The following is a 72,089-nucleotide window of genomic DNA, read 5'->3' as shown; positions in this document are numbered from 1 at the left end:
GGCTGCCTCCTGGCACTCTTCAGACGTCAAGATACTTGCTGTTACCACATCAAATGCCATACATCTTGTTTTCCCTTTTTAATCTTAAACTACCACAGCCTCCACAGGGAAGCTTGAGAAGAGAGAAAGGACAGGAGGGAAAAGAGAAAAAGGCTAGTGTTCCCATTGCCCAAGAAGTCAGAACCAGTAAACTCCTTCCCATTTCTTTCAGCAGCGTGTGCAGCTAATTTTTCTTTCCTCCACTTTGCTGAGAGCTTGCGCCTCACCTCCTCAAGCCCTCAGAATCCAGCTCTCTTTCAGCCCTGAGCTCCCTACACCTTCTTGCCTTTGGGTTTGAGGAGTCTGCTCTACCATGGAGTGCATGCTCCCAAGCTGTAGCTTGGAATAATAAACAGCACCAAGCTCTTACATAAAACTTTTTACTTCCTTAGATCTGGAAAGAAGGGCAGGTTTCACTGTTATAGGTGGAAAAACTTAGATTCTAGAAAGGTCATCTTGACTTGACAAAGGTCATCCAGTGAACAGGAAGAGAGAGCTTCTTGGGGTCTTACTGTCCACAGCTGAGGTGTCTTAGGTCTTATTTCACTTTCAGTTTGCCTTTACTCAATGCAACATATAGCTAAACATCTGAATAAACAGTTATTTGTTCCACATCATGATTTTATGTCAGTTAAATTTCAAACAATGTGGTGCTGCACACAGGGATGCTGATCAAGGGTTGTATAAATTGCTATGCTATTTCACCTACCTTAACATGCAAAGTGCTGTGTGAAGGTAAGAGGATTGCAGTGTACACATGCACAAGTCCCAGTAGACAATGAGTGCAAACACAGCAGATGGTTACAAGGCAGTAGCAGCAAGAGATAAAACTGTCAAATTTAAAGCCAAGCCTAAAGGTAGCTCTACCATGCCTTCTAATACATAGGAGGCATGGTAAAAAGAGGTTGAAAAAGGAAATACTGGCTCTTTGATACACTGTAGGGTTTGCTCTATGTTCAAGGGCTGTCTCCCTTGAACCAGCCAAAAAGTGCTGTGGTGCACTGGGACCACAGGCTTGTGGGAAGAGCTGTGCTTCTTGCCCCTCAGCCGCTCTTCAGGCCGTAGAAGAGGGACATAGTCAGAATAGGTGTAAAACAAGTCTGTTACCCCCATTGCACAGAATAGTGGGCAATCAGCTACTCAGTTAGTGGTTTAATGCAGCTATGAAATGCCAGATGGAAAATCAGGGTGCTCCAAATAGTTTGGTGTTAACAAAATAAAAAAGATAAAGGGAATAAGGGAATGTGTATAAATTCAATTACCTTCATCCATTTTCCAGCTAAGTATTTAATCACAAAACCAAATAGTTAACTTGTATGGATTCATTGTAAGGGGAGGCATCCACAGACAAATTGTCTTTAGCCTCATTACTAAGTATTCTAGAAAAGATAGGAATCGAAGTCCTATTCTAACTGTGCTGTAGACTGATGCCAATAATTATGTATCCAATATGATAGATAAATTACTGGGATTTATCTATCTTATCCAAAAAAGATTAGATCAGCTTGTGGTTTTGGCTAAGAAATTTTGCTTTTAATTTTCATAGATTTGTTCAATCCTTTTGGTAATTTTGCAAAGGATTAAGACACTCTGGTTGGCTAAACTAGTTCTGGTTACAGTACTATTCCAAAGGAGCAGATTTCTCTCGTTCTTGTCTAGTTTACCTCTTCCAGGGTAAGAGAGCTTTCCCATGGGAACTCCTGGATAAAAAGCCAATATGGCCAGCCCTAACATCCCTTCCCCAAACAAAACACACGCAGGGTTTAATAGCTTTTTCTATTCCTCTCTTCTTAACAAGACCTGACAGTGAGCTTGAATTTTAACAGCACATAATCCCAGCTGCACCTATATTGACTGTAAGGACTGAGTTTGATCTTAGACCAAAAGTTTTCCCAATCTGTGCCTGAAGGATCAGTTACCTCATCCCAGTGCTGAGCCAGGGTGGAAGGCATCATACAGGCAGTGGAAGCACAAAGGAGCCAACATAAGAGCATAAGCATTCCCACTGACATTATAATATGCTTCCTTCAAGCTGTTAACACAGGATTCAGATCATGAGTCAGCCCATTTTTCTCCTGATATCCTTCCCCTAACACAATGAGTCTAGCTTAAAAGATGTAAATACATACATATATACACACGTGTATATATATATACACACACATTTTTTTAAACAATAGAGTTGTTGTCTTCTTAACCTACTACCTTTTAGAACTATTAAGCTTTTCCTTATGGTTCCTTGACTAAAAGGAGTCTATTCACCTTTAGGGGAAAAAAGCAAACAAATGAGCATTTTTGCATAACTGCCTCAATCCAGGAAGTGGAGAAAGCTACTAATTTGAGCAAAATGCATATGATACAATGAAATGCAAACAATCAATACCATGCCTCCAAAAGTAGGGAAAACGCAGTGGCCAATCCTGCAGAGCAAAGATATTAAAGGATTTTTTTTTTGTACCACAAGCTGGGGTTGAAACAAATTCCAAGGAAGAAATCCTGGCCATGGGTAAGTCAGTGAGGAATTTGCCATCACCTGTCCAGCCAGAATTTCACTTTTCCTGTTATATTTTATTATCACTTATCATTTAAAAAGTAAACTTTTGAGCTGTTAGTTCATTCATCTAAGATAAGAATAAAATGTTTTCAGTAAAGAGAAGTAAAAATATCAGTATCATTTTAAATCACAATAGAAAAGCAATAAAAAACATATTAAAACTAAGAGCTCATAAATGTTCAGCATCCTAAAGTTCCCATATTAGGAACCAGAAAAGAATGACACTTGTCCTTCTTGCCTACTGGTATCTATTCATTTTCATAACCCAAACTCCTTTGTAATACATTTTTTCCTCTAGTGACCAACTACTTCAGAATTTTTAGTAGTCATTATTTTCTAAAAACACTGTAGCAATTTTACTTCTCTAGACATGTAAGACTTCACATAAAAAAAGTAGAAATGTCCTACAGAAGGCAAGCAATTCACTTTTATATAAAAGCAGCCCTGACTAGATTAAATCTCTGACATGAGAAGCTGAATATATAACTATTCAAGTGAATATCCATTTAGGCTATATATTAAGCCTTTTTATCACTTTCTGTATTATAAGAAACAATAAACTATTATACTGTGATTACTGCAGTCCTGTTTTCTGGGAAGTAGTTCAAGTCCTCTTTCCTCCTCACATGCAATTTTAAACCCAGTGATACAGTCATTTCCTCAGTGGTAGGTTTCTTGTATAAAACTCAATAAAGACATTCTCAAATGTATGTTAAAAATCATTCTTACACATATTGTTCAAAGTGAAATCATGAGTAGAGCATGTGTATGGAATATTTAAAAATATCTATCTTGATAGCCACCAGGAACTTTGACTTTTTACTTAATGTACACTGAAGAACCTTCATATTCTATGTACTTTTTATAACTGAAATTCTCTATTTTATACAGTCTTGAAGTTTCAAGGGCAGAATTCTGGAGGAAAAATGTATTTTACTTCCCATATCACAACCTAGACACTCATGTTCACTGGTAGTGTTAGTCCAACTTTGGAAAGGTTATATTTTTTATTTATCGTACAGACCTACTGTTCTTTCTGGAACCACTCAGCCTCTGAAGAAATGCACAGACTTGTTTGTCTGAAATTCCAGACCTAGAAAAATTCGCTGTTGTTGTGTTGCTCCAGTACCCATAGTAATGGTGTTAAGGATGACAATGTGCATAAGCATTCACAGCAGCAAAAGGTCCTAAGATTAAAAGAGAAAGAAGTTGACTTTGCTGGAGACTATAGGGATTTGCCCTATTTTGAGGGAAAGAAAAGATACAAAAAAAGAGTGCACAACCTCTGGCATCTTCTGTCACTGCTTTAGCTTGCCCCAGTCCACACTGGGAACTGGGGCAATTTTTATACAGCAGCATTGTTAATCATTGCTAAGATCTTGCTGAACTAACTGATGCCTTCACTCACTACAGTTACTTTAGTTTAAAGTTATAAATGAGCCCCAAGTTTCTGCCTTTGCATTGCCATGACCTTCCTAGCACGATGATTCCTCAATGCTCAAAGAATACCCAGATGGAAGTGTTGTCACAGGAAATGCTAGGATGGCTCAACGCTTTTTCTCTGTGAAGTTAACTAATAAAATACCCGAACACATGCCTTCCAAAAAGCCCAATATACATACAGTGAGCTCACACCATACAGCTTGCAATCCCAGAGGCTGCCCATCATTTGCTTTGAACCAGAAGTCAGCCCTCTTAACTTTTTTTGCCAGGTGGAGAAAATGAAGTGTTTCTTGCGTAGACCATTCTCCTTTACGTAAGGGACATATAATGTACTTCCATTACAACACTGTCAGCTTCTCTGTGTGACATGGATTTTTGGTTTGATGGTCACAGGTCAAGTATGAAAATCCAAAGAGCAAACTCTGAAAGAAAAAACTTTCTCTTCCTGAAGAAGGAACTAAATAGCCATGAAAGTTCTAACCTCTTCCTGTGATGGCTGTTTCCAGGCCACAAATCATGTTAATAGTCAGTGTGGGTGATGTAGGACTGAATTCCCAGTACAAATCAGGGACTGTGAGGAGCTGTTTGAGAAGATCACGCTCTTATGGTCTCTCTTCACCTGCACCCTCCTGACCTGGGTCAGTTTCGATTACTTCAGACATTTGGTCAAAGTAAGGAGGTGTCTTGGTTCAGTTTTCCTCCAGAGCCAACAGAGAGAAATAGGGAGCTCCCCAAGGCAAATAAAAACTTCACAGCTGCTCAGCCCCTTTCTCCCTTCTATGAGGGTATAGTATTTAGGTTAGTATTCTACAAGTGGTATTGGATGTGGGGTACATTTGAATGCCCCTCCTTTCTGCACTAAGAGGCATCCACCTCTAAAAGCTTCTGATTTGTACTTCTTTTCTGACACACTGTAAATCAGAATCTTTCCAGGGAGTGCTGCCTCAGAAGGCATATTTATGCTGCTGATTTTTTCTATTTAATTGTAGTATTTTGCCCGCATCCCTCTTGAATCACATCTTCTTTATTACAGACTGTCTCTGCTTTTTGCAAGCTGACAACATCCAGACTGCAAGTCAATGATGAGACAGCATTGCTTATTTTTCTCTCATCATGGCTTATTCCATAATGTGAAGGTGGAGCAGGTGATATATCTATTTTAAGGAAAAGGGAGTTTGGTGCTGGCTCCCACCCTGCTCCATTACAGATTCCCCATAAGGAAACAGAGCTCAGAGGAACAGAAGAGACACTAGAGAATTAATCACACTGCTCCTTCCTGATGAGAACACAAAACTTAGCTATTAGCTGACTTCAGGTAGAAAGCCCTGGGATTTCTTGCAGAAGAGGCTGGGGGTGAAGAGAACAGCTCAGGGATAGAGAGCCTCAAGTTAAAGAAAGAAAATTATACTGTTTGAAAGCCTCGACAGGGACAAGGGAAAATCCCCTGCAGCAAAGACTGAGCCAGTTACTGGTATCTCAGGCAATATTTTAATAAGCTCAAATCTCAGGAAACAGAATTCCGCAAGAAATAATTTGAGGTTTATTTCAGTTCTAAGAGAACCTGAAGGAAAATTTAGCAGGGAATCTCCATGGGAACGTTCTTTACAAAACCATTTGCTTTCCACAGAGCAGTATGACCCTCCACGCACCTGCCAAAGAGACCTCTCTCAGGGAGCCTCTTTCCCAGTGAGCAGAAAGGTGCTGACTCAGATCAGACAGGAGAAAGATGCATCTGGCATGGTGAGTAATATGGCAGAAGACTGACAGAGTTGAGCCATTTGGCTATGAAAGGCTATGAGTGTCTTTCCATGACAAGGTTTTGAGCCACAGTTTCACACCCTGTGATTGCAGACAGGCTGAAGTGGTTGCAACACATCCTAGCATGAAAGACCAGCTGGGCCACCACAGAGGATCAGAGACCAGAAGAGATGTCTTGGACACTAAAGGCTTGCTGGGTGGGAGTGGAACATGAGAAGGGAGAAAACTGTGGGAACAGAAGACTGAAAAGAGTTGACAGGTCTGACTGGTGGGGACCAGGGAACAGTTTCCTTACAGGATACTCAGAGCTATTGCACAGCCAAAAAACAGTGTTAGAGGCAATGTCTCAATCACTCAAAGAAGCTAAACTCAGCCAGATTGCCATGTCCAAGTGGTTCCTGAACTCACAACTGCAAGCCCATCTTCCGCACGGCTCTTCCAGTAGCTGAAACAAACTCTAGAGGGTTTGACCACACTGAGTGCTGGGGTCCACATGAGCCCATCACAGCCTACCTTTGTCAAAACCCCCAAGTCAGATTTCTATCTGTCCCAGATGAGATGTTGTGTTGAAAACCTTCCTAATTCTCAACCTCCCTAACTGCCTCCTGGTCCCTATAACTGCATGTCTTCTGATTTGTAAATTAGCAAGTGTACCTAAACAGAAAAGTCAAGACTTTCTACATATTCTTAAAACTAGGTTTGGAAGTTATTTTATCCTGCTATTATCAGCTGTCCTTATCACCTGACACCACCTCCTCCTTAATTCTGTTTGTTACTCCTTACTCTAGCCCATTTTATTCCTTAATGAAAGCAAATTCACCTCTTACATGAGGATATAAATACATGGTTGTGTCCCAAGAAAAAGCAGAGATAGATGAGAAGTGAGATATTATAGGAAACCCAAAAGATTCATGACTTAAATTAGATGTAAAGGTTACATGTATGTATCTCAGTAGGAAAAAACAGTGCAGTCACAAAGGGACTGATCCCTTTCTTGCTCTCATTCTGACACCGTGACAAAAAAAATCAGAATCATACGGATCCACTGAGAACACAAGGACATGACCTGCAGTCCTGCAGTTCCAAACAGCCATGACTCAACTTCCTGCACTTGAAGGAGGGTCAGAACAAAAGCAGCTTGGAGTTATGTTGCTGAAGTTAAAGAGAAACGATTACATGTTCATTGCAAGTCTCTGAGGTGGATTCGATGTATATGGTTCCAGGTCTGATGTTATCGGGTGAATTCTCAGGCATTTGAGCACTCTGAGTGCTAGTGAAGAGGCAGCAAATGCTCTGAGCACATGATGCCAGGAAGCTCTGAACACACACTGATGTGTGTATTTACTTTGTCACCTTACAATACAAACCCATTGTGCTGGGATAGTTTGTCTTAATTACATAAAAAGGAAAAAGAGGACTTGTGACCTGACATCAGATTAAAAGAAATGTTCAGCAAATCTGAGGCAAAAATTATTTGGGAAACTTGCCACAGAAGTTATTCAGCCCAACTACTCTTTTCTCTCCCCTCCAGCCCTCTAAGTAAAAGATTCTCCTTCCCCCCACACACATTTTTTGTTTTTCTGCTTTGTATTTCTAATTTAAAACAGGAAATAAGTGCTTGACAAAGGATTTCTTGGTGCATTATGAAAAATATTATTACAAATTCTTGTCAGGGAAATGCTCCTTTGAGTAACTGTCTTATTGAAAAGAGGGTAATAAGAAAGAAAATACTTACCCCACACATACTTACTTCTTACCCAGAAGAGAAAAAGGTCACAGCTAGAAAATTCCTGCTGTTCAGGAAGAAAATTATCTTATGTGTTGCACAAAAACCAAAACTGAGCCTTCTAATATCATATTCTGAGCCAGGTCAATTCTTCAGGGTGAATGGGGTGATCTTGGAGCGGTCACAGGCAATGAGCAGTATTCTGTGGCCAAAAAAAAAAAAGGAGAACTTATAGAAAAGTGGGCAATCTTCATATTTGGGGAACCATTTTATTCATCATCCAATTATGTCAATTGATCTCCTAGACACCGTGAATGACACTAGATCATTCATGGGCTGGCTCAAAACCTCTGAGAGTCAGAGGCTGCCCTTCTATTAACTTCTGTTGGCTTTCAGGCCTATATATGCTGTGCATTGAGATACACTGAGGCCCCATGCAGCTAAGTAAGCACATATTTGACTTGCTCCATTATAATAGTCCCATTGAACTCCCAGGATTACCCCCACTGCTTAAATACTTGCTTGTGTGCTTTGCTTGGCTCATTGACCAGAATTTCAATAGTATTGCTTCAGAAATTAATTTGGCTGAAACTCTAATGAAATGCTGCAGACATTTGAAGATGTTTGAACAGAATTTAACAGCAGTTTCACTGCAACAGTAGACAGAGAATAGCAAGCAGTAATTATTTCTCTTGAAATTTTTCTGATGAAGAAGGCTAGGGAAAAGTTAGTCTCTACCCAGTGCATTACAGTTCATCATTATGATCATGTCTGACATAATGGAAATTTCCAAGCAGGATTTAAAAGTGGCAAGCACTTATCTATTGCTTGCTAACTGCCTCGCATAAATTCTTACCTGCAAATGTTTCAATTATTGTGGGGAAGAAGTTGCAGTGGAATTGTCTTTTCCTTCCTTTATTTTTCTTCTTTTTAATAATTCCCATGGAAATACTTCTTTAAGATGACCATTATTTTTTCATGAACAAGGTTGTAAATATGTAATGGAACATAAATATTTTGTATTTAGACTAATAAAAAATTTAGATTCATAAAAGTTTTATCCCCACTAAAAATAATTTGGCCTCACATAAGAATCAGTGGCAGTAACATATGAGGCAAATGTTTCTTCAGTAATAAAAACAGAAGCTAAGCAAATACTCCCAAACATATTTTGCAGGGATTTGCACGAGTGTAAAAATAAGTTTGTGCAAGATGCACCTACACCTCAGACCACAGGGAAGAGTCCTTAAAACATCTTAAGACCCTAGCTTAAGGGCAAGTAAACTCAGATGATAAGACAGTGTCCTACAAAAGTGCCCATTAGGAAGAATTAGACCTCACACATAAATATAATTATTTTATGGAAACATAGCTACAGAAAAATGCATTAACAATCTGCTTTTAGCAAATAGTCTGGTCCTGTCTTCATTTTACTCTAGTTAAAGCCTACATCTCTCAGATGATCTACAAAGGCCCCTTCCAATGAAAACCTTTCTATGGTTTTATGATTCCTACATACCAGTTTTTAGAAACTCTAAAATAATTCCATGTATGCAGCTCATTGGCTTCTCAGACAGACTTCATCCCAAGGCAATCTTTTCTAGTTGTCGGCTGCTTTCACTGCTGTTGAACTCCTGCCATCTCATGTAACTACCTATGAGTAACCCACAACTAAGTAACACAGCTCAGATGTTCATTTCAAGTTCTTGAAGCAAATTCTGTGTGATAACTCCTACAGTGAAAAAATAAATTTTCAGGAGAACACCAAGCAAACCAAAGTCATAAATAAATATTTGGAAATTACAACTAGCCTGAAGACTGGTTGAACAGAGAGACAGACTAGTTTTAGCAGGTCCATCTTTTGTAGTGAATTATTCCCTCCTCTCTTAATATTTCTACTTCAACAGTTTTTAATTTCATTGTTGTTGGGCAGAGGTGTGAAACCACAATAGTAAAATTAAAGGGGCCTGAGGAATTTCTCTATATGAGTCAAACTGAAGGAAAATGCCTTAAGGAGTATTGAATTGCATGTTTTCAGTGTCAATGTATTTTATCTTTGGTAAAATGCAGAAGGATGCTTCACCCACACATGCATGGCTGGTTCGTGTGCACTGGCAGCATCTTTACGGCAGAAAGCCTGGACAGAAAATCAGGGACTGGAAAAGGTATCAGGGCTCCAGCCACTGCTGGAACACAGCACATTCCTGCACTCCTCACTGGGCAGTCCTGTGCTAACCATGAGCAGCTGATGCACATTACAGAGCTACTTCATATCCTTAAAGAGTGATGAACTCCAGAGGAGATCTGTAGCTATAGCACCTCACTCTCTAGAAGCAGCTGGGATTTTAGCCCTGCGTTAACTTTAATAATTCCTCTGAAGACTAACTGGTCAATTTACAAGTCAATTATATTCTGCTCCAAACAAACTGGAAGACCCTGAGTGAATTGCTTGGGTCAAGCTCCTCAAAAGTACGTGGGTTTCCAGTACCCATTGATAAAATAAGGATAATAAGCTGAGTAACTATTACCCCACAGCAGACGATGAGAATTAGAACAATGTTAGTCCCTTACAGCTCTGTAACTCTCCTGTCCTATGCCAAAGGAATGTTTAAAAGGGCAGAAGTTCCCTGTCTCAGAAGCAACTCCGTGAAATGGCAAGTACTGTTCAAAAGAGAATACTCCATGCATGGTCTGTCTTCAGGTTTTGCTCACCACTGTGTTGATCTATTGGAATGAATCACATAGTAAGTGGTAAGAGCAAAACATTCACTCAGATTTACAATAACGAATGGGAATATTTTCATAAAAAACTTAAAATTCATTCACTCTTGTGTATTTTTTGGATAGATAAAAATTGAGGGAACATTAGAGTGGAACATATGGAAACTGTGTTAGGCATTAACCAATTCCTTACATGAACTAATTCCTATAGTCCCACATTGGATTTTTGCATGCTGTTCAAGGTGTAAGACAGTGTGACATGAGAGGTCTGATAAGAATGTAAAAAAACTTCCTACAGATATTTCCTTCATAATATTTACAGATGTAAGTATTACTGGAAGATCATAGGAATGTTCATAATAGCACTGGGGCTCATATATATCTGAAAGGAAAATGTACAATTTTCCATTGAAGACTACACCCACCCTGCCCAAAATCCCATAAAGTGCAAACCTAAGCAATTATTTATTAATAACATTGTAATTAATAAAAAGAATCTGAAGAAATTACATATTTTTAAAGATACTGACTTTGTTGTAAAAATGTTGCTGAAATTAGGGCTTAATTGTTGCATCTCAATGAGAAATCTAAAAAGACAAAGATAAAATAATTATTCTTATTGATATCCTACATATTTGAAGCCTAAAGCAGAATATTCCAGTCACAAGCTACATCAGTTCTGAATTACACCCCCTTAATATTCACAGATTTTACTTGGACATATCTAGTTACATAAATCCAAGAGTTTTCTGATATCTACAGCTCATCAATACCACATGCAAACTTATCAGACTGAGTACAACATCTGTCCAGCATATGCTTTTGGGTCTGTAAAGAAACAACTTGGAAGCACAAGCTGCAAAACTATTTTAACTATTCTTTTGCATTCTGAGTCAAGGTTGTGTCAGAAAGTTTGAGAGATGCTGTCTGCTTTTACTGTTTTTGTGAGTGGCTAGTGGCTCTCTGTGAGTGTGAGGTTCTTATCATGGTGTCATTAGTGAGTTGCTATTTTCAGCAATAATTCCTGTATCCCAGGTGCTCTGGCCTACAGCTTTACAACAGAATTAAGAGACTTCTTTTAATGCATGGTAGGCTTGAGAGTGGGCAGCCAGGAAAGCAATGAACTCCACTGTCATCCCTTTCATAAGTGCTAGGTAAAATACATGAAATATGAATATATCTCTGAAAGCAGCACGTACAGAGGAAGGCATCTGATTGCTTGGTGGGGATTTAAGCACTAGCTGTACTTCACTAGAACTGCATGTGCCCAAATTTATGCTTGTCCTGCTATGGAATTTCATACTTTTTCAATGACTGTCAACTCCAACATTTTCTATTTCTTTCAAGTCTACATGTCCCTAAAGAGGTACAAGGAAAAAAGGGGGGTCAGCCAAAAGGTAAATTCAGCATTTTTAATTTTTTTTCTATCAGTTCAAACTAAATTTCCAGTTGAAGCCTTAAAGAGTGATAGTGGGAAGCAGATTCCTCTCCAACTGAGTTTAGAATAAATGAGGATTCAAGACAGTGGGTTACTGATCCCTAGCAACTCCAACTGGCATTAATGGGGAGTTAGTACCACAAAAACTCAGGCCATTGCTGAAATAAAAATACCAGCTTGGTTTTTATAAAACAGATGTTCTGATGACCAACTTCAAATAATCTATGTCACTAATAAAACTGATAGACATTCAAATTTCTGTCAAAAACAACGTTTTAGTGTAAATGAGGAGATGCAAAATGCATACAAAATTCTTTGTGAATACAAGAAAGAGCTGGAATGGGAACAGTCACTTTGAAAATGTGCACAATTTTTTTTTTTTCTTTTTGTTTTCTTTTTTTCAGGAGGAGAGGATGTTCAAGCAATATTTTTTAAGGTAGCAGGTGGCTGTAGCAAAGATCTCTAAGGGGTAAAACACACCCAGGTCTAGCATTCACTTAGTGGTCATTGATGGAAAGCAATTTCCAAAGAGATATGTGACTGAAACAGTTATCTGTCTTTGCTTTGTTAGAAGGCACAATTTACTTTTGAGTAACAAACAAAGCTTTTTAGCTTTCTGCTACCTGTTACGGTTCAAGGCTACGTTGCTACTGAAAGCAGATACTAGGTTCCTCACACAATTTTATCAGTGTATTTCTGTACTGCACTACAATACCCCTTCTGTGCTTCTAGCAGTCTTTTTATGAAATGGGACTGTTCTGCAATTTGGACAAGTAAGTATAGCCAGACTTGCTACATTCACAATTCAATCCAGATATGACCATATCAAGCCAGTACAAAAATCTCTATTTTGATATATCTTTTTTTCTTTTAGTTTGAATTGCCTCATTATACATGGAAAATCAAACAAAGAAACAGAACTAGTCAGAGATCACCTATTAATATCTTTCCAATGTTTTCCAACCACAAAAAAATCCCAAAAATTGCTTCCACGGCCAAGCAGAAATCCCACCCAAAATAACTAGCAAATGCTCTAAAGCACCCCTCAGATTTCAGTGGGCAGGTCAGGGGGTCATATGTGCCCACACCTATTACCTCAGCTACACAATCTCATTCTTTTCATAAATACTTTTTATAACTCTGTATATGGCCCTCTGGGTCAAAACTATCCTTGGAATTGAGCAGAGCAGATCCCAAGGGAGCTGAGCCCATTTGGTGATGAGCATCAAGCAACCTAGTCAGGTTGACTGTTCCTGACCTCCCGTAGCAAATGCAATCACAAGTCTCTTCTGCCAAGAACGGAAGTTGCAGAAAGTTATTAATCCTTATTTGCAAAAGAACGTCCAACCTTTGGTATTTTTATCACATGGCTTATTAATATTCCAGTGTAGGTTTTATTTTACTTTTGGGATTGCACCACCCCATTCCTGATTACTTTGTTTTTCGTAACATGTTAGCTACTAAGCTCTGTATTTAAGAGAAAGGAGAACATTAGCTCTTTTCCTCTGTGATAAGAAAGGGCAGAATAAGCCCCCAATAAAACACTGTCAACTCCAGGGCATTACCTAGGCTTGCAACATGTCTCTGAAAAAAATGAATCTGCAATATTGGAAAGCTTTTCTCCTTGTGGTCTTTGCTCATGACAGTAGCCTCTTAGTTTATGTAAACTAATGATAATAGTTGCCTTTGAAAAACTTTCCAATTGTAACTTAAATTTACCTCAGTATCTATAATTGCCATACTTAGTGTACTGTTAAATTCAGCCAACAGGGCAGAATAAAAGTTTACAGACTCTGATAGCTATAGATTTATTTTACAAGGGATGTACAATTTCAAAAATGAGACTTGTCTCCCAGCTGGTGACCATCTGGCATCCGTGACTGTATGTTTGAGTATTAGTCTAAGTCATTATTGTGTCAGTCTCACACACACAGACCACCCAGCACCTTACTTGCCCTACTGCTCAACACCATAACGCCACCTTTGTTTCTCCCTCAGGAGTGTCATTTGTGTGTTGCAGGCTACCTAAGGGCTGTTTCCTGCCCATGTGTTCTTTGGCCTTCTGCAAAAACAGAGTCCCTCCAGGGGGAAGAATGAGGTTTAATATTGCTGAAAAAAACACTTTAGGAAATATATCCAGAGCTATAATTAATTACATCAATATACATTTCCAGTCCCTTTTGGAATCTAATTATATTCTTGCCCTTGACTTTCTGTAGCTGTGACTTCCACAAGCTAATTACAGGTTGGCTGAAAAAGCATTTCCTCCTATCTCTGTCTCAGTTGTTGTTTTGCACATTTTTTCACGTCCATCTCCTGCTATGAGTGGTCTGTTTCCAAGTTTCTCAAGCACTTTCAATTTACTTTGAATAGCTCCTCAAAATACTTTCTTCAGAAGACAATAATCTTTACTGTATATAAATTGCAGATGAAGACATTTCTGACTTATAGAAGAGTACATTAGTGATCTCCATTTGGATTGTATAAAAAAATTAGCTGTGTGTTTCTGATGTTGACTTCAAATTGAGTTAAAAAGTGTTGGCTGGACTATCTCTGAAATGTTCCAGTTTATTCTTTTGAGTCATATTGATTCAGCATCACTCCTAGAAGAAGTTTTTATGCTACAGAAATTTCTGTTGTCAATAATCAGAACAAAGTCCTACATAAGTGTTAAATATCTACACTTTAATTCAGACACAGGTAGTCCTTGGTAAGTGGCCTCTAAATAGAAGGAATCTTCTCAGGCAGATTTAGTAGCTCCTAAAAGTCAAGACCAAAATGTCTAATCTCTGTTGTGTGCATGTTTGCATAGCTACAGCTCTTTATCCCTCCAAACAAATACTCTCTACACTCTGGTATAAATTCCTTTTTTTACTTAAGCTTACAGATAAAACATTTGTTTAAAAATATGTTCCTATATCCAGGCACATTAAAGGTAAAACTGCTGTCCATATTCAGATTTTTCCATACAGACTTATAGGAAGGCTTGGCATCACCCACATCTTTACATATTTGATTTATTTTGGTAGCTTATTCATTCCTCCCTAATCCTCAGCACCAAATAATACAGGAGTGTTCAGTGCACAAGAAACTAAAAGCAGGGAAATAGAAGCTTAGTTCTTGCCTACAAAATAAAGTAAAAATATTCACCTACGAGTATATTTAAAATGCATTAGCAACGTTAGGGCTATATATTATAAACAAACTTCTCTATACCTTATTTATACTAATATTTTTTGGAGAATTTTTCTTCCATTTTAGGCATCATATAGACTATTTCATTTATACCTTCTTATTTACCATGCATGATTCTACTGACATTTGAATTTCTAGCCTCAGTGGCTGATGCTACAGATTTAAACACCATGCTGAAGAAAGTTACTTTTGGCTGAGACCTCTGTCCATTGGCAGACCCACCAGTGCTGACCAACATACTAGGAAATTTCCTTTCAAAACACATTGAAGTCAATGACAAACAGCCTGACAGAATGCCCCTAAGTTGTGTGATAGGATCTGCTCTGTAGGATTTGTACAAGGATCCCTTATGATCACCATCCAAATATCAAATGGAAGGGAAAGAAGCAAACAATGGCATCTGTCTCGTGAGGTATGGAAACAAACCACTGCAGAATGGAAGGAATAGAAAAGGATTCAAACCTGGCTGCAAAGGACTTGGGCAAACACTGTGCAAATCTTAAAACTTGTAAACAATAAACACATCTTTGTAGTTCTGAAGCCAGTTAGGTATCTAATAGTATCAGCATGTGTGGTAGTTGTCTTCCTTGGAGGAAGATCAGTCAGATTCTGCCACATCCCCTTTCCCTGTCCCAAGTAAATAATCACATCAAGTTCTCTATAGCAGAAAATCAGGCTAAAGAGCCTGGGGTCTCAGGAATATCACTGCTCATGTAGCAGAGGTGAAACCACAAGCAGATATAACTTTAGAGATTTCCCCTCTTCTGTTTGTTGTCATAAAACTACAGTCTCCCTGCCTGTCCTTTTGTCTGTCACTCCTGGTTTCTTCAAAGTCCCAGCAAGACTGTTTCATTTGGGGGAAACAACAGCAAAACTACGAGCTATAGAACCCCAAGACTTGCCTGATTCCAGAGTTTCATGAGGGTCCTCTTCATCCCAAACTATCTGTACACCTACCTTCTTCACCTCACTTGAAAAAAAAAAAAAAAAAAAGATAAAAACACGCTAAAGAACATGGATCCGTCTGCAACAGCACAGCTCTGTCCTTTAGAGATGAGAGGGCCTGGGGCCAGTCAGTTCCACATACTTATGAAGGTCAGCTGTTGTTTACTGAAAGAAGTAACGGAAATGGGATTGCAAAAGAGAAATGGGTTCCTAGCACAGGCCTTGAAACACAGGGGTCTGAGGGAGACATTCATAATAAATAGTAGCATTTCATCTGAGCGTTTCCCTAACTTCCATGAATCAGAAAAAAATCTCTTTGAATGAGATGTTATAGCAAGTGCTCCTGGCACTGGATGAACAAACTGATTGTTCCAAAGGTAGGAGGGGCTGCCCTTTGTTCAATGAGGGGCATAAATGCATCCTGAGTCCCCGCTGAGAGGGAAGGGCTTCACCTGGAGCCTGACCACTTTAGCCAGGACATTGTGCCAACCCAGTCAATTATGTACCTGCTCCGGTCCCCATTTCTAAGTAACATTTACATTCTTAATTTCTGCAAACTTACAGGGTGGAAGTTTGGAACCTTATTCCTCTATACTATGTAGGTTTGGGGTTTTTTTCACACAGATGTTCCATATGCTTTCCATCCTCTAGCTTTCTTATTCCTCTGAAGTAGATAATGGGTCATTTTTAAGCACCTTCAGCTCCTCTTTGGCCCAAAGACCACTGCTGTGTGAAGTGTCATCAGAAAGGAGAAAAACGCTGGTGTGTCTGTGTGATCATCATGGCTGGGCTTCGCGAACGAAGATTTGGGAAGGCTCTATCCACATTTGTTACAGGCACATTGGTGTAGGAAACCAAGAAAGAGTGCTCCAAACTGCTCAGTACCTCTTATCATACACTTGCATAATCCTCCAAAAGTGTGTCAGTACACTGAATTATTTCTGATGACTCCCTGGTACTCAGCACGAGGTGGGGAAGGTTGGCATAGTGACAAGATTTTCTCACAACACTTTTTAAATCCAAGGAAGGATGTAGTCTTTTCCTGTTGGGGTAATTTCCAAGAGCAAGAGTCTGAATCTCATTTCTGGTGTGTATAAGCTCTTGAATCAGTAATATCTTACCCAAGCAGACAGAAAATTGGTTTTATTTCTTTTCTGGTTGCATTTAAACTCTCTAGTTTCCTTTTGTTAGCATATTCAGTGGGCATCTCCCACAGCTTCCAGGAATTTCAAAACAAGTTAACACACTTCAGATCTGACCTGAAAACAGGGCCTGAGTGGTCCTTAGTCTCTCTTAATGGATCAGCTTTGGTAGGTCAAGTTACTGACTATGCACAAATCTTCAGGTTTACTTTGTTCATTAAGAATAATCTTTTTGCACCATAATTTTGATAGAAATTAATGGATTTTAGATAGTTGTCATGGTTTGAGAACCCCAAAATCCAATTCCCTAGTCCAAGCCCCCTCCCACATCTCAACCCAGTGTGAGACGGTTTCCGGACACTACACAAGACTCAGAATGGGGGAAAGGGAATATATTACAATGACTGCACAAAATAAATACTACAATACATTATATACAATCTTAATTATCTCTACCATGACATAAGTATTTACAATGGATCAAATCTCTTCTTCCCTCCAAATAAAAGTCCAGGAGGGAAGAAGGAAAAGATCCTTTTCTACTTCCTGAGCAGTAGTCTCTAAGGCAGCAGGCTTTCTTCTTCTCATGCATGCAGGAGCTGTAGCTGGATCTCTGCCAGTACACACGAGGGGGTATCCAAGCCCCCTTGGCCACTCGTCTCCAAGTGAGGGTCTTCTTCCGTGGGCTATGTTCACCCGGACAAGGTTGTCTCACCACGGTCATATCATGAAGCTCAGGGGTCTTCGTGACGGTCTGTATCTTCAAGGGATTCAAGTCCCTTTGCAGAGTTCTGTGCTCTGTCTCAAGCAGTGGAGAGGGCCAAGGTCACCCCCTCCGCATTCTTCTTGGAGCTTTTCAGCTCCTCTCTGTAGTTCATGTTGCATCTTATGACTTCCATCCAGTAGGAGTCCACCACCCCAACTTAAGAGGGGTCTCAAAAGGGTTTTGGGGGGTCTGGGTCAGTTCTTACCCCCAAAACTCTGTGTAGATCTTAGTCCTGCTCTCTCTCTCTCTTCATTAGACATCTCTGTGTCTTCTTGCCTGGCTGCAAGCTGCCTCTGCTGCTTTCTTATCTCTTCTGTCTCTCTGCCACCGTTTCTTTGGTCAGCCCAGTTCTGCCGCTGTTGCTGCTGCTGCTCACAGTGAAGAAACATCCCCCAGCTCATAGCTACAGATACATAGTCCAGCTTAACACTGTTCCAAGTCTCTGTAGCCCCCCCCCCCCCACCGCTGGGGGTTGGGGGGGCCCAGCCCCCAGTGGGGGCTCCTGCTGCTTCTCCTCGTGGCTTTCACAAAATGGCTACTTCTTCAACAACAACTACAACATCACCTTCTCTTCTGTTCTGCTTGTGATATGTTTATATTTTGCAGAAGCACTCATTGGGTAAAACCTCAAAACTTCAAGGGTCACCACCCCCTGGGGTTTTACCATTTTATAACTTCAGGGGGAAAACTGTTTTCCCCCCCTACAACTGTAAATAGCACAAATGGGATTCTTTGTGGTAGGGCATATTGCAGAAGCAAAATGAGGTAGCATAAAATCACCTCTTGATTCTTCCCACAAGAAATGGAAAATTAGTAGTCTCAGCATATCCAGCAAGAAAGGTGGTGGCCTGAAGGACTCAACAAATCAGACTAATTCAGCTCAAAGATGAATTTGTTTTTAGTTTTGTAATAAAAAATTAATCCTCCTTTTATGTGACAATTTTGGGTTGATTACCTAATATAAGCAAAGTACCAGCTCTCATCTCAGGTGCTGTAATTGTGGAGCTGAACTAATTCACAGCCACTGAGATCTTTTCCAGCCTTCTATTTCAGGACCAAGGGGCATAACAGATTGAATATAGCCACAAATAGGCGTTGTCCCGTTTTCATGCATCTATGATTTCATCTTAAAGTCAATGCTGTTATAACATTGTTTACTGAATGCTTAATTTGCTGAGCACACAGAATTCCAGCTGAAGCTAATGTGAATTGCAGGTGCTCAAACTGCTGAAAAGTAAACTGCCCCTTTTGTATTTAAATGTATGTTAATAGAGATCCATCAGGTTGCTGTGCTTCCACAATGATTAAAACATCAAAGAAGTCAATAAATACACTCATAAATAAATAATTATTTGGGAGGGGAACCTCACAGTATGTTGTACTTCCTGTCCTTCATCCCAGCTCTTCCCAAAGGGCTTGAACAAAACTTCCCAATGTCAGTTAAAATCTTTCTTTTGCATTTAGCAGACTTTGAGCCAGGCTCTAAATGTCTGAGAAGAGACATGAGCCTGTATGATCTGAACATATGTCAGCCTAAAGTGCTATGCTCCAGAGCAGGGAAAGCACCAGGGATGTAGCACACTGAGCATGGCTTTCCCAGCTCAGTGTCACGGCAGCAAACCCAGAGACCTTGGCATGTAGTAAAGAGTTTAGTACACAGCAAACCAGGACAGGGCTGCAAAAACACATTTGTAGGCAGGGTCTGGTTCACCCTGCCAGATCTGCAAGGCAGAGCTCTTGGGCTAAGCATGAGGCTGTGTTAACAGGATGTCAGGGGAGATTATGTATCATTTCTACCATTCATTTCCTTTCCTGGACTTCAGCCTAACTCTTCAGTTCCTTTCAGGACATTTCAGAAAGCATTACATAAAGGGAAAACCTCAGGCTTGCATCTAAAATCTAAAATTAAGCTGTTATTCATATTTCCTGGTCACCTTCAGATACAGATAAAGAACAAACAATGCTACTGGCCAATACATTTGCCAACTTTTGGGGGTCATCTGGCCTTGGCTATGTGACCGAGAAACTGTTCGGGCAGTAGGACCACAAACAAGGGAGGACCTAGAAGGGAAAAAAAATCTCCCCTACCTAATGTAGCAATGTTATATAGTAAATTTGTAGCTTACACAGTAACTTTACAGCCTTGTCCGTGGCAATGCATCCTTCATGCATCCTTCATCCATCATGGAAAGAGCTACAAAACATGAGGGTAAGGAGGTAGCTGCTTTGGGGCAGGTTGGTTAAGATTTATAGCTGTGGGAATAGGATCAGCTATTGCCCTTTAATAGTTTTTATTTCTGCATCTGTGAAGAAAACAGAACATTAATGTAAACTGTGGCCTTTCCTGAAAACTTCCAACATGCTCATTTCTTGGCCTTTCTGAGAATGAAAACTCAGCTGGTGTGTTGTGTACATCCTAGGACCAAGTGTTCACCCTGCCTCTCTACAGATTCAAAATTGCAGACTTCTGAGAGGAAATTTTATTTATTGAAGGATCAAGAATGCATGTGAGTCACTATGTTTTTCTGCTGTCTGCATTAAACTGGAGTGAAATTGAAATCATACTTCAGTCCTTATTCAAATGTCTTTTCTTGGCAGGAAGAAGGAAAGTTTGGCCTCTGCACTCTGATTGGCAGCACGCTGCTTGGTTGGTAGCTAGCACTCAGCCTTACTGGGTCCTCCCTGTTGTCAACAGGACGGATCTTTTCCAACAAAAGCAACATCCTGTCAGCTACTCCTTCTTCCAGGAACTTGCCTTCCCCTCCCCCGCAACTGCTCTCTTTCTCCAGGTTCAGGCAAGAAAACAGTAATGCATGAAATCGAGTGAACTACAGAAGGAATAGACATCAGACCTTAAATTCATGCTTCCTATGGGATGTACAGTATTCTTCCCCATTCTTAAGGTCCTTAAGAGTGAACAAAATGCAGCCTCTGTCTTTAACTGGTAAGACGAATTTGGTAAGGGGGGAAAATACTTTCATGTGAGGAAGTCATAAGGAAAGAAGGGGAGATATTCTTAGGACTCTCTCCAAATACCTTAGGAATACAATCTTGGGGGTGCAGCTAGAGGAATGCCAGCAAGGAAAACTGAGTTATTTGGGACAGGCGGGGCAGGTAGAACAAAAACAATGCTCGGCTTCCTGGCAGCATCCTGCCACTGAGACAAGATCCCCCACTTTAAGGCTCTTCTTAAGGATCATAATATATTTTCAGATGTTAGAAAACAGCTGTATAAAAGTGGAGCATGCTGGGAAGAATGAGAAAAGGAGGAGGGAATGAGGATGGCTGCAGAGGAGGTTTCAGTTTCTCATTGCAGGCCAGATAGACAATAGTCCTTTCTTTGATGATTTCTCTGGGATTCAATATTCCTCCATCTTTAGATCAGAAGATTTGGAAAGACGTCAGAGAGACCCAATCCATCAAAAAGTGGGGGGAAACAGAGCCACTCATGGGATGCAAATACGAAAGTCCTTCCACTAGCCTCAAAGGAGACTTGAGATCTCAGACTGGATAGGAGAGGGAGAAGACCGGGTGTGGCCAGCCAAGGAACATGCCTACGTCTCTTCATGAAGGAAACATATGGGAGAGAAATTGCTTTCTTCCACAAGGGGAAAGGAAAAGGCTGAAAAGCTGACCTAGAAACAGGGGATAAAACACACAATGGGGAACATGCAAGAGAGCTGATGACAGCCTTAGGCATGAATTCAATATAGCCTAATAATTTAAAGGAATGGATTAGCTGAGAACATCCCATAAAGAGTGCACAGTGTTTTCAATTAATACTTAGGTATATTCCATGATTATAAAATACCTTTGGGCTATCCATTTTTCAATGATGTGTCTATATTAATCCTGGATGTTTTTTTCACTAAGTGATGGCTGCTACTGACTGCTAAGAATGTTCTGCTTCAGTAAACTTTGATTTCACTTGCAGTTGTGCATTTATTAGGCAAGATTATCATCATCCAAGTTTCCAGGGTTGGGAATTCATTTGAAAAATATGGTCTATTTGCATTTAATTATCACATATTTACTGAGGAAAAATATAAACACGCCTGTTTTAGGCAAGGAATGGAGCCAGTAACGTACTGCAGACTTGGGATTGTGCTTTTTAATATAATCAAACTACTGTTATAAATAATTCACAGTTTCCACTGTGGAAAAAAACTGAATATGGTTTTCCTGATAGGTTGTTATGGGGCTTTTTTAGTGCTGAAAAAAAGGATATTTTACAAAATACTAAAATTACTGAGACAGATTCTTTGTAGCACATGAGATATTATTAAAATTCACCTTGAAAGAGGATGTAAAGGAGAAAAAAAATACCCTCTGTGAGAAGTAGTTGTCAGTTCCAGGTGCTAGAAGAAGAAAAAAAGAGGAGATATATTTTTAGAAGACACCAAAACTAAACAACCAGATGACAAGATGAGGAAATGTCAAGTTAACTTTTGAGAAACAAGTCCTCTGCTGAAAGTTCACATAGTTCCAGTCACTGCACAGACATTTTATGTTGTCTCCAACATAATTGATTCACAAAATGTAAACCAGGTATTCCAACTCTAAATCAGAAAGGTAAAATTATTGAACTGGTATTAGACAAGAGAAACAAATTTTATGGTATTTCAAAATGACTGCATGAGTTATTTTCTTGTCCACCTGCTGCGGTGTCCTCTGTACATATTTTGGTGGACTCAAACAGAAAGAACAATCACCTTCCTTTCAGCAAAGGACTCTCAATCCTTTCTCAAAGAGCTAGGAGACTGCCACTGACACTTACCAAGCTATTAGTCAACACCTAGAACTCTAATTGTACTGGGCTAGAAAAGATAGACTCTGTAGGGTGCTGGTGGGCTGATGGGTGGGTCTTGCTGCTGAGCCAAGGAACAGGTAGCCTGGGAGCGAGTATGTGGGACTGAAATGAGGGGTTATAAATTGGTGATAAGTAAAGCTGAAGATGTCATCAGGGTTTATGAGGCATATTATGGGACCACATGGAGGTGTCTAGAACAAGATGAGCAGCTCTCTGGATTCCACTGGTAGCCTAGAAAGCAAACTCACATGTAAACACTTACATTGTCAGAGAATTTAGCAAGTGTCTTAATAATATTTGAGGTGCACAAGTTGTGCTGTTGTGACAGACCTTACATGGACCTTAAAGAACACCTTCACTTTTTCAACCAGCAGCTGAGGGCTAGGCAAGCTAACCCAAGGTGTCCCAAGCAGGGACAGACACCCTTGTTTAGATAACTGAATCCCACCTTAGGTGAGTAATAAAAGTGTTGCTCGGTGGCTCCAGAAAGGGACCCTGAAGCCAGGGGGCACTCATATTAGGTGAGGAGAAAGGAAAGATGATGAGGAAAGGAAACAAGACAGGGAAGCATCCCATGTAATGACAGCCATGGAAGGGGGAGATGATCTTCATGGCAGTAAATTCAGAAATCAGCACATGAGACGTTCTCAGACACCAGTCATTTCAAGCTGATCGTTCCCCTGCTGTGATCTGGTTGAATTACAAAAATAAATAATTATTGCCCAAAGGTTCCACTTTAAGAAAGTTCAAAGTAGGTTTACCCCTTTTTCATTTGATTTTGAGACCCTTAAAATGTTTGCTTGAAAAGTATTGCAAATATGTTTATTTCTTCTGGTTTCATTTTTTATTATTGAACAAACTAATACTAATGCCTATTCCTGCTACTGCAAGAAGTATAATATTCCCTTTCACTAGAGTGCTCTTTGATATTATATTGCTACTTTTCAGCCCCCTTCCTTGTTTTTAGATGGTGTCACTGTCAACTTTGTCATGTCTCTCTTCCATAGTCTTGAATTTAGGGTTTGGTATATCAAGTAAGATAACAATTTCTCTAAACTAGTGTGTTCTTCCAGAGAAATGAGATTCTAATAATGAGACAGATCCAATTTTATATTTTCACTAAGTATTTCAAGAACCTCTATCTTTGCCCTAACCACATCATCCCTTGCTTTTGAAATTACTTACAAAACAATCTGCTGCTTCTGAATTTGATTTCTTTCATCTGCCTTTTTAAAAATTAAAAATTGTATAGGGGTGTATATATTGCCAGAAGCAAGTGAATTTATACCATCAGCTTTGTGACAATGAGAACTTTATTCCTAAATTTAAAAGACATTGTTGCACAACCTCCTTCATTTCCACCTTCAATTCACCTCTACTGCCAATAGGTCTACTTAGGAGTGTGAGACTCATTTGTATGAATAAGTACTTTTACTTATGTCCCATGAAGAAAACAAAAAAGGCTTCAGGCAATTGACCAGCTGATTGTTAATGACTTGACATTTATGCAACTCATTCTCCACAGTAAATTTATTTTTCTGATTGCAATACTACTGTATGTAAACCCCTAAAAATAGAGGAATCAGCCTGATTTTAATCTGAAATAGCTGGGATATCCTGATGCTGGTTTAAGGAGCTTTGTGCCAAAGACAGTTTGTCCTTCAAAGTGTATGCTCTTTGACAGCATCTGGTCTGCAGTATATTGAAGAGAAACAAGACTGAGAAAATCAATAAACAAAAGGTTAAAGTCAGCAAGCCTATTCCTCCGCCTGGAAAGTATCTTGGATATGTACAGCTTCATATTTAATCCCTTTCTTGACTGTGATTAGTAATTACCAACATCCTATTCAGTGCACCACATAAAGATGTTAATATTTATTTATATTGGCCAAAAGAGATGAAAGCAATCCTTCTTGTGGGCTTTCTGGATCATTCCTAGGAAGAAAAGTGGAATAAGAATTCCCTGACATACAGCATTTCACAGTCCTGTCTTCAGACAGTCTTGGGGAAAAAACCCAAACAACTAAACAGCTGTGAAAAAAAATAAGCTACACACCCCTACCTCAAACACACACACACACACACCATCCTACAAAAAAATAAGCAAAATCGCCTGATGTGTTTTGATCTTTTTAGATTGAGGTTCAGTAGTTTGGGTCAATACTTTTATCAGCATGGTTCACATGTTGCTACCAAACATGCTTTAATACAGTGTATTTACAAACTCTCTCTAAAGCAGAAAAGCAAAGCAAAGCTGTTAGAATGAGCTTATTCTTATTGCGTGCAAACCAGTCCCACTTCAGCAAAGCCTTATTGTTTAACAGATTGAGACATACTAAAGTAAAATCAAGTGACTTGCTGTCTGTTGGACAAATTATTGACTGGAACATTACAATTTATTCTGATTTCAAAAGACCAAATCTTACAAAATCTAAAGGGAATTCTGATACAGTGTATTCAAATTTGATTGAATGTAATAAGAGTTGGGGATACTGGTTGTGCTACAGCTTAAAGCCTGAACTGTATTAAGACTTTTACAAAAATCAAAATTACCTGCTCTTTCCAGTTTCTGTATGACTCTTCAAACATGTGGGGAATAGAAGGGGGATATTTCCCTTTCAGACTGTGGATTTTGAAGGGGAGAAACTGTGCAATAGTGATTTTTCTCTAGCAATAATTTATTTCATCAGATCACTGCACTCCTCAGTTCGTGATTCAGGACCAACAGCACCATTCACAGGACAGGGGGAAGGCCAAAGGAAGCAAATATGAAGGGAAGGGGAAGGGGAAGGGGAAGGGAAATGGGAAAGGAAACGGGAAAGGTAAAATGAATAGATTCGGATCAGGAAGATGATGGATGACTATGGAGATCAAAGTTCTTTCTATCAATTTGCTGCATTCCTTCCACCCAAATTTTTATCTTATTGCATGTAGGCATTGATACCTTCAGTCACCTGAGTCATTCTGTCCTGGAAGCTTCTTGATGTGAAAGCAAAATCTGTGCAATGAGGCATCTGCAACCTGCTCCTTTCTCACTAGTGATTCTGATTAGCCCTGCTATATGAAAGGAACACCACAGAGCAGGCTGATGAAATAGCCCTATGTCATGCAGCATGAGAACTCTTTCCTTACCTAGCTGAACAGAAGAGACCACAGAATGGGTTTTGGCTTTGTTTAAACAGAAATACATGTAAGTAATTTCAAATTACACTCATACAAAAATATATTTGAATATATGATGTAATAATTTTAATATATAATATGTACTGTATGCTATTAATTATATGCAATATTTGCATAGATGTAATATAATTTTAAAATACCTCATTCATAAAACCAAATAATAATACAAAATTCTTACAAATGAAATTAAATATTAAATTATTATGTGGTAAATTGCTCAACACCATGGCCCAAATTATAGCGAAACTCAGCATGAGGCCGTTATTTCTGAACACAGGTCTGGAGCTTAACAGCTGTCTCCAACATGTCATGGGCCAGAAATGGGATAAAACATTATTACTCCTGAAGGTCCCTGGTGTGAAATGGCCAACTGAGGTTTTTTCAAGTTGCTCCAATAATGTGCATTATTTTTATTATCTTTTAGTCCTGACCTTTGGGATATTTTGCAGAAGAATACTCAGTTGCAAAGCAATAATGTATACTATTAAGTCCACTAAACCACAAAACTTTTAAAATCCACTGCTCTTGAAGGATATAATTTCTGAGAGGCCTAGAAATTACATAAATTGTAGTCTCCTCTTCTGTCCTTCTGTATCTCATCTGGAGTGATCAGGGAAAGTTTGTCTTGAACATAGATGTCCAAAAAAATTGGTGATGGTGTAGAACAAATGAATATTTTTTCACAGGAAAAGTACTCAGCCAGGCCTGCATTCCTTTCAGTGGCCATATAAGCCCTCAGAAGCTGAATGAAATAAGACTATAACAGTAGTTAGAGTTGTGCTTACAACATTTCTTGGCTTTTGCAGTTCAGTTCAGCTTCAGCACCAAAAATAACAAACAAGTCATGCCTCCAAAACATACATAGGTTGTTTATAAACTCTGAACTTTAAAAAAATAGCACATCTGAAAATATGTCATCTCTGTCATTTTAGTTTTACTGTAAAGAGACATAAATATAAAGTTTACACCAGAGACAGAAGAAAACACACCAGAGTTGAATTATTAAAAAAAATACTAAAACTACAGAGCATTTGTTAGGAGGAGAAAGCGCTACAATATAACCTGGAAACATGTCATGTGTGAATGTGTGAAACTCTTGAATGCTTTGACCAGGAATTATGCATTGCTATGGAGGTGGGACAGGCAATGCAGGTGGGACAGTAGCAACAAAAAAAGGGACCGAGGAATGTATCCTGCTGTGAGAAGGGAAGAGAGAGTGCTCTGTATTCCTCTTTGTCTAATTTCACTTTTTTTTTTTTTTAATAAATTAACCTCTACTCTTCTCACTCTATTTTGCAACCTCCCCATCATGAAGGCTGTTCATTTTGAGTAGAAATATGAAGTAATAGAAACCCCAGAACAAAGAGGGGTTTGTTATAATTAACCTACCATAATTAAGAGATCAGTAAATGTGTACTGCATTAACCTCCAGTGAGCACTAAGTAGAGAAAATTTACAATGTTGGTTTACAATAGCATATCCTACTGCAAGAAACACCATATTTGTGTATAAACAAGAGGGCATCATACCTCCACCTTATGAAGATACTGACTTTGCCCTCACAATGCTTATTTTTGCATGAAAGTAGGCAAAGGTTAGGTTGTGGGGCTGTGCAGCAGATGTGCGGCACTGCATCTCAGGACTTTCCTAAACTCCACAGTCCTGCATACAGTGGACTGGTGCCCACCTGGGTCTGCCAGTGCTGACTTCAGATGAGAAGATGATTTGAGACCCTAATCAGGGGCTTTGCAGCCTGCCTGCAGCCTGAGGACACCCTTGGAGAATTCTTGCTTTGGCGTACTTGAGATAGGGTCCAAATGTTGGAGATGAATCAATGGGGCAGCTCATTAGGGTGGTACAGGCACCTTGGAACCAGATCTTCATGATTATGACTATCATGACAAGAGCCTTGTTCCTGGTGGTATTTCTGCTACTTGTCAGGACTGAGCATAAATAAATACATTCATAAAATGAACAACAGCAATAAACCCAACAGGTCTGTACAAAACATCAGTGGGGGTCAAGGAGGATCACTGTTGACAATGTCACACTCACTTTGGTTTTATAAACCAGTTAACCACACTTATCAAACCAGTAAATTTAAATTTATAAAAAACTTCTACTACCTCTTTTTTTCTCATAAATCTGAAGATGATTGCTTGCTCTGAAGTACAGTAATATAGTGTGTAATGTAATGCACTGTTTGATATAACTAAAAACAATATTGCTTTAAAGAAAACCTTCAGAAAATATACTGGATGTTTTTTCTTGAACTGATATTCCAAAGGGTATGGGGAGCATCTAAAATGATAAACAATACCTCAGTTTATGAGATTTTTATGTTAACTTTTTTCAGATCAGGACCATAGAAGGAAAATTATTCCATTGCTTTCATTTAACCTGAATAGATTATCTTCTGAGTCTAGTTGCTGAAATAGATTATTATATTTTGCTTTACTTTCAAAAGCTGGGTTAAAACCTGCTTAGGTTCTGTGAGAGATGGGTTTTGCAATATTAGGTCAGTTGCAGCTAAAGTTCATAGATAAAATTTGTTCCCTTTGTAAAAAAAAAACCCACAAAGAATTCAATTAGAACAGAGGAGATGCCTTGTCTGAAGAATAGGAAGCTGCTGATCTCATAAGACATATTATACTTGATCCTAAAACTATTCATTCTAATATATTAGTTTAACTTCAGTAGTCATAAGGACCTCCAGTCCTAGATATATCCAGACTTTATTATTCTGCTAAATAGAAACATAGAGAAAAAAAAATTGTCCTTGTCCCAAAGATCTTGCAATCCTAGTTCACATTTTAACAGGATTAGCATATGAAGAGGTATATTCTAATTATCTTTAAATGCACACTTCCAAGTATATAAAAATACCTGACCTTGCTCAAGGCCCATGGAAACCAATGGGAATGTAAAGTATTACATTTATTTTCCTAGCCTTTGTGTGAGGCTAGAAGCAGGATACAGCTCTTTTGATTTTTGATGGCTATGATGTTGCCTTCTATATTTGAGCTATATGTTTCGGCTCATGTTTTAAAAAACAAAAACATTCTCAAGTAATGGGTGTAGGGCACCACTCATCTGATGAAATATCAGTGTCTGCTTTGGGATGAGATTAATCACTCTCTAGGCTCCACAGGCTGGGTTGATTGGGTCTCCTTGAACTGTCAGAAACTGACACATCCTTCCTGCAGAAATCTAAAGCTCAGGGTGCTGGTACTTACCTGAGGGTATTTGAGGAATCCAAGAACTGAACTGTTTGGTTCCCCTGTTATTTTTCTATATATGCACAAGGCAACACAAATTCTCAATAATAGAACTTGTATATTTGCATGGGCAAGGATTTCCTGAAAAGGTGAAAGACAGGGTGCTGCCACCTCCCATCAGCTCTCTCCCTTTCAAACAGCAGGCACAGCTTGCTGCAAATCTCTAGCCTACAGAAGTGCCAAACCTTTTCCCAGCTCTTCTTGCTGGAGAAATAAGATGCGATGCTCTGAAGCAACTGAGGAATACATCCTTTTTCCTGTCTCAGCTTCTCACTCAGCTTGGTGCAGAGATATGCGAGAAGCAGGAATGGTTACGTCCCCACCCCCTCCCTCATTTAGGACTGTTCATTTATGTATGTGCACGCACAGCCTTGTGCACACACGCAGGCACAAAAACTCATCCATCTCTATTCTACGTGAGATTCCCGTTTGCAAAAGAAAGACGAAGTTCTAAGCCTTTATTTACTCAGAATACAATTTTGCAAGAGTTGCATGTGTAATTCATCATGTGTGATGGGGTTGCAACATCAGGCATGAACCAGTCAATCTATAGAGAGCTGGCTTGAAGTAATTCATGTACTGCAACACCATTGGCTACAGATTAACAGGCTGCCAGGATTTTGTTGCTATTTTTGTGGGAGGAGAGAGTGAAATATATCATTGCTCGGCCATTATGTGCATCAAGGCCAAATCTTACAGATGAAGCCTTTGTTATTCTGCTGGTAACTATTAGCTATGCCAGAGTAACACAGAGATGGGCATACACCAAACACCTGAGCTGCATTGATACTATACAGATTTTTTTCATGCATCTTTTTAAACCTACCATTACAGTGCTTTTCATTGTTTATAAACACGCATTTCCACAACCACAGTGAAAGAAAAAAAGACCATCCCAAACCCCACACACTATTGAGATGAGTATGTGATGGCTTGAGCTAGAAACTGAGCTCTGGTCATCAGCTGGAAGCCAGACATCATTTGTTTTGTCCGCATATTTAAATCCCAGGAAGCAGACACATTTCAAGCTACCATCATGACACTGTTTTCATCTTTGCTTTGTAGATTAAAAAAATTAGTGTCAGATCCTCAGCAAAACTGTAACACCAAATAAGTATTATGTAAGGGCAGTACATAAATAGGTTATAGAAGGGCAGAATAACATCATAAAGGGAAAGTATTTGTGACTCATTTTTTCTAATTCTTTTAGGAGTTTTCCTAATGTGCAGTGCACAATTGAAATAAATGGAAACTTTAAGAAATATTCTACATAAGGCAGAGTCCAAAAATGCAGAAGGTTATGCAAGGCTAACTGTAAAAATAAGCAGATGAGTCCTCTAAAATAATATTGCAACATTTTTTGGCTTCCATTTATTGGTTGCCATAGGATTTTTAGCCAGTGAGCAACTGTTAAACACAAGGCTGCCTCATACCATAGTTTGGCTTCTAAGAGAAGAAAAACATTAACACTGTTTAATGAACACACTTGTCTGGATAAGTACTAGCAAATGCTAGGAACTCATTTTCCTACTGCCTAAAACCAGAGAGATTTGCAAGTGTTGTATTTATGATGCTCTGCCCAATTTGAATCTTCCTCTCTGACAACACACAAAACTCTCTCACACATAAAAAGCAACTTGTTTTTGAGGGAAGTTGTGGTGGAGGGAGGAAGTCCAGGAGCAAACAGGTTAAAGTGCCATGTACACAACAGAAAGGATCATAAGGCACTTTTAATGAGCTATTTTGAGTTACACCAGCTGCTTCTGGAGCCAGAGAGAACATCCACTGGTGGACACTAAAGTGAAGAAATAGAAAATGCTTTTCTAGAGCATTTAATTTCTCTACTGAACAGGTGGTTAAGTGTAGTCCATGTAGCACATCCTACATGGAGGGTTAACAGGAGGAAAATAAAACAGTGACATGCTATAAAAAGTAAATAAATGCATTTGCTCTCAATCTTTTATTCAGTCTCCCTTATATCTTGATGTATCAACATTCATCATTACTACTTTTTATGATGTTGATTTATGCTGTCTCTGCAGTTAGGTTTATTTTCTGTGTTTTGTCCAGTGATTGCCAGATGTAAAAGGCTTAAAGCAGCCCACGTGTGCCCGTGGCTGAGTTCTTACTCACATGTTACATAAGGGTCAGGCTCCTTTGGCCTGAAACCCTTCTGGGCCAACATTTGCAAGCTTGTTTCACAAGTGACCATTTCTGAAGAGGGAAGGAAAGCATTTTCCCACATAAATTAGACATGTATTTACATTTTTTAAAACAGCGAAGTGCTGACACCTAGGAAACTCTCAAGCTAATGACAGAATAGTGTTCTGAGCCTCAGGTTTACAAAAGCTAAAGTCTTCTGGACCACCCTACATAGAAGTCCATAAAATGTGTCCACCCACTGCCATCTGAGATGCTTAGGGGCACCCCACCACATCTCCATCTGTCTCTTCACAAGAGGTCATTCTTCCACAGCTTCTGTGTCACATCTGAAAGTCCTGTGTAGATGTCGTGGGTACCTGGTCTATCTCAAAAGGAACAAGACATTTTTGTGTATGCAAATGAATCAAGGCTCTGGCAAGCAGGGAGAATTAATCCCATTTAACTTTAGACATCTACGTCTAAGCTAGTCATGCTGAGCTCCTTTTATAGTCAGCAGAGAGAAATATAGTTGTCAACATTTAGCTGAACAAATCCTGCCCTCAAATTCCACTTGTGTAAGCCATTACTCCCAGCTTCAATAGCATTAGGTGGTCCAAATCTTGTCTTTGTCCTCCCTGTTACATATAAAGCTGGCAGTGGGTTTCTCTGTCCCTCTGCAAGGAACTTGATTTAAGAGTTGAGGCAGAACAAAGCTTGGGCTTGACTGTATGACTCCAGAAGTGCAGCCAATCTCCCCTGCTGTGCTCTGACAGGGTAACCTTTTCTTGTGAAAACAATCTTGGAACAAGCTTTGAAATTGCCCTAAATATCACAGTCTTTGGTCTACTTCAGCAGCAAGTGCACTGTGATTCCCCCCCAGACAATGAAGCCTACAAGCCTACCTACTAACCTCCTGAAAGGTGGTCTTTCCCAGGTCTCTGGGGATTGTATCTGTTATCAATTCAGCTGACTGGAACTCACAGTAAATTGACAGTGTCAAGAAGTTGCAAAGAAGTATTGAAAGATGTGGTTTCCACTTCTCTGAACAATTGGCATCCAACAGCTACAACGTCGGAAACATTACTTATGGATAGGAGCAGCAACATTTAGAGTCTCTTAATGCCATCTACAATTAGACAGAAGATGAGAGGCCTTCTACCCTTTAGAAGAGTCTGGTGTTTCTGAGATGGATAACCTTTGGAAATAACACACACATTTCCCCCTTACTTCTACGGTGTGCTCACCATAGTGGCCTCCAAATGCACTCTGAGTGACCTGACAGCACAAACCCCATGGTAGCAAGTGTCACTTATAATTGCAGTTATTCTAAATAAAAGCAGAGTGTATTGGAAGGATGGAAAAAGAAGATAAAACTGTTTAAACACAGTGATGGAAGGATTTTCATCTTTGTTCTGTAATTTAGGAAAACAGATTACCAAAAGTTTATGATCGCTTGCATAAAATACTCCTATCTGCTATATTTGTTATCTTCAACACTTATTTACGGGCAAGACTATCCAAAACCTAAAAACTTAATTTCTCTAAAAATTACCAACTACAGAAAACGGCGATGACATTGTTGAAGGAGAACTGTGGAAGAAGGAGAAGATCTTATTAAATTACGGCATTTTGCAAAATCAGTAGTACAATCCCAGCATACTTGATGGAAAAAAATGAGGTACAGCCTAACCCTTGCTCAACTAGCAAATAAGTAGAACTCAAAATATCACTTGGCCCTGGACAGGTTGGCATGCATATTATTGTGGAATAGCTCAGTAATGTTTCTCCTACAGAAGGGGCAAAGGGCTTTATCTTCTTTACACTTACCTATGCATAAAGACTACTCATAAAAGTTAAAAAAAAAGAGGAATGGCATAATCACTCTGCATCTCCTGTGCTCTGAGGACATAAATGCAACCTTGATCATGTCCTGGCTTTCTACACACAGCTAAATTTATCCAGGAAAAAATTCATCCTTCAGTAAAATGTGGGTTTATACTCATGGCCTGATCAATCAGCAGGGATGAAATCAGGCAATGTTGACTACTCCAGTTTTATCAGCTGCAGACAATAGCAAAATGTCAGTGGATTTCTCTGAATCATGCATTTCATGTTGCTGATGTTCCTTTTTTAAATTAAAGACAGCACATTGAGAACTTTCTGACAAATCTCACTGCTGTCCTGAGGTTACATGAGATCACTGGTTATTCATGTTAGCAGCTCCTCAGACAGGGTAAAGACTCGATATTCTACACAGAACCAAGAAAATGGATTTGTCAACATCTCTCATCATGTTGAATATAAAAAAAAAAGGAAAAATGAAGATGCTTTTTCTTTCTCTGTCACATATTCTCTGTTGCAATCACGCTATTGCTCTTCCAAGATATGTTCCTTTGACTGAATTAGAGTTTTTAAAAAGTAACAACTGGTAAAATATGCATGTACTTACTCATCTTGAGCAGCTTGATTTGATTGGCCTTGATTTGAGCTACCAAGGAGAGTAGGCACGTTATGCAATTTCTGAAGCAACGTTTATTCTAATAAAAAGTTTGCATGTAATAAAATTCTTTTACCCTAACGCATTTGGAGCCCTGTCAGAAATTCGGTACCCAGAAGAGCTGCAATTTTTACCCACAGACACACTTCATCTTACAGCAGCTCTAAAGGCATGGATCAGGCACATTTCTTACTAATGTGAAAACTAAAATGCTTGATTAGCAATTACAAACACTTAGAAATTACCAATAATCTGCAGTTGTGGTGATTACACATAGAAGAAAGTAGAATTAAACAAAATATGAAGTCATAAAATGCCCATTGGTGACCAGTAAGCATGCACTCCCCTCTTCTAACAGGCTGATACTGAGCTCTCAAAATTAAACCACGACTGCATAGAATTGAATGTTTTTTTCAACCCATGATATTCTGACTAAAATGCATTTTATCCTTATTTCCAGTGACTGAGGCCAAATTTTAATAATAAATTGTTATGAGAGAAATAATGAACTAAGTTGGAAGGAAGAAAGAAAGAGTCAGGTCTCAGCATGAGCAGACACTTGTCCACCTCTGCCCCACACTTTGAAGAACTTGATTTGACCCATAGAGCACACTATTCCTAGGTGTCCTCTTACTGCAGGTATTTGCAGTTACAGGCTGAAGTTTCTGTCCTTAAGGGCACATTTGGTCACAACTGAAGGATGATACTTGCTTTCTGTTACTGCCCTCCACACCTCCAACACAGTCCTGCAGACGGGGGAAGCAGAGGCAGCGTAACTTGGGCTCCTACGGCAGCAGCTGGTGCTGCCTGCATGTTCTGGGCAGCAGGCAGGGGCAGAAGGTCGGGCAGCAGCCTCTCATCCTGCTGCTCACTGGCCGGCAGCAATTCTGCATTTTTCGCTGACCAATGACCCACAATTAGGTGAGCAGGCAGGAGTGTCTATACTGTGCTTCACAGCCTCCCTTCTTACTTTGTAGGCTAAAAGTTCAGACCTGGGCTCCCCTCCCCAACACCCACCTCAAACAAACTGTGTACTCAACACTGATGCCTGGAGATTTAGATGGGAAAAAGTTGAGCCCAATGGTAGCACCACAGATTTTTACAGGAGCCTTATCGAGCACAATGTGTTTCAATCTTTCCAGGACTGAACTCCGATGTCAGAGGGCGAGTGGAAAGCATGGACAAACAGACTTTCCTTCTCTGTGTGCTGCTTTCACAGTGCCCGTTTTGCCAACCTAATCAGACGGAGATAAACACCTTGCAATATACTGTACAACTGACGTCAGCTTTTTGTGTGCTTGGAATGACGTCTGCACCAGCTTTGCAATGCTTTAATCTCTTGAGCAGAAATAAGCACAGCAGCAACTAACCTATTACTTTCCACAAGCTGCCACGCCAAGATTATTTCCTTTTTCCCCTGCTGGCTACAGATGCTGGGTGAAAGAGGCAGGAGAGCCAGAACAAAGAAATCCACTCCTGTACTGAGCCAGTTTCTGTGAGGAGTCTAAATGAATTTAAATTGAGTAATAAAAAGAATAAATTACACCTCTCAGCAGAGAAGTCAGGCCTGTTTAGGCCCTTAAGAAATGGATTCTACTCATTTACATCAGAGCAAATAATATCAAATTCATTTCTCAGAATTTACACTACGATCACTGTAAATGTGTTTTCTCTCACATTTGTATATATTCACTGATATACTTAAAGCTTTCCAAGTCAAATACGGTCTAGAGTTTCACACTTTTACAGAGGCCTCTAGCGAGGCATCTCCAGAGAATCAAAATTTCAAGCTAATACTATAAATTTGCTTAGTTCAGAAGTCAAAAAAGCCAAAATGGAGGCACAGAAACTGGTACTGAGAATGTAACTATCAAGAACATTGGGAAAAGCAAATGTCAGTCACAGAACTAGCCTGATTTAAGTTTGGTTTTGGGTTTTTGGTTCTTTTTAAGAAATTTTCTTGAGCTGTTTTTCCTGGTCCAGGGGAATTACACCGTATTACAGGTCATTTATACTCTGTTTTACTTACACTTTGATTTCAATTTGTCTCATCATGTTACCAATTTTCAACATTTGCTTCTACTGAAAGAACAGGACAGTTACAAGCTAGTTAAGTTGCTAGCTAGACTGTCACTTATTAACTTATTAAGTTTTTCATAGAAACCTTAGCCAAAACTTTAAGAATAAAGAACTGAACATTACTAATTCTTTTGGTATTCATTATGCTATTAGTCACAGAGCTCACTCATACATTTCCAAATTTCAACACAATCATTTCAGGATGAAGAGTATTATTTTTTTCCCCTTCTTAATAATTTTTCCTTGGCATCACATTTCATATCCTTCCTCTCTGACTACCAGGAAGGTGCAGTTTGGGGGTTTTAGGGGCTTGAGTTGGGCTTTTGTCTTTTTCTTTTCAGAAACGCAAGTTTACCAGGGTTATTTCATCTACAAGATAATGCATTTTAACTGATTTGTTTACCTCCATAACACATGCACACCTCAGTGAGGCTAAGGGATCAGGTTATATGACATCATGGTGCCAAAGGAATAATTGTCACTTGTTTGGGCAGTCCTGAAGAAAAGCCTGTAGCTTGAAATCACACACAATGCTAAAATGACAAAAATATATAGGAATAGAATATAGTTGTAGTTAAAAAAAACAATTTTTTTTTTTTTATTTTCATTTAGGAGGGGTACAGAGGGGGTGGAGGGCCTCTGCTCCCTAAGTCTGCCATTGGGTCATATTCTGTGAAATGGTTTTGTTTGTAGACATGACTTTTCACCCTGCATAGTTGTGAAATGACCATCCTTTTCCCCAGGTCCAAGAGGCAACTAAGACTATCTGACAGTCCGCTCAGAAAAATCCTGCATCCCACTGCAATTGCTACCCAAATCAAGGGTTGAGCAGCACTAAGAAAGCTGTCTTGAGGTACTTCTGTAGCAAGCAGTGCTATATCTGTACTAGACTAGCAGTGCCTGTAAAATAAAACGAAGAGCCAGAAATCAGCTGTTTGAATCACAAATCTCCCTCTTGGGTTTCACTTTAGGGACGAGGAAGCTCCAAAAACAAGACATCCCTTCAGCATTTTATAAAGCTGACTTCAGCTGCCAAAGGATTCCTCTGCAGCAATACCGAGAAAGCTTTAGCCTCAAGTAAAAAATTCACTGCAAACGAGCAATCATTAGTCAGCTGCATTTTTCATATAATTACTGGCAGTGAAAAATCAAGCATGCAGGTTGCTGGAAAATAAGGTCTAACTACTTCCACCCAAACAGAACAGAAGCTGTTCACATAAGTTTTAGTGGGGGAGAGGGAAATCCTCAGCACTCCCCTTCTCTCTATGACTGATTACAATCTGCTTTTTTCTTTAAAGCACATTTATTGTGGGAGTTTGATATGAAAGAATTTCAAGTAATTTAAACCTTGGCTGCAGGCATACAGATCATTTAAAAACTGATCTTCAAGTGTTTCTACATGTTAATAACATTTCTGTTGGTGCTATAATCAACCTACCAACTCAATTATCAATACATTGAATCACCTAGGATGAAATCACATAGCACAAAGTTAGCCAGACTGACAGTAAACGCTGTGTTAGCAGTTTTGGTGCAATACTCTTGCAGGGGGGAGGTTTAGGGCTCTAGGGTTTCTTTAGGGGTAATTGTCAGCCACCCTTAGATTTTTCAAACTATAAAAGTGCTGAAAACAGCCTGCACAGTGGTTCAAATCAAAGCACAGTTCAAATTGTCTTTTCTTAATGGATCAGAATTCATCTGTCCTGCCTCATATTCACAAAGCATGTTATTACCCCGCATGCACTTACAGATGATGTCACTATCTGCATCTTTTAACTGTTATTGAAGATGAGTGATGAAAACACAATCTGGCCTTAAATTTAAGACAGAAAATCAGGAGGTGCTAATTCAGATCCATCCTTTCTGGAATTGAGGTGCAAATGCAAGATGTACATACCTCTGGGATTTTGAAAAGTGCAAGTGCCAGCTTGCTCCATTTTGGTATCTGTTCGCTGGCCAAAGAGCCTCCCACCACCAAAGTTCTCATCACATTTCAATACCCTTCTTGAAAAGGTAACTGAGCTTGGGACAAGCCAAAATAAAATAAAATAAAGGCCAGTTTTATTCATAGCAAATGGTAAAATTTTTGATGAAAAGGTTTACAGTGTTACCTTGTAAATCTAAGTGCTAAGCTTGCTCAGATCACATGACTGGCAAGAACTTGTTATCAACCATCTGAGTGTAAGAACATCGTTCACCACTGATGTTTAGTTAAATATGCACAATTTTATTTATTGAAGAGATTAGGACAAAAACATTAAACCAAATACATGACAAAGCACCAGAGGCAGTAAAACCCCACCATGCACATCACCAATCTTTCCTCCTATAAGGTACTTACAAAGTAAAAAAAAGTCCTTCTTGACACAGCACCATCTTCAGAGTGTAAAAACATTACTCCTTTATATTCTTAGTTACCAAAATAGAACCAAGGCAGGTCAGCTGCAGCTAGCTTTGTCTCTTGATAAAGAACTGTGAAACATCCTCTTGAGAGTGGGACCATAACTTTCCTGCAAGGCAGGCAAATAGCATCCATACGTCAAATGCCAAGTAGCTGTACGCACATGCCACATACTATAATTAAGCACAAATTCAAGTAACATTTACATACTACAGAGTCCACATGTACCTACCCAAAAAACATGACCACTTCACAAAACGTATACAGGCAGTAATATCAGAACAACTGAGGTACTGGAAACACAAATATTTATGCCAAGAGATTTCAGTATCATACAGCAATATAAAAGCAGTAATAAAAACATTTGCCAGTCTAAATCAAATAAAGCTATCTAGAAAAAAAAAAAAAAAGAAGCTAAATAAAAAGTTATTTAGGGACAGAAATACCTGAACAGAAAAGAAGTGTGTTAACTACAGCATGTAACATGTCATCCCAAGTCAACCCGTAATTGAAGTACTGGCTTAATACATCACTACTGTGACATTTTCTTCAATAAATAGAATAAGTCTTGACAATACAAAAGGTGCATATTACTGTGTATGTTTCAAGAGGAATATCTGTAATATAAATGTTCAGCTTATTAATACCCTCTTATTTCTTAGTCTGGACATAAACAAAAATCAAAACCAAACAATTCTTTTCCCAAGTTCAAAGGAATTCAAAGAAAAAACCCACAATACTCTTCTTCAATAATAAAGAGCCCTCTATTTACATGTGGGCCAGTCAGGAAACAAGAGATTGGTTCTCAAAGACACGGTTAAGGGCTTTCTGCCCTCTCTAGTCATACACGTGCAGCATGGCAGATATGGAAGCCAGTATCTCATATCTTTAAAAAAAAAAATTATACAGTTTTCTTCTCCCCCCCCCCCATTATAGCAGTAATGCATCTGGAAGTTCGAGTTATAATAGCTTCCTGCAACAAACCATTTGACACAAAACAGAACAGCCTGTTAAATGACAGTAACTTCCCCTTAAGGGAACAAAGCATTAAAATGTCATTTCCTGACAAGAATATTAAGTAGTTTATTTAGAAGAAATGAGTTGAAAATAGCTATCAAGAGACATGAACTGAAATTTTGTTTGTTTTTAGCACCCACTTTTCATGTCCGTCTTTGTGCACCTAATTTTTTTCTTATATTAATCCCATTAATTATTAGACATCTGATTAAAAAAAATGTTAGCCAATTGTACTTTCCCTGAATAATGGCTGAAGTTAAATATCTAACAGTGCGATGCCAAGATGTGAGCTGAGGCAAAAAAGTTTCTATTTGTCATGAGTTACCACTGTTTTTAATGGAACAGAAACAGGAGTGATACAGCTGCACCAAAATTGGCATGTGCAGTCTCCTTGGCTCCAAAAAGGTGAGAAGCTACAATTGCTCCATGCTGCCTTTTCTCCTCCAAATCAATCTAACCTGATAGCAAGCTCCCCCCGCCCCCCCAATCTGTCCCCATGCTACATTTGTTATATTAGCTCCTTGTGGAGGTTCCTTCTCAACCCAAGGACCTCTGAGTGTCTTTTGCTACCAAGCTAGGCTGATGCAGGATGTGATTTAACGCGGTCAGGAAGGGCTCCTTCATGTGTCCATCTCCAGGTTGTGTACCTTCTGAACACCAGTCTTTGTGCTCAGTTAAAGAATGGGTCCAAGTCTTCTTCCATGTTGACATCAGGCACCAGTTGATCTGATACTTCCTTAGCACCATATCCTGAATTTGATACATTAAAATCTGTAGAAAACCATGGATGGTCCAGAATTTCCTGTGAAGTCAGCCTTTCTGATGGCTCCCGACGCAGTATGCTACGTATGAGGCATTTTGCCTTGGGGGATAGAGTTTCTGGAATGTTAAACTGCCCACGACGGATCTTGCTGAAGAGGGAACTAGGCTCAATGTCATGGAAAGGATAGCGTCCAACTAGCATGGTATAAAGCATGACACCTAGACTCCATACGTCCGCTGCTTTGCCAGAGTAGCTGCCATTTGTGTTCAAGATCTCTGGACTCACATAGGCTGGGCATCCATGCTTATCAGAAAGAGAGTCATCATTTCCTCTTAAAATATAAGCATCTTCTAGGCTTTCCAATTTCACTCTAGTCCTGCGGGCAAAAAGAAAACCAAACCATCAAGGTAAGCAAACACCAAACACAAATTCCTGGCTGTTGCAATTACATGGTTACAATAGTCATACTCTACAAAATTCAACAACCACAGAAGTGAATCAGTTTAAAATCCCACTCGCAGCAGTTGTTACAAATAATTGATACCATCTCTTCCATACTGGTTAGAGATATTAGAGACATATAGGTAATACTGCCACACATACAGGTACAATATTTCAAATACATTTATGTCCAGTAAACTCATTAACAACGTCTTAAGAAGATGAAAGGAACTGCTGTATTCATGCCTTTGGTTAATTTTAAATAGATGTGATTTCCAAAAGGAGATAGAAACCTTAAGACTTCTTCTATGTTGGCTGCACTCTAATGCACCCATGCAGGAGTCATGCCCAAATACAAAACCAGCCCTAACTACACAGGATTATTTTGATACCTTCATGCTGGCAAACTGCTCCTTGCACCTGTAATTCCACAAGGTTTAACAGGAATAAAATGGTCACTCTGACCCTAAATGATACCTCTAACCAATCAACATTTTTCTTTATCTCAGCATTAAGGAAGAGCAATTTTAACAGATTACAGTCTCCCCAAAGAGACCTCTGGGCAAAGGGAGATCAGGTGAGCTGAACGCTGCCAAAACTAACAACAACCTTATCTATCCAGCCAAATCAGAAGAGCTCCTCATGTTGGAATGAACAGAGAAGCTAGCAGAGGACTTGCAAGGAGATGACAGGCATGCCTTATCTAGACTTCAAACTGCTGCCTGCAAAGCACTGTGAACTTGTCATTGTTCTGCAGTAATTATCTCTGCAAGACAATTTTCTTCCCTTATGGATATCTCACAGCAGCAGAAAAAGTGATGCAGAGCTGCTTGTCATAGCACTAGATGAATATAACCTTTCTTTCCTTTCAATTCTCACTGCTGGGGTCTCCATCTATACTTAAAAATCTGTCCCCGTTGGAGGCATCCAAAGGATTAACAATTACCCTTTAGACTATTTGCTAGCAGTGGATGGTTTTGAGAACAGAATCACTACAACACAATAGGGCTTGTCCAGTGCCTCTGGATGGCAGAGTGACCTAAGAGCAGTGCAGGCTTTCTTTTCAATAACTTGGAATTGCAACTCAACTTTGGGTATTACTGTCCTCATCCCTAAACCCCACTGGTCTGTTACAATCAGCCTTAGCCCTGTGTCATGGCCATGTTTCCGTACCACAGACATTCACAGGCAAGGACTGAACTTCATTCCAGAAAGCACAACTCGTGTCTCTTGACTAAAGCACATCATTTAACTGGCACTAAAACAAACAAGGAGAGCCCTGTTTCTTAAATGTTCACTGAAGACAAGATTGCTTAGACTTGAGCTCCAAAAGACATCTCGGTCAGCTCTGCCTTAGAGCTTTGCCCTGTTCCAGGGCAGCTCAGCCCTATCTTCTTTGAACCAACAGAAAAGCATTTTACTTCATGGAGTACTCCAGAGGCAACTGTGCCATAAACTCTCATAATGACACTTGGACCTTTTCAACAGCTAGAGACGTTTACTAGCAGAGGTGAAAGCCCCTCTGGCAACATGCCCCAAATGAGGAGTCATTAATACAAAATTCAGAATACCTGGCTCCCAAGCACAGTGTGTCAGGGCAGTGTTTGCTCCTCCAGTTCGATGCTGATGGGCTTTGCTCAACACACCTGCTTCCTCATTAATTACCTACTGCCAGTCTAACAGCACTTCTGGCCGTGGACAATCCCCTCATTAGCACTCAAACAATACTTTACAGGAGCAATGCCTCACACAGGAAGCTGGCTGCAAGGAGAATCTTAACTACAATTACCAAGACCACAGCAATTTCCCTCTGTACAGAGCTCAGAGGGTCCACAACAGGAGACTGACTAGAGAAGAGTCCTTTCAGGATGCTCAGCTTCGACATGTTCCTGCACCTGCACAACATAGGGAGAGCAGCAAGGAGAAACGCCCAAAGGAAAAAAACATGCCAAGGAGGGCAGAGAACAGAGAGGAGGAAATGAAAGGGAAGACAGGGACATGAGCTGTGGTTCCACTTGCATTGCCCACCTCAGTTTTTCCATAGAAAAGCATGTGTAGCAATAAAACAGTGAGGCCAGCTACTCAAACATGCATTAAGTCACTGAACTGCCAGACAGGAAAGCATCAACTCACTCCTGCTAACTAACAGAAGCAGAACACACACAGGGAGCAGGGCAGAGCATGCTATTTATAAACAACTTCCAAGAGGGAGTTCACCCCCCCACACACTTGCTCCTCTGCCATCCCCATGTCAACAGCGCAGAGAAATGCTGTTTACTTTCCTATCCTGTTTTACATTTCTGGGAGTTGCCAAAGAATTTAGAAAAACAGTTCAATGAGAAGCTTTTATATTACATAAAATTATTGGAATTCCCTAATCTCTCATTTTTTACAATGGACATGGTACAGAACCAGAGAGCAGATTGTAAGGTGTGTCAAAAAATTAATCTTTTCTCCGAGAGGAGAAATAATTTCTTGATAATAAAAAAGAAGCAGCACACAAAAGCCATAGCCTCATCTTGCTTTCCTTGCAAGGTGCTGCAGCCTCCACGCATGCTACAGCAGGTTTTGTTTAAGCAAGCAAATGGAACAACAGCTGGCCCTTATCTGCCTGCTCCTCAGTAAGCTGTGGCCAAATGAAAAAAATACTCAAACCAGGTTTTTCATCCTGCCAAGCTGACAGGCTTTGAGGAAACAAAAGGTCTCAAATTAAACAAAAACAAAACCTTCACTCCTCATCCTCAGACCCCAAACCCTCACCCAGAAACACCCTTGTGCATAAGGTGAAAGTGGTGAAATGGTTCCTCTGCAACCAGCGCAAGTACGGCACTGAGCACGCATCTCCCTCACAAACTGCAGGGCCTGCATCTCCTGAGCACATAATGCCAAGTGCACGACATCAGTGTGACTTTCTCCCTTCCCAATTACACCCAGAAGCAACTCGGGTATCCACAGTTTAATTTGTAAGATCCAGTGTCTTTGCATTAGGTTTGCCATCCTTACAGCAAGGAGAGCACAGGAGTACGGGAAATGCCAGCCGGCACCGTGGCTCGCCAGCTTGGCACAGCTGGTAACAGAAAGCACTCCCGAGATGGTTCTGACAAGGGCCGTGGCTCATCTCTGTCAGCACCCCTCACCACCAGCCAGCACTGCAACTCCAGCCCATTTTCCCCTTTTTCACCAGTGACAGACAACTTCACCCACTTCAGCCTCGCACGAGGAACACACTGCACGGTACTACAACTGGGCATCGTGCAGGTGTAAATGGCAAGGCTCACCACCCTCTTAACACTCATTTCACATTTTTTCAGGCAATCAAAAAGGAGCAGCCTGGCTCAGGAGTTGCTATTTCCCACTGTGCAGCACCCATCTCTGTGAGAAACAGCTTCCAGCTCTGGCTGGCCTTCCCTTCCTCCACACTTCAAGTATTACCTAAAAGAGCTGTTTTCTACAAGCCAGAGAGCTTTTTTTTTTTTTTTAAAGAACAGAGGAGGAAGCAGGGGGAGTGTGGAAGGGAATGGGAAAGAGGAGATTCTGAAGTCTAAATACACAGAAATGTAGAGACATGCTGAATGAGATGCAATCTCTCTCTCCCCCACATGCTCTCCCTCAGAGGAAGCACTGAAATCAAATACCCAGGGAAAAGAATAAAAGCCAACAACAACAAACAGACCCTGAAAACTGCAAGTAGATTCTGAGAATAAGAACCTCCACAGCAAAGGGTGCAGAGTGCATCCAATTGTAGATTAACCAGACAATGCTAAATTTGACATTTGCTAGGCAAGGGACAGACAAAACCAAACATGAAGATGTGAAATCACAATCACCTTTGAAGTGCCTCCCATCACAGCACAGAAAAAGGACAAACAAAAATAATTCTTTTTTAAAGTCACTTCTCTAAAAAACCCTAATTCTCTAAATAATTAACTCATATTAGTCAACTGAATGACCCCTACAAGAAAAAAGGTTTTCCAAAAGCACCAGCATTTGAGTCCGACAAACAGTTGCAACAAAATTAATCCCTTAAATTCAAATGTAAGCTACTGCTACAGCCGGATGAGAATCACTTTGTACACATACTGTAGGGCAACAAAGACTTCTGTCAAGGCTTACGTAATTATAGTACATAATTTCAAGTTTTAATGCAGACCCTGAATAAGCACTTGGAAAAAGAGCATTATGCATCTATCAGATCATAGATAAAACACTGCATTAGTCTAATGCATTAAAAAAAAAATACAACCCTGAATCATGGCTATTTAAAAAGGGGAAGCTATTCTGCCTATGAATGCTTTCCCATTACTGGTGAATGAAACCACAGAAGTGCAATCAGAGGGCAGCAGCAGCACTCGGACGGGAAATGCGTCTTTGTCCCCATAGAAACCGTCAGGGAAACCCATGAAAAACAATACCACTCTGAGTTTCTTATCAATATGCCATTCATTACTTGACTGCATTCAGACTTTGCTCTTCAGTAATGTAACAAAACCTAATCAATTAAACATCTTCCAGAAGATTCTTCTATGTAACCTCCTGAGTTAGCACCATCTCTGGCTTTGTTGTGTGTCCTACACTTTTTTCCGACTGATTCACATTATTCCTCCCTGTAGAGCTTAGGGACTACTGGCAAACTGCTATCCTGCCTTTTGACACTGAAGCCAGGGCTGTAAGAACCCAGCATTCACACCTGGTCTCCAAAAGAAAACACAATTTCCATACCAAAATCAATGGAATTATTCAGAGGGCTCTAAGTTCATAAGACAAGAGAAAAAAAAATAAATCAGAAACATTTAAAGCAGAGATATCAACTGATAGTCTGAGTTTTTCAAAGGAAAATATCTCCATTGTATTGAATAGGCCATCAGTAGTAAAGGAGCCTGTGCCTGAATCAATGAAAGCAGTTGCTTCTAGTCTGTTCCCAAAGCCATCTGTATAAGAAATAACACCTGAACCACAGCTGAGCCACCGTAACCATTTTGGGAACACTAACTTGCAGACCAAGACCCACAATTTTCACACAGCAAGACTCCCCATACGACAGCTGCATTGGGAGGAGACTGAAGGAGCCATCCTACTATGGACACTCTCGGTACACCATCCACTTGTTACTCAGGCTGGATCAAATAAGATGATCCAGATTTACAGATTCTATGCAGATTCCAGAGACCAGGAAACAACTGTCACAGCCACCTGAATTTCCATTTTATTATAATTGCAAGTAAATATAAAATGGCAATTTCTAAAGGTGCCTCACAATATTCCCCCTACCCATAAAAACTGAAGGCATTCAAGTAGTGTTATCTCATATTTCAACATCACTCTGACTGAGGCCAGAATGTCTTTCCCTAGGTAGAGGCACTCATGCCATTGACTGCCCAGTAGACCAGGGATTGCTCCTATGTGGCCAATAATTCACAAGTCATTTAATCAAGGTCAGTTGCTCACACCCCATCATAAAGATGAGAAGAGCATGAACACAATTAGAGTCACAAGGAGAAAAAAAAAAAAAAAAAAGGAAGCTTGACATTGGAAACAGTTATCTTTTGCTACTTGATTTTTTTTTTAGACTAAGGGAATCTCTCCTAAATAATGCAGAAGTAGGCTGCCATCAGGGAACCAGTGAGACAGCAAAGGCAGCTAATGAAACCCCTAGCAGATGATTTGCAGCTTGGTGTGAGGACTTGTTCTGAACTCAAAACTACGCATCTCCTCCAGGGGCAGCAAGGCTCACAGGATCGGCAGGGGGGTGTTATGCCATCAATTTAAATCCTGCTCCTTCCACCAAAAGATCCCTTTCCAATTCATAACAGCACAGAGCATAAGAGTTCACCACACAACATCCTACACAATTTCAGGGAAGAAAAAAACCAAACGCTGCACAAAGGCTGTCAGACAAACAGTCTCTTGCATAATGAAACAGGCTCAAGGATATGTTTCGAAAGACAACAGAGACTTGCAGGCAGCACAGGTTTACAGGATGAACCTTGTTCCTAAGGGAAGATTCCTTCACTGGTACTTCCATAGAATGAGGAAGCCTCTAAAAATTACATCTTCCCCACCCTTCCTCCACAGGGATGCTATCAGCACACTCAGTCCTGCCCGCACCCCCTTCCTGACATGCAGTGCCCAGCAACTTAGAGCTTTTAACTTGTTTTTTTTTTTTTTTTTTCCTTTTGTGTTTTTGTTTTGTTTTTTCCTACAGAATTCCACTTCAAAATACTCTGACGCACCTCCAGGAAGAGCTGGTGCCCCCAAAGACCTCAGCTTTATAACACTCAAATAGGATTGCTGGGAACAGCCTGTCCTGTATGCCACATACTGCATTTCTTTCATGCCATTATTGCCTAAGGAGAAAACATGTTCCCCAGGAAGTAGGTAGGGTAGTGATGCGTGTGTTGGGGTGCAGATTCTCTAATCCAACGGAGATCCTTCCACAGAGGGGCTTGGTTACAATATTCTGAGCAGTCCACTTTTTGATAAGCATCTGGCTCAGGGCAGCTATTTCACCACCTCACTGTTATCTTTTTAGATAGCATTGAAGATCAGAGCTTTAAAAGGCTATGCTGTCAACCATATGCTGTGTTTACCATCTTTTCTAGGTCTTTTCATATGATACATAATGAAGCTCCAAAGGGAGGGAAAGGAGACCACAATTTTATTTTGTTAACATAATCGAATGTTCTGAAAACAGCCCTGCACTTCCTGAGCCTGTGATGGGTGCTCAGCATCTCTAAGACAGAACCATGCCATTATTTCACAATCTTACTGAAAACCTTTTGCTTAGGTGTCTGCAACCATATCTCCAAGCAATTCACATCTACCAAAAACAGGTGCTTAAGATTAAATAAGTCCCAGGTTGGCTCCTGTTTACAATCTCCGCCTTTCCTCTCCTTCCCCAGTCTGAAGTAATCTCCCAGTGCGATAACAGCAGCAGAAGAATTTCCCTCTGACAATCCACTGCAGCCATGCCTAGCTGGGTTTCTGTCTCCCTTCCTCACCCCCAGCACAGACATCCTCAGTCTCCACTCATAAGTCAACATGGAGTACTTTGCACCAAGTCTATGGATGGAGGCTTTCAAATCTTCAAAATGACCAGCTCTTGAACCCGATTTGAGATGTCCTAAAACACATCTACTTCCAGGGACTACAAAGCACCTTTTATTAGAGAGATCAATCCTGTCATGGGCATCTCAGGACAGCATCCAATCATGACAGCCAACACGTAACAGCATTCAGTCTGAACTGAGACAGTGAAGAAGAAAAGACATGAAGAAGAAACTGAACCACATATCAAAGGATAACACAGTCCAGGTGTAAAACCTCCTGCAAACTCTACCATTGGGTAAAACAGCAAAGGTTCTTTCCACTCATTGTCTCACTGAAGGGCCTTGAGCTGACTCAAGGTCCATTTGAGCTCAGTTGTCATCACAGAGCCAGCCAATTTTCCCTTTAATTTACAACCTTAGGTGCAACACTTAATCTCCATGACTATCTATGCCCTCAGGAGGAGAGTTAAGCACTTAACGGGGCTGGTGTGATGTTCAGCATCTGCAGACAGCCTACCTCTTGCATCCCACTGGGAAGGGCACTACACACCCAACAAATCCAAAATGCTCCCGGGAACATAGTGAGAAAACAGAAACTTAGTAACGAAACCACATAAAGGCAAAAGGGGGCATGAACCCTTCAGTGGAAAACAGTTGTGCAACCACCTCATCTTCTAGCCTAAGCTTGACAGCAGAGATTTGCTGCCTGTGAAGAAATTCGCCTTCCTCCCCATATTCTAAGAATAATAATTTCTGGTTTGAAATCTGACCTGTGACTCTCCACCGTTGGAGAAAGTGCACTCTTTGGTCCTGTGGCCCCATTCAGGGTAGTGCTTAAATGATAACACAGATGAAGACTGTTTTTATTTCTAAATCTTCTGGTACTTAAAGAGCACTATTTTGTTTGATTTTCTTCTACTTTAGGACTCTCTTTCTAGGACTTAGACAAAGTGTTAGCTTACCTGTCCTCTATGGAATTGTGAGGAAAACAGCAAGTTCTAACACCACAGTGAAAAAGCTGCTGATCACATTACAACTTGACAAATGCTGGGGAGGAAACTTACTATTAACTATAAGAAAATGAAAGGTCTTTGTGGAAAAAGGTTGATATATGCATTTGTATTTTTTGTGGGATCAGGTTTGTATCATGAGGATTGCAAACAACATAACTAGGCCACCTTAAAGCATCATCCACTCAAAGCTGAGAAATTCGAGAGGAAAAAAGAAAAAATATTCTAGGAGAACCAAGTAAATATATTATGCTAACACAGGTTTCCTAAATTAGTGTACTGTACTGGCTGCATTCCCCTGGCACAGAGCAAAAAGTGTCAAATTGTATTTATTTTTATTGAATCCCACCTGCCTCATATTTACTCAAAGAATACAGGAAAATTACAATATCTAAATACCAAAATTATTTTAATTTTCCCTTCAACAAGTATGATGAATGTACAAGGTCTTTAAGCTTCAAATATTACGACAGCTAATATTTTAATATAATTAAAGGCTTAAAAACGCACTAAAGAAATTAATAATTCCCTGACAGCAGAAATGTTCTTGTATTAAGCAAACCACTGAAACAACCAACACTGAAATGCTTCATTTAATTCTGAGATCTTTGAGGTGGCTTTTTCTCAAAGCATCTGCTATGTTTCAAACTGATGAGCTGCTTTATTAGCTATATACTGTGTATAGTGTTATTTTTAGCATAACCCAAAAAAACCTGCCCATTCTGCAACATCATTATGGGACACCAGCCAGGAGAAGGGTATAGTTGCTTTGCCCAAGGGCCTACTATGACGATAGGCTGTACAGGGAAAACAGCAAATACCATGCCATGAACACAGAAAAAAATAATCCAAAGCAAGAGCCTCATAACATCAACACTGACCTGGCTTAATATTCAGGACAAAAAATAATTAACGTGACTGGAAGCAGAAAACACACAAGACCACATGTTTTATCATAGCTCATCTCCACTGTTTTGGATTCCAGTTTTATTTTGAAGTCTAAGGACACAATTTTTGAAGTATTCAAGTAGCTTAGAGGTACTTTGGAAAGTCTGTTGAGACTCAGCATGGCAAGTCAGTGCTGTTTTCCATACTTTCAGTGTTCTGGAAGTCACTACGCTCATTTAATGGATGTGCTGCTGCTTCGTAACCCAGTCTTACAAAACATTTCCAGCCATGCTGTAATGTCTTAGAATTTCTGCTTCATCAAGATCAGCTGCAGGTTTATGGAATTTAACTCTGAAATTTCAATACTACAAGACTGGCTATTTCACCTATAGTTTTCAAATGGATTCACAGACACATCTCCCTCTAAAAACCACAACCACCCAACGTTTTATACAAAATAGAAAGCCCATGTAGCAACAGAGCACATCATTTTCATGGAATGTAATTTACCATATCTTAAAACTTCCTGCAGTTCAGGATTTAGAGAAGCTATAAATTACTTTGAAACACAGACAAATCGTTTCTGCTTCCACACTGGAATTTTGAATTTCATTTTAATTGCTGATGTACTTACACGTGTGCAGTAGTGTAACACACTATCACAGTCCATCTTTGATTTAGCACATTAAAAGAATGTCACTAGTAAGACCAGGACCCCTACAAAATGCTCAGTGCTACCAGCCTCCAAAAATACTTTATTCCACCTTCTTACCTCCCAGTTCATTACAAACATCCCAAGGCACAGTGATTTGCAACATCCAAATAACATGCATTCTTAGCAGCGACATCAGTTGAAGCAAAGAGCACTCATGTTGCTGCTAGATCAGGAGCCTGAATCTTTGCAAATTCCTGCTGTAATTTAGATAATAGGAATGGGGTAGAAAGAGTTTCAACACTACATGCACCCACCTGAAAAACTCCAGGAGTTCTGTTTTTATACTAACTACCAGGATATCATTAGAATCAATGGAAAGAGATGTACTAAGAAATGCTTTAATTGATTTTCTTTTTTAAACAAATGGAACTGCTTCCATATATCCCTCACATTCCCTCTGGCTCCTCCAGTCTGGCAGCTCTCAGCTAAGAGCAGACAAGCATCTTACAAAAAAAAAATAAAAATAAAAGCAGCAAGTTTTCCATTCATGTTCTGCCTGCATGCTGGATTTCCCATCTTTTTTTCTACCAAAATAAAAGCTGTGAGAGTCTTCAAGATGAGAAAGTTTCAAAGTGGTAGGTACCTAAAGTGAACTGCAGAAAAATAGCCATGAAGAAATAGGAAAAGAACTACTAAGAAAGAACTCCACTGAAGAGCAGGCAACACACAGCAGCAGAGTTCACGTACACTTCTCAAAACATCATTTTGATCTTTTTCCCACTCCTTGGTTCATTACAAGTACCAAAGAGCAAGGGATGGTGCAGTAGCCATCCCCTAGGCACTGCTGACGACAGCAGCTCCTGAAGGGCAGGCTCCTCGGCACACAGGCACTCTCACCAGCACCAGCAGCCTCAGGGAGACATGAGCTTGGAGGGGTGCAAGCAACACACAAACACCTCTGTGAACTCGGAAGGACCAGGGAGATTTTTCAGCCTAAATATAGCAGCAGATTGAAAGTGATGACTGATTACAGTCTGATGATCAGAGCATGTGAAAAAAGACAGTCACTGCTCTTTGGTTCTATTTCTATCTCACATTTCATCTGTGTTTATTTAGCAGAGAAAGGATTACAATACCTCTCTACTTACAAACCAACATTACATCCAGAAGAAAACCGCATTATGATTATCTTAAAAATAACTGGCAAGTCCTATTTGACCTTTAAAGCATATTATTGTATAATTAGAAGACAGTACTCAAAAGTGAGTAACTGTGTGATTTTGCAGAGGACAGTTACGTTAAAAACATTCATAAAGGCCAACACTGCTATTATAGTATACACCACTTTTCTTGGGTGGCTGAAGGATTTGGCCCTATGCCTCATGTTGCATTCAGTTCCTAGTAAGCAGCAGGGTAGGAGCTCAACTGTATTCAGCACAGGCCCACGTCTGCTCCCACTGCACTGCTCTGATCTCATGCTGCCTTCCCTAGGAGGAGCTTTTCCAAGTCCTGTTCTTCATGCAAAACCACACAAGTTTACATATATCCCCAGGAAAAAAAAAATCCATCATAACGTTAGGACGTTATCAGCTACAAGAGAAAAACAATTCCTCCCTCAACTGTTTTGTACAAGTTTCCTTCTTATCTTCATCAGAGGTGCTATAATGGTGCTTAATTATTAAACTGGGGAGTAAAAGTTGTGAAAATACAGTTTACATCTATCCACTCTGCATTTTGCTATGAATGGACATTAAGCTAGTTTCCTTTTAGGCTCTTTTATTTGAAAAGGATGAAAGGGCAATCATATATATGGGGTCTGCGGTAGAAAAATAAGGAATAGCTATTTGCTTTGCAGAGAATCATCCAAACTGAATTAAGGAATGAAAATGTCTTTTATTTTTCAGTCCACAAATAGATTAAAAGGAGAAGTCTATTTTGCAAAACTCAGCTTGCAATAAAATTTAAGTAGAGAATATTTAAACCTGATAGATGGTTGCCATTTTTATATTAGGCCAGGAACTTCTCTTTCCTGAATTAATTATGTATTAGTTTTTTCTAATTTTTGGATCACAGACTTCCTGTGATTGTTGAAAACTTATCTGCCTTGGCTGTTGCTTATAACTTCCCCAAACAGCCCCAAATAGAATTAATATGCACTGATTATTTGTAACAAAGCTCTCCAGAACAGCCATTTCATTCTGCAGCAATTTGAAAAAGTTTTTGGACAATTTATAGAATTTAATTAATTCCCCATCCCCTACCAAGATATGAAGAACAAAGGCAGGTTCTGCCCCCATTTAGTTTCCTTTTTTTTTTTTTTTTTGTAATGGTCATCTTACAATTTAATCTCTCTGTCAAAGTCTGACATTACTCTGTTTATTACTGATACTTTGTGTGGAAGTTGCAAGTAAATTTATCAATCAAAACAAAGAAAATGGGTAGCCACAAAGAAAGAGATGGTAAGTTCCACAGGTACAACAGTATAGCTATAGCTCCACACCAGAAGTGGCACTTCAAGAATACACCCAGAGCATCCATTTCTTCTTTCCCTGTCTTCCCATACTCCTTCCCCAAATCATTTATACATGAGGGTGTGCAGGGAGACATTTTTTATTAAAAAAAAAAAAAAAAAAAAAATAGTTCCCCAAGTACCACAACAGCTGATACTGCAAACAAGCACCTAGCAAGGCAGTTTTTAGTCTTAGTATGATTACTGACCACATAATACTCTTAGAAGCAGCCTCCAGACCCTTCCAGCATGGAAAACAAGAAGCTGTCCTCAAAGCAGTCCTATTCTTCCTTTTCATGTCTCCTCACTGGAATGAGACATTTCAGTCCCTCATCCTCTTTAACATACTGGATCTTATGCTCCTTTCCTCTTTTAACACCAGCAGCATTTATGATAGCTCAGCTCTTGCACCAGACATCCATTCAGAGCCTTCCTCCAGGAAACCTCTCCCCCTTAGGAATGAGGGTACTCCTTAAGTGGACATGCAGAGGCCAAGCACTGATGCAAATATCAGTCTATACTTACTTTACTCCAAAACCTAAGCCAGAAGGTAAAATGGCACATCCATCCCATGATCAGGTTGCAAAGGAAAATAAAGTGTACCACAAACTAACGGGGACAGCGACAATGAAGGGCACAATGTCCTGCAGCTCTGAATATCTGACCTCAGGCACCCCCTGACAAGTTTACCTCCTGTAAACTAAGGGAGACTCTTACCTTTCTTCATCCTTGAAAATAAACTTTCGCAGCTTGAGATCTCGCAGTACCAGTCCACCATCATGGCAGTGTGCAACAGCGGAAGCTATTTGATAGAAGAGTTTGGCTGCCTCCTCTTCTTTAAGTTTCTTGCAGGTACGAACAAACGAATGCATGTCCCCATAGCTCCTTTCAAAGAACACATACGCTTTTGTCTCCCCAAGAATTATTTCAGTAATTTGGTTGATATTTTTATGTGCAGGCAGACAAAAACATGGTGCTAATAACTCCTGGTAGCAGCCAATATCAAACACCTGCAGAACAATGACAGTAAAGCCAGGGTTAGCAACATGAAGGACAGTGAAGTCATGGTACATCTAATTCTATTAACAGAACCATCTCTAAGTACAATTTAGGCTGCTGCTGAAACTGCACCGATGTAAACAGGATGTCACAAGCTCACGGTCCTGAGGACAAGACAAAACAGACTGTACAACCCCACAAAAAAGATACTCGTAACCTTGACAGGAAAGGCTAGTCTTCAAAACTGGTAGCAAGCATAGTTTCATCAGTAACAGATGATGAAATTAAGAATGTAATCTAAATTAAGCTGTGAAGACCAGTGGTGCATAAGGGCAGTACTCAGAAGGAAACATGTTCATCTTTTGTTTTCCATCCAAATAAACTCATAGAAAATACAGCCACTAGCTTTGTACTGAGAGAAGCTGTCACATTAAATCCACCCTGATACACATGCCTGCCTCTCTTGATTTTATTAACCCATTAAAGCCTTAAGGATTTTCAGCTTTAAAGTACCATCTATTGCTATTCCTATTTACTTCCTGCCTTTCTTTCATCTCTGACAAACAGCAAAGTCACTTTCACTTTCCAAGTCTCAGTTCCACAATGGCTGTTTATAAGATCAGAAGGACAACCCGGGAAATAGCTCTGCCTGTTGGAGCGCAGTCAAACACCCTTCAAAAGGCAGAGACAAAACCACCCTGAACCCTCTGTATTTCAATCAAGTGCTCCATTAAAAGCAAAGTGTCCCTTTAATACTAAGTATGTTATCACTGATCTTATGAATGAGCTGTAAGAATTAAAAAAGCTGCTGAGAAACCCAAATAAAAAGTTACTATAATCTAGTGATGACGAATGAACCAGTATTTGAGTCAATTGAGAAAAGACCACATTACAAGAAAATGAAAGACTTCATTGAGAGTAACAGAAGTCAGTGTGCTAAAAGAGACTATGATCAAAGTATCGATAGGAGTGACTTTTATTTTTAATTATACCTGATCCAAAGGACTACAAAGCAAGGAATTAGCATTCCCACCAGAATAAAAATTCGATTAATATGTAACTTACTCGTGGGTGTTTTCTTACTTTGGTAAAAAGAATTTAAGGTAGTCATGTGTTCTTTGAACGGAACATAAAAATGAAGAACTGGTATAGTTCTCTAACCACTGTTTTAAACTGCAATTGGTTTTTCTCTTTCTGTATTCTCGCATTTGTGTACCAATACCAGGTATTTGTATCCTCTCCAAGAAGTAAATCTCTCCTTGCTTTCTCTAAAGCTTTAAAAAGCTTTCAAAACTGAGGGAAAGAGACACAGTTCAACCAAAATTTACCCAAGACTTCAAAACACGAGCCATTTAACGCTTCAGAGCACAATCCTAGCAAACTCCTTCCACAGTAAAGGACTCAAAACCCAGGAAACCAGGAACCTCACACATCTCCCCTCACCCCATACCTGTGCTGCTATACTCTGGCACAGGGAAAAATAGCCTTAAAGGCAGACTGCCAAACAGTCCCTGCACATTTCACTGGGGGAGGATTAGCACCGAGGCGTTCTGGTGACATGGTGCACCAGGGACGCAGAACCAGGGCAGAGAGGGGGTGTTGCTAAAATCCCTGGTGTGTAATTCATTCCAGAGGAGAATTCATTGACATTTGGATCTCAAAACTTGTAACTACTACATTGTAAGTGAATGGCTCTTCTACAAAGCAGCTGCTATAAAATAAAATTTAAGCAGGAACACTCATGCAGCTCAAACCCTCATGTGAAAAAAACTCTTTGCAGAATTCTCTGCTAACCAGATTATCCTGATGTAAATTAGTTACATTTTGTGTTTCTCAAACTATGTTAAATAAGTAGTTTTGGATATGTACCAGTACTGTGTTTGAAAGCGGGTAGACGGAAGCGCTATCATACTGCTACAGTCTCGAATACCTTTTATAAAGGGCTTCTTTGTATCCCAGCCTTTAAGATCCCTGGCCTCAATTCAGAAAATGTCTAATAAGCTGCAGTTTGATTTAGTTCTCACTGGGAATTGGAAGTGAGAAGTTACCATTGTTTGGATGCCACAGAGCCTTGAAGCAAATAACGGCATCTGTACAGTCAGTGGGTGCAGCCAAATGCATCTTGAGAATCATCAGTATGTGTCTGTTATCCAACACAATGTTTCTGCAAGCAATCTCTAGGAGCACCTTCAATAAGATACCAGAGAGCAGGTCTCTGCCGGTAGGCTACTTGACAACTAGTTTTCACGATACTGCAGGCATTTTAAAGCATGCATTAAATTAAGCTCAGTTGAGGACTGACAACTACGTGTTCACAAACTAGCAATTCAAGCTAAGATCGTATTTTTGGAGCACAGCTAGTAGTGCCTCGCACATACGGAAAAACTGATACTATTCAAATGTCAGGATCAGCTCAAAAACATACAGCTTAAAGGGAAGGGAAAAAAAATAACAGTCCACTCTTTCTGAGCTGCAGTTATGCTGTTCATACTGTTATCAAAACAGTGCCTTAATCCTGCAAACCAAACAGGAAACAAAGAAGCACATAGCCCCCGCTTCACCACTTGCTATGCAAGTTCACCTAGAATTTCATGCAGAGCAGCAGCTTTGTGGGATCTGTTTATTTCATGAAAAGATGCCAACGTCCTAGAGTGCAGCACTGTACTACTGCATCAAGCTGGGCTTTCATTCTCGAAATTCTCATGTTCTGTTTCAGTTTAGTAACAAAGCATTCAGTTCAGCAGGCAATATTAGTCCTTTGCAAAGTAAAGGGCCTTTTTTACCCTAAATAATCACACAAAGTCCTACGTTGCCTTAACGTCAGGTTTTATAACTCAATCAATAAGCATATTTAAATTGCCCTCTGAACTCCAATCTTTACAAATAGCAAGCAGGAGCAATTATTTTCACTTCTCTGCTACAGGCTAGTCTATAACTTTTTATGAATCAAGTATGAGAAAGCATGAAACAATCAGCAATACTATTATTAATCCCTGGAACACTAATAAGCTATAATACATCTACTTTTCCACCCTGCAGTTAGTTTGACACAAGAAATTTGCCAAATGGCACAATTTTGTGTTTTGGGAACAATACAAACACTACAGCATGTGCAGCAAGGTTGCAATTTGCTACGTAGTTATAAAAACTACTACTGGGTACTGCCTCGGTTTGCTGGACAGAAGTCTGGCTCACTACAGACAATGGGAATCACAATTTGGGAACAAAGGATAACATTCCCTCAGCTTGAAAAGAGAAAAAACATCCCTCCACAGATGTGCACGTATGTGGGTTTCTTTTTCCCACAGCTCACCTTTGAACAGCAGGAGCAAACTGAGAGGAGGCAGAGAAAAGCCAGCAGGCTACAAAGAGTGGGATAGCTATTTTGTCTGCACTTCTAAAAACCGTAGGTGTGCAGGTTTTATTCTTGCTCAGTTGTGCAATGGGGGAGGATGCTGTTTGCAAACAACCTCCACCGTGAGAGAGCTCAGGCTGATTAATTAGATGTGGTTCTTCTTTTTTTAAAATCACTTTTAAGACAAAGCTGATAGCAATCTGCCCTTCGCCCCAAGCTTCTCCATCCTCTTCCATACCCCAACTCACAGAATCGGGGTCAGGAAAAAATCGAGGAAGCCAGCAGGTCGCAACACCTTAAAATTAGCTGGGGATTCCCTACTCCATTTTGAAAAGTGAGAGCGGAGAAGATGAGGCTTTCGCCTAATCTGAACTCACGTTAAAACCTATTTCAAAAACGTCTATTTCCAGAACAATATCCCCCGGGGCAGAAGGCAGACCTGGCTCTGGGCCACCGCTATAACGTGGCTATTGTCTGGAGAGAGGGAAAAGTTACAGGATGCGCCTTTAATCCTGTCTCCCTGCCTTTTGTTTCTCCAATGTTCAATAACTGAGGTATACGGCCGTGCTCGCCCTCCTGAGAGATACGGGAAACCCACGCGCGACAGCGGCGAACCAGGGGGGAGAACAAGGAGAAGCATTACCTTGCAAACCAGCTCTTCGCCGCTGTGCAGATGTACGGCTCGGAAAACGTGGTCTCCCTCGAGAGGCTCCAACAATAAGTATTTCCCGATGCAAGAAACGCAATGCGACAAGTTCGGGGTCTCCGGCGGGCTCGGCGAGCCTAGATTCGGGCTAAAACTCTGGCTTGGCTCGATGGACCGTATGGACGAGAGCTCCTCAAAATCCTGGGTTTTATTCCGCGGTCTCCCATATCGTGCTATCGTGATAGGGGTTGACCTTTGTATGTTCATGAGTATGGAGAAGACCAGCCGAGACGCTGCACCGGAGCCCTGGCGTGGAGCGCGGTTCCTCGCCCGTCCAGCTGCGGCTGCCTTTGTGTGGCGGGGGGGGCGGGAGCGGGAGCGCGGCGGCGGCGGGCGACCAGCCTCAGCGCCGCGTCCTGGGCACAGGGAGAGAGCGCTCAGCCCGCGGCCCTTTGTTCCCGCCGCCGGCTGGGCGCGCAGCGGCGCGGAGCGGAGCAGGGCGGCGGCGGGGCAGCGGCGCCGGGCACCGGGGAGAAGAGGAAAGGGAAGGACAGAAGGGAAGGGGGCGGCGCGGGGCGGCGCGGCCAGGGCTCGGTGGCCGCCGCTCCCGCGGGTCGCGCAGCGCGGGCGGTAACAAAAGGTCGGTAGCGCGGTGCGCGCAGCGGGACCCTCCTTCCGCTCCCCTACGGCCCGGCAGCGCCGCGCTGCCGCGGCCCGGCTGTAGATGGCGCGGGAGCCTCGCCGCTGGCGCCCGGAGCGCTCCGAGAATGCCCCGCGAAACAGCGAGGGAGCATTAAACTTAGGGGCCGACAAAGGAGGGGGACCGCGGCGGGAGGCTCGGCTGAGCCGCACCGGCACCGGGGGGACCCGGCGGAGCGCGGGGCAGCGCGCACCGCTCCGCTTCGCTCCGCGCCGGCGGAAAGGAGTGCACTGTCGCGACAGAACAAAAAGTGCAACGAGGGAATAGGAGAGCGCTCCCACGCTCCCCCTGCGCAGCGGATTTGTGAGCAGGGGCTCGCTGCCTTCGCCGCGTTCAATCGGGTTCACGCACAAAGAAAAGAAAAAGCAGGGCGGCGAGAAGGGGCCGAGTTCTTACTCCAGGGGCTGGGAGGGCGATAGGCGAAAGGCCATGGGGGGCGCTCAGTTAGAGTCGCTTAAAAAAATAAATGCAGGGAGCAGATTTTGTTTTATTTTTTGTTTTCCGCTTTTGGGGGGCGTAGGACAAGGGGAGGAGGAGAGGGGTGGCCGCGCCGCTCCCCTCCACCGAGGCACCGTCTCCCCCCACGACGTATCGGTGACTACTTACGTGGCGGGGACGCTGGCTGCCTCCGTGCTCGCTGCCGGCCGCCGCACGCCCGCACGGTGCCCAGCGCGCAGCCCGACTGCCCCGCCGCCGCTCCCGCCCCGGCCCGGCCCGGCCCCACCGCCCACCGCGCCGCGCCCCGCCCCGGCCGCCGCGCCCCGCCCCGCTGCCGCCCGCCGCGCTCGGGGTAAACAAGGTGAGACGTCCTTCCGCAGCCCCCCGAGCGCCCAGCTGGGCTCGGGGGTGGCCCGCCGGGTCAGGGCTTTCGGTGTGTGTGTGTGTACCGGGGTGTGCGTGTTCACCAGCGCTGTGATGCTGACTGCGGCTCCCCCGCTGACACAGCTCCGGCAGGTCCAGCCTCCTGAGGGATTGCTCTTGCGGTTGGGTCTGAGATGCTTTTGTTAATTTTAATGTCAAAAAAATAAATAAATAGGAATAACGATAATGGTATAGTCGCCCCTAAAAGCAGAGTCCGCCGCGCCGCCGGGCTCGGGGCCGGTGCAGTGTCGCATGTGCGGGCCGGCTTTTTTTTCTGAATGAAGCAATCGGTTTTTTCCGGCCCGCGCCGGTCCCCGCGTAGTTAGAGGTTGTTTCCCGGTGCTGTCGGGTGGGAGGAGTTCTCCCGGCTCCAGACTTGTCTTAATCCGTCCCAAACTTAAAAGGGGGGGTGGGACGGGGTGATGGAGGACGAGTAGGAGACAAGGAAAAAACGTAAACCTTTTCACAGAAAAAGCCATGAATGAGGTCGGTTTGTCTCCGCCCAGCACCACTGCAGGCTGCTGTTTTTTTTTTTTTTTTTACTCTGTCCCCTTTTGTTTAAATAACAGGAGTTTGGATATAAATTAAAGTTTGATGAGCGGCTCCCTGAACTCCTAACGAGCCTGACATTTAGTCCCTAGTTTTTGTATGGGTGTTGGTGGTTAATTCCCTTAAAGCAACAACCGAAAAATAAAACCAAAAAACCCCAAACCCAACCCAAGCCAAATACTCACACCTCTTCCCTCCACTAAAAACAGAGAGAAAAAAACCCCAAACAAACAGGACGGTAAGAAGAGAACAGGGCTGTGGGGAGAGCACAGCTCTGTCCTGCCTTTGCAGGGTGGTGTTGAGGGGACTGTTCATGTCTTGACTTCTCTTTTCCCACGTCTACACAGGGGAAGATCAGAAATAGAAGAGTTGTTTTGGGGTGAACACCTGTGGTTTTGGGTGATGCCTCTCTTCAAGGGATAGGAAAAAGTGAGCGTGGTAATAATGAAATAACCCTGATGGAGAAGGTTGTCCTGGAGGTACTTGCTTTGGGACAGAGAGAAATTCCTCTGAACAGGGCTCCAAAGAGACTGTAGAGATTTTTCAGTCCGGGGCTGGTGTTGGCAGGGGAGGCTTCAGAAGTGGCTATGGTGAGGGGTAGCTGTCTCTCCACAGCACTGCATCAGCCTCATGTCTTGTCCTCCACACTAAGAGCTATACTTACCCTGTTATAAGATAAGTTATAAGATAAATATAACTAAGAAAGGGTTGTCATGATCTTCAGTTTGGCATGGAGAAGCTGAACCTCTGACAACAGAGAAGATTTGACCTGGTGAATGTCACTTGAGTACTGAGGAAGAACGTAGAACCAATGATCTGAACAACCTGTAGGATGACCTGCAGACCCAGTATTTGCTATTTGCTGTAAAATGGTGTTTTCCTCCCTTTCCTCACTTATTCCCATCACCTCTGAATACTCTGTAAGTTTTCAATACCATTTTTAGAAATGCGATGAGCAGTTCTGGATACTGAATCATTGCAAATAAGGACAAGCCATAAAGTTATGCAATACATTCTCCAGTATCACATCCTGTGATCCAAATCAAACATTCTTTTCTTAGTAGATGGCTTTTTACACAATTTTCCCTTCCTCTCCTGCTGCATGCTCCTTCTGACTATGACAAAACATGAGAGACCCAGGCTCTTGCATCAACCTTTGTTCTCTAGATGAATACTTTCTGTTCAACTTTCTTAATAACCAAGCATCAGCTGGAGCCAAAGTCCCTAGCACCTCTGGAAAGGCTACCCAGAGCATCCAAGCCCAAAAAGAGAAAGGAGTGAAAGGAGAAAGGGATGAAAAGTCTAGTTTGTCCTAAGGCTCTGGTTGGAAACTCCTGATTTTTTTCAGGAGTTTCCAACCAGAATCGTGATCCAAGTCTGAAGGAGTGATTCAGGGTAGAATGGGATACACTTGCCATAAATATTCAAGTTTGGAAGGAAGAGATTATAAATTTTGGGTTCTAGATTTAATTCTACCCTAAGAGGTATAGAAGGATACATGTAGTGCAGAATGACAATCATCTATTCATCTAGTGAGTTTACTCTTTCAGAATGTGTTAATTGTTTCACTCCTTTTTCTATTTCATCCTTCCCCAAACCTAACACTTTGTAAACTTTGCTTCTGCTCTCAGATATGTCGATGAAAATATTGCCATTTTAGTCCAAAGTTAAAGGAATAAGCTCTGAATGAGTAAACCACTTTATGTGCTTCACAGAGGCATTAGGTGTACATAATCCTCTGCCTGTTGTTTTAGTCTAAGTCTGTGTCATTCAGTTGAAGTTGTAGAGCTAGGTCAGCATACAGCATGTGAGGTGTGAGAAGGAATCAGGTCATAAAAGTCAGATCAAAATCTGAAGACTAAGTCAGCAGTGAAGTTATGCCTAACACTTGCCAGTCTCCCGTAGCTGTGGTGCTTAACCAAATGAGAAGATGTGTGACTTGAGACACATCAGCCACAATGTTGGGGCTAAAGGGATGCAGTTGGCTGGTCCAAGCTTAAATGTCATGTTCACACTATTTAGAAACTCTTGTTTGAAATAAACTGTGTTGGTAGTGGCAAATATTGTTTCATTATATTTTCTCACTCAGTGAGAGAAATTTTCTGAATATGCACTGTAAAATGCTTACTGAATCAATAGTACCAAAGAAGTAGCCAGAATGGCATATGACAAAACTATCATGGCTCCCCATGATCTTTCTTTAGACACATCAGAATGAAGATTGCCTTCTTTGCCCCTAGTGAGTTGGGAAGGATTCCTTTTAGGACTGTTTACTGAGTGACTTTTGATCTCTGGACTTCATTGTGCTGATCTACCTTGTCTGGAAACTGTCACCAAGAGAGACAATCCAATTAGAAGTTTCTTTATCTTTTAAAAGGACTCTGCAAATATCCACTTCTTTGATGACATTGTCCATTACTATAGTGCTGAGTTCCCTCTCTGGAATGTCTCTTTTTGAATGAAATGCAGTCGGGGGTGTGTTTTTCCTGGAGCCTTATTTTCCTTTTTCCTATTCTTCAATATCCCAGAAGAGTCTATGGAGAAGGACTTAGATTTTCATGCTATGGAAAATATCCACTAAACTCTCCTCTATTCTGTATCCATGGTTTATCTGCAGGTAAAAAGCAAAAATAGGTATAGAAATTGGAGTTTCCTGTTTCAGAGACTAAGAAAAAATTAAATGAAAAATGTGTCATAAATCTGACCTTGTGCAAAGAAAAGTATCTTTTTCTGTAACAGTGACTTTCAATTTGTTTTCTTTTAACATCTGCTTTTGTGAATATGGACGCTGTGTGGACAGGAGCCAATCCTCCCCTCCAAGCCAATAGCAGTCTTTCTTCCATTGAGGTCAATGAGCTTAGATCAGAGCAAAAGTCTTGTGAGTGATCAAAGACAGTTCTACATTTAAAAGACTTCCTTTTCCAGGTCAGTCTGCTCCTTGAACCTTTACCGAAAATATATTACCAGCAATGTACAAACACAAGCTAGAACAAAAAGGATAATAATTTTTGAAGTGGTGAAAGAAAGACCTTAATTTTATTTTTTGCTGATTTACCAAGTTTAGGGCTGAGCCTAATGGGAGCATTAAACAACTATTAAATGTTGAAAACTGTCATATTGAGAAGACAGTCTAATTTCAGCAAAATTAATCTAAGTAGCTAGCTCAAAATATGCTTACAAGTACCTCCCCACAAGTTGTCAAGGCTGGATCCCCATGCCAACTTGGATATATTTTTTCTATTTTTTGCAATAATTTTCGGTTATCACTTACACTAGAACTATAGTATGTGAGTAAGGAAGGCTAAGGAAAGTGGTAAATCATGGGACAGTAAAGGGACAAGTCTTTTCTCTGTACATCAAAAAGGGCAATTCAAAGACATGGAGACAAGCATCTGTTGTTTAAAAAAAAAATCTCATGAATCTGACTTTTGGTATCTGAGTCCATTTTTTTTTATTAAATGAGTTGCTCTCAAGAGGAACAAGAAATGTACCATTCGCATGAACTGCACATATGGGACTTACGTGTGTGTGAAATAAGGATACAGTAAAGTATGTAAAGATAAATACCTATATGCCATATCTGCAGTCAGAGTCAAGCCTTAGGCTTCATTCTTCACTCAGAAAACAAAAAGAAAAGGTGTTATTGAATAACTCAGTGCAAGATTTACAACCAACTACAGTGCAATAAAAAAAACCCCTTCAAAAAGTAATTTATGTACAGAAGCCAGTTAAATGAGATAGAGAGAAGCAGATCCAACATTTCTGCAAACTGCCTTATAGTTATATTGTGCAGAAATTGTAAAGAAAAAAAGCTGTTAACTGAAGTGTTTTGAGGTTTGCTTTCAGATGTTTATTCATCTGAGACCTAAGAAGTATCTTACTTGTCCTCAGAACAAATCTCTGTGTATAGGAGAATGTTCTGCCTAAGAGGAAAGCAGTCCTCAGCTCTGGAAACAGTGACCTTTGTCTCTGGTTCAGGATCCCAGTTATTAGATATTCCAAAGCAATAGTATTACATCCCAAGATCTTAGCTGAAGCTGTGACCACAGTATGTTCCCAGTCTAACCATTCATGGTAGTTTAGAAATCTCCATCTGTATGTTGGATGCATTGCTGATGGTCTCAGATAACATAAGCAAAAGCAAATTGACCTTCTAAATCACAACACTGCCTTCCAAATCTGACTGTCAAGGCTGTGGGATGTTGGCTCCCCCAGTTAGACCTTACATTTTTCTGTTACCTCTGATTCTCATTATTCACAGATGGCACCAATCCCAGAAATTAAAAAGTGGTTGTGTTATGTATATCCATATCAATGTTATCCCTTGCTAATGGAAATGAATCTTACATGTGGAAATCTCTTCTGAACATCCCCCTCTTTTAGCTTTATGAAATTACCGAAGGAAAAACACTCCCTCACAGGTCAGATGTAAGTACCACGTCTTTTGTATTTCCCATATTTTAAGCTATACTGGTATTCCTAAGAGAAGAAAAAGCCAGGGGGCTTATTTCTTTTGTAATGGGCCTGATGAGTACAGCGCAGCCATGGTGGTAAGATCAGAGAGAGAAGTGCTATGTTTGCACATTCCAGGGAAACCCTTATATGTAAGCCAAGATATGAAATATTATGACTAGTTATTCCTAACATTTTAGGATTGAACACACTCCAGCCAGTTGCCATTAAGCTCTCCTTTCTTTTAGGGGTGTATAACACTCATTTTGCACTTGAGGAATGTGTTTCCTTGGTAATTTGTTTTCCAGACAAGTGCATGACCTGAACCAGATCCCTCTTAGCCAGATTTTGCTTCCTCAGTTGCACCCATCAGCATGATGCTGGTGGAGGCAAGTGTGAAATGAAAACATGAAAACTGGATGTGCTTCCAGGAGCTGTTCTCCGAAACCTCATTGTAATCCTATGTTGCCAGCTTTTTGGGCAGCACTGAAAAATAAGCAGATCCCCAAAGCAGAGCTAGAGAGAAACACCATCCCCATCATTCATGAAGCACCTCTTGATGTACACAAGAAACTCCTATTAGCTAAATTTGGATCCCATTCTTCATTCAGAAATATCTTTATTTTATTTACTTAAAAATGTATGTTGATATAGTTACAGCTTCACTCACAGATATAAAGGGCATAAACCACCTTAAGGCCATTTCTGACTCTAAAACATGGGTCATTACCTTACCTGGAATTGATTCCTCTTGAAGAGCAGGACTTGAGAAGGACTAGTCCGAAAAGACATCCAGCTTATCACAGCGAATGGTAAATATTTGCAGTAGTTTCCTATCCTTAATCTTACTGAAATAATTTGCCTTCAACTTTCCATTGGATTTCCTTGTATATTTTTGTACCAGAGCAAAAACTCCCCTATTAGATAGTGTCCGTTCCATGTGAAAGCACTTACAAACCATAATCAAGTTATTCCTTAGCTTTTGCTTTGATATACTAAATCTAAATATACTTACCCTGTGGAGTCACTCCATTCTACTGCCATTTTTTTAAATTCATATTCTTGCGGTTCTTCCCTGAACTACTGATAACATCCCTCTTGAGCTGCTGACATCAGGACTGACATTATTCCAGTACCGTTATTGATATCAAATGCAGAAGTAACATAAGCTCTTTACTGCCCTTTGATGCTATCCTCTACACATAGGAAAAGGTTGCACTGGCCCTTTTAGCAACATGATTTCGAAGGGCTCTGGGGCTCAACTGGTGGTCTGCCAGGATCCACAGTTCATTTTTCAGTCTCGGCTTCCCAAAGAAGAACTCTTCTTATGTGAAGTAAGGCCTAAGATATTTGTTCTTAGACTCTTTATGTCAGCTTACATGGAAACACCTGGTATTTCTTTTGTACCTGCTCCTCAAGCAATGCCAAAAAGGCACTGCCCACTTCTGCACACTTCCAAATTTTGGTTCATCAGAGAGTATAATTAGCAAAGGCACCGCCTCCTTCTGCGTTGCTGGAAGCATTGTTAATAAGCACAAGGCTGATAAGCAGTCCCTGCAGAACCCACTCTCTGAGCCCCATGTTAGGTTAGGTTGTTAGGTCCCACACTAGCTAGCTTTAAAACAAGTTGGTTGTCCAGATGTGTTCGTCGTGTTAGTTCTGATGTCTGTTAGAATCTCTCATAGTACTGTATAGCAAATACATCCAAAGTCAAAGTATAAAATATTACCACAATTCTTTTTATCCACCAAATTTGTAGTCTTATAAAAATAGCACATTAATTTGATAAGATCTTTCTTCCATTAATCTGTGTTGATTGCCATTAATTAAATTGCACTGTTTTAATACTTTATTAATTGACTTTCCTATCAGCAACTCCATCACTCTGCCTGGAATAGACGTCAAACTGACAGGCCTATAATTACCTGGTTGCCCTATTTTGTCTGCAGAAGTATTGGCAAAATATTAACTTTCTTCCAGTCCCTCCTCAGACGGATGTTGGTTTTAGCCAGCGTGCACATCTTTCTTAATTGTGGCTTTTTGAAGATCTAATGAAATTTTTCTGAGTTGCTGTAAATTATTATTCACATTTCTGTTCGTTTAAATTTTCTCCTCCAGGTTGGCTGATACATCTCTTAATTTTTTTTCAGCTTTGTGAAACAAGATCTTCCAAGGCAATGAGTATAAATTTTACTGTTTAGGACTTTATCTTGCTTGTGTGTAAAACATGTAAAATGCATTTTAAAAGCACAGAAAACATACAACCAAGTCATTATCATTTCCACCTAAGCAAACTCTAAATTTTGTGATCCCTGTCAGGATGAGGTCTACTGTAGAAGTTTCCCATGCCAGATACAGCTCTCTTTGAGTCAGGAAGTTGTTTTGTGTATTTTTTCTTGGAAATCCAAGAATGCTTTAGTACTTGCATCATGAGACATCCCTTTGCTCTCCCTTCAGATTTATCTTGCCAAGACTGAAAGTGCCATATATAGTGAAAGACTTTTAAAAGGCTAATCGGGAAGGTCACCCTACACCGAGAGGTAGGGCTGGTTAGATGAGCCAATTCTGGGTTGTTTGGAACAAAGCCTTGCTTCATGCTATACTGTCAGTGTGACCATACTGCTGGCACTGAAGACTGAACTCTGTGAGAGTACTAAAATCGGAGAATTTTCCTTGAGTGCTGGCCTGGCTATCATTAGAACATTACCCAGAGAGAGTTACTGTCATGATTCTGGCTCAGCACTGTGCTGCTGCTGCCCAGGTGTGTCACAGCTTTCAAATGATAAGCATCAGATATGCCCTAATATGGAGAAGAAAAAAAAATATCATTTCATTGTCCTTCTGCATCTGTGCTCTGGCCGAAGACAGCAGAGGTCTCTTTCAGATCCCATGGAGCATGAAGAGTAGCAGCTCTGCAGGCACCAGCCTGTGCCTCTTTGTTTGCAAAGTGCTTCCTGTTTGGATTTCCATGAGCATTTTTTTACCCTCCATTTACTTAAGTGATGACATCAATCAGACAAAAAGATATATGATCTTACTGAAAATGAGCCTTTCTTCTCTTCAAGCATGAGAGTTTTGTAGGTACACAAAAACCATAAAATGACCTTACAAAGTCAGACCAGTGGTCTGTCTGACACAGTGCCTTTTCTCACACACAGGGCAACAGCAAGTGTCCATGGCAGAGGACAGGATAGTGCAAGCATATAATGGCACACCCTCATAGTGGTCTCTCCAGCTCATCTCCCAGTGACTTGCAACCCATTTGCTTGCTGAACCAGCAGCAGTGCCTTTCTATTTGATATCCATCAGTGGATTTCTCTAGCACAAATTCTTCTGATTTGCTTTTTGAACCCTCATGTGCTCTTAGCAACTGCAGCATCCTGTGGCCAGGCATTCCATAACTTAATTGTATATATGAAAAAGTAGCTCTTTGTTTGAACTTGTGTCATTCAAGCCTCCTAATTTCATTTGATACCCTCTCGTTACTGTATTAGAAGAAACAGCAAACAGTAATTCTGTACTTACTTTCTGCCTGCTGTTCATGATTTTATAGAGCTTGTATTATATCCCATCTCTTTTCACAGCTGAAGAATCTCAGTCTATTTATTAATTCCTTTATAAAATATCTAATTTCACTGTTTCTTTTCTGCTTCTGCTATACACTTTGGGATGGGAAACCAGAATCCTACTCAATATTCAGGATGCAGCAGCTGTATGGATTTATAGCAGCACACTATTTGTTCTGTATTTCTTTCTAATAGTTGTTGATACTGACTTGCATTTCTGATCACTACTAATTGCTATGCTGAATGTGACAGTCTGTGACTATGGCTGTATTAATGACTCCAAGATTTCTGTGGCCCCTCCATGATCAGAGCCCATTGTTGGGTCATGCAGTTAAGGTTATCTTCCCCCTTGTGAACTGCTTTGCTTTTATCAACATTGGATTTCCTCTGCCATTTAATTACCCAGTCATACTGTAGCATAAGGCCCCTATAAAGCTCCTCAGAGTCAGTTTTCCTTTTTGTTACCCAACATGAGCAAACATTGCAGACACATTACTTACTCCCATTTGCTGATAATTTTGAATGTAGCCTGCAGGGCCATATACGTACCAGGCGTTCAGTATCAGGGGCGGCTGGCTCCACAGAGTAATGCCAGAGCCAACCTCCAAGGCAACATATGGATTCAGTCCATGGAAAGAGGACAGACTAGAAAGTGAGAGCTTAGCCTTCCTGCAAGCTTTTTGGTGGTTCAGAGGTAGCCTTGACTCCTTTTCTTATTGCAAATGAAGTGTGTAACAAGCACCTAAGCTGAAATCAGAGCCAGAGATGGCCCTCCTTAAGGATAAGTTAAATACGAGGTGAGCTAAAAGGAAGTTTTCTGTTTCTTTCCATCAACCATAGAAAAAAACTATCCATTGTTAAGTACCCAATTTAAGTATTTTAAATGAGATAGGGCAATTCCAGACTTCATTTTGTAGGCTTTTTTTGGTGAATTGTGGACTGCGCAGTTTTTCAAGCAGAGGGAAAGCGAAGTTATATAGTATCACCTAGGCTGGAACACTTGCTATTTGAAGCATGTTATAGCTGATCTATAATTCACATGCTTATTTTGACAGGCTGGCTCTTGTTAGTTTTCAATGGGTGTGGGAGGAAATAGCAGTGCATAAAACTTACACATTACTAATACCATTGCCATATAAAACAAATATTTGAATAGGAAGTTTCAGAAATGATTCAGTGCTCTAACTACGGAATATCCTACAGGACTTTTTTATAGTAACAGAATTAATGAAAAGCAAATCTTATTCTCCACCATGGGCATAGGGTGGTCCCAGTGCAGCAGAGCCAATGTGATACTCCATCTCAGGGGTAGAAAAAGCAGCCTCTACAGATTGCTGGCCCCCTGGGTGACGGAATCTTGCTTTGAAAGGACTCCTTGAGCTGAGAGGTTGCTATATGCTTTTTAAGTGACTGCACCAGATCGTGTGTGTGGGTGCAGCAGACAGGGGCTGAAAGCCCTGAGCTGCGCTACAGAAGCAATTGAAAGCCACTCTGTTGTTGCTGCTCTACCAACTGCAAAGGAAAACTCTCTTCCCACCCCTGCAGACTATTCTAACCACATCCTTTGAAGGTACTGAAGTTATTTCACTCACTTAGCCCACAGTTTTCTCAACATTAAGTCATAACTTGAAAGCTACAGGGTGAGGAGATAATTGTTACGTCAGTAACAACATTTCATTCAGACACTGTCATAAGCGGAGGATTTCTAGGTGCTGAAAATGTGATATGACCACCAAACAAAGAAGCCAAAATATAACTTTAAAAATAACCACATTTGCACCATGGCTTTGTAGTTTACTGGGAACAAGTTGCACTAAGTTTGCTCTCAGATCTCTCTTATCTGCAGTATGGCTGTTCCACTGTAGTTAGGAACAGCATGCAAAGTTTGACACAGATGCTGCATATTCTCATTTGTTGTGCCAACTTTATCACAAAATAACTTCGAGCTTTCTCAGTTTGTGTCTCAGATCTGTATTGGAAAATGAGGGAAAAGCACTTCATTAATGAACTCCTGGAGAACTGTGTTTTTTTCAGATGCAACAGTGAAAAGGGAACACATGAATTTATGAAGCTGAAACAAATTTAATGCATCCCTGGCACCACTTTGACAATCCCTACTGTGTGCAGTGACAAGACATTGTCTGTGAACTTCAACAGCTTGACCAAGGAAAATTTCTAATTTTTTAAATTTTCAGTAACTTTTAAAATGTTGATGGGTGCATGATAGGTTTTTAACACTGGGAAATCCACCTCAGACCGGAGAATTCCCTTTATCTTTTTGAAAGAGGAAAAGTCTGTGTCTCATGTCTGCTTTGTTCCTAGAATCACTTTTAGCTGAAATGTAGTATACTATTTTTACTTGCATCTGTTTTAATGATCACATATATGTGATACTGCAACAGGTGGAGTTATTTATACACATGGAAAAAGATGTAAGTTGTTCAAGATCTTAAAATAACTTGTGTACTAAAGGAATCCTTTCTGTTAACCATAGAAAAGGGTGGAGGTGTAGGGAGGAAATGAGCATAAGGTTGTTTTATTTCTATCTCACAAGGCATGAATGAATACCTGTTGTCATCTAATATATCCATCTGTGTGGGTCTCCAGTTGGCTACTTACTGGCATTTCATGGGTACTTTTTCTCCTGGCTTCCTCGGCTAAGATGGACAATGACTATTGAACAGAGAAGTTTTACGTTTTCAAAGTGCAATAAACTTGAGAGTGCATATTTTTTTCCAGGTCTTAGGTATGTGGAAATGAATGGAAACAATACTAGGACTAAAGTAAAGAGCTGTCCCTTAAACTCAAAAGCTTGTAAAATCCTGCAGCAGTGATGCAACAGTTCGTAAGACTAGCATGTGTAATTCCAGTTCATAAGACTAGCAAGTGTAATTCTGATCCCTCTACTTTGCCAGGCTGTGACACTGGCAGATTTCCAGAATAAGCCAGTTTCAGAACTGTGGAGCCTCCAAATATGATCTTCTGTCAGTCACAGAGATTTCTGCTCCAGGAAAGGAAAGATTCATCTGGCAGATTATAATCACTACTGTACAAGATGGTGAAAGAAGTGATCTCTCCTAAACTGGGATACCAGCTACTCCAGGACTAGTCAACACCTTGAACTGTGCTGAGAAGCGGTGGTGACTTGGCTCAAATATCACTATATCTCATCTTACTCTTGTGATGCAAACCACTGTTTTTTCAATAGATGCTACAGTGGCAACTCCCAGCCTTTGCTGAAACCATCCAAATGCTTCAGAGTTTCCAGAGCCATCCCCATTCTGGGCTTCCACTTCCCTAAAAAAAAAAAAAAAAAAAAAAAAAAAAGAGAAACAGTGAAGGTGACACACCTGATTTTTGGGCTCTTACTGCAGGACAGACCAGCCATACCCAGACCAGGTCCTGGGGGTTGCTCTGCTTTCCCCATCCCATTGTAGGGTAGCAGCTCCAGGTTTCTATAGCTCAGCCTGGGCAGTGTTTCACAGGACATCGAGGCTGCAAAGTCATGGGCAGGGGGAATGTTTATAACTGAGAGGTATAGTAGTATCTCCCATCTCCCATGGGGTTTCTATCTCCATAGGACCCAGTGCCAGCATGCAGAAAGAGGGGAGTTCAGGCAAAGGTTGGTCATAAATTACCAAGGGAAGTTCCTCAACATAACACATGGGACCCAGCACCAGAATGGCTACATGAAATCAAATAACCCTGATATACTGACTAGCTGTAATAAACAGAGACTTTAATATACTTCAAAACAACTACAATATTGTGTTAAGTACAATGATCTTCAATACCTTTTCCTAACCTGACTAATCAATACCCCAAATTCTCTTTCCTTTCTAATCCTAGAAAATCATGTAAAGGAGTATACTGTGTCTGTGACAAACCTGAATCACTTGGGTGGTCCTGATAATGGGATACTTGGTTAGACATGAGCTTTAGTTTTGGTGAATTTTGTTGCTCCTGCCAACACCTTAAGAAGATTACCATTTCTGATAAGAGCTCAAAACATTAAAGGAAAACTAAAAAGAGAGCAAGTTCTTTCAAGAGAATAAAGCTGATGCTGTGGGCAATTGGAATGAACTACATCAGCTTTCAGAGATTAAAGAGGAAAAACTGCAAAGAAGATTTACCAGTTGAAACTCTGTGTCATTAGAAATCACTTTTTTTGCCATCAAAATAAAATTAATTTTAAAAATGAAATTGTATGTGTGTTTGCTTAGGAGTAGGAACAACCAACCATTCCTCCACCTACCGCTCAGCTACTGCTTTATATAATAAATGACTACTCATTTTTAACATTTTTCGTATCTTACCTAAATAAAAAAAAAAAGATCAATATTAATTCAAAGAAACAGCTGCCCATCTTGATACCTGCAATTATCTATTATAACTTAATATTATGGGCAAAAAAATGTAATAGTCTGGCATTCAGTAGTTCCTTATTACAATTACGAGCAAAGTTAGTTGACTGATGTTAAGGTTGACTAACAGTATTAGTCAAGAGGAACCTTG

General features: G+C 40.5%; 1 protein-coding gene and 1 long non-coding RNA gene across 3 annotated transcripts; one reads left to right on the top strand and one right to left on the bottom strand.

Annotated features, from left to right (window-relative positions):
• Positions 1-37,922: 37,922 nt before the first annotated feature.
• Positions 37,923-59,344, bottom strand: TRIB2 (tribbles pseudokinase 2). 2 transcript variants are annotated; one of them, XM_064650550.1, is made up of 4 exons: positions 59,034-59,344; positions 57,444-57,862; positions 53,164-53,456; positions 37,923-40,273 (listed from the first exon to the last, which is right to left on the bottom strand). In XM_064650550.1, the coding sequence occupies exons 2-4, from the start codon at positions 57,711-57,713 to the stop codon at positions 39,805-39,807; spliced, it is 1,032 nt and encodes a 343-aa protein (XP_064506620.1). In that variant the 5' UTR covers positions 57,714-57,862; positions 59,034-59,344; the 3' UTR covers positions 37,923-39,804. The 2 variants fall into 2 exon arrangements, with proteins under 2 accessions (XP_064506620.1, XP_064506619.1); XM_064650549.1 differs by lacking the exon at positions 59,034-59,344 and adding an exon at positions 58,753-58,851.
• On the top strand, positions 58,891-71,777 carry LOC135412123 (uncharacterized). The gene is made up of 2 exons (XR_010429508.1): positions 58,891-58,945; positions 70,490-71,777. It is a non-coding gene; the product is annotated as an uncharacterized LOC135412123 (long non-coding RNA).
• Positions 71,778-72,089: the final 312 nt, after the last annotated feature.

This window comes from Pseudopipra pipra, chromosome 3 (genome assembly GCF_036250125.1).
Source record: "Pseudopipra pipra isolate bDixPip1 chromosome 3, bDixPip1.hap1, whole genome shotgun sequence".
Taxonomy (NCBI): domain Eukaryota; kingdom Metazoa; phylum Chordata; class Aves; order Passeriformes; family Pipridae; genus Pseudopipra; species Pseudopipra pipra.
This window is presented reverse-complemented; position numbering and strand designations above follow the sequence as displayed.

Bases quoted from the DNA above. Each gene is read 5' to 3' on its own strand.
- TRIB2 (XM_064650550.1), bottom strand. From the start codon at position 57,713: ATGAACATACAAAGGTCAACCCCTATCACGATAGCACGATATGGGAGA. The intron at 53,457-57,443 runs GTAATGCTTCTC...ATTGTTCTGCAG, and splicing joins GCGAAGAGCTGGTTTGCAAG to GTGTTTGATATTGGCTGCTA. The intron at 40,274-53,163 runs GTAAGAGTCTCC...TTTTGCCCGCAG, and splicing joins ATTTTCAAGGATGAAGAAAG to GACTAGAGTGAAATTGGAAA.